The sequence below is a fragment of the Oryx dammah genome, unplaced genomic scaffold (genome assembly GCF_014754425.2).
Source record: "Oryx dammah isolate SB20612 unplaced genomic scaffold, SCBI_Odam_1.1 HiC_scaffold_28, whole genome shotgun sequence".
Lineage (NCBI taxonomy): Eukaryota > Metazoa > Chordata > Mammalia > Artiodactyla > Bovidae > Oryx > Oryx dammah.
In genome coordinates this window covers 107,185,663-107,237,351 of record NW_024070212.1, presented here as the reverse complement: position 1 = coordinate 107,237,351, position 51,689 = coordinate 107,185,663, and the positions used below count along the sequence as shown (strand labels likewise).

At 48.4% G+C, this 51,689-nt stretch overlaps 2 protein-coding genes across 5 annotated transcripts; both read right to left on the bottom strand.

Annotated features, from left to right (window-relative positions):
* Positions 1 to 6,170: 6,170 nt before the first annotated feature.
* MRPS15 (mitochondrial ribosomal protein S15) lies at positions 6,171 to 12,161 on the bottom strand. The gene is made up of 8 exons (XM_040231680.1): positions 11,740 to 12,161; positions 11,412 to 11,456; positions 10,408 to 10,483; positions 9,570 to 9,618; positions 9,004 to 9,088; positions 8,022 to 8,080; positions 6,572 to 6,763; positions 6,171 to 6,323 (listed from the first exon to the last, which is right to left on the bottom strand). The coding sequence occupies exons 1-8, from the start codon at positions 11,873 to 11,875 to the stop codon at positions 6,186 to 6,188; spliced, it is 780 nt and encodes a 259-aa protein (XP_040087614.1). The 5' UTR covers positions 11,876 to 12,161; the 3' UTR covers positions 6,171 to 6,185.
* Positions 12,162 to 13,374: 1,213 nt separating this feature from the next.
* Positions 13,375 to 31,863, bottom strand: CSF3R (colony stimulating factor 3 receptor). Of its 4 annotated transcripts, none has more exons than XM_040231618.1 (17): positions 28,287 to 28,430; positions 26,990 to 27,044; positions 25,071 to 25,154; positions 22,378 to 22,674; positions 20,953 to 21,076; positions 20,611 to 20,798; positions 19,653 to 19,822; positions 19,382 to 19,535; positions 19,210 to 19,289; positions 18,617 to 18,830; positions 17,367 to 17,555; positions 16,895 to 16,996; positions 16,167 to 16,313; positions 15,914 to 16,054; positions 15,580 to 15,673; positions 15,255 to 15,333; positions 13,375 to 14,835 (listed from the first exon to the last, which is right to left on the bottom strand). In XM_040231618.1, exons 3-17 carry the CDS (start codon positions 25,135 to 25,137, stop codon positions 14,356 to 14,358), a joined length of 2,526 nt encoding a protein of 841 aa, XP_040087552.1. In that variant the 5' UTR covers positions 25,138 to 25,154; positions 26,990 to 27,044; positions 28,287 to 28,430; the 3' UTR covers positions 13,375 to 14,355. The 4 variants fall into 4 exon arrangements, with proteins under 4 accessions (XP_040087552.1, XP_040087550.1, XP_040087553.1 ...); XM_040231616.1 differs by having other exon boundaries at positions 14,056 to 14,835; positions 15,255 to 15,336; XM_040231617.1 differs by lacking the exon at positions 28,287 to 28,430 and adding an exon at positions 31,731 to 31,863 and having other exon boundaries at positions 14,356 to 14,835; positions 15,255 to 15,336.
* Positions 31,864 to 51,689: the final 19,826 nt, after the last annotated feature.

Here is a 51,689-nt window from a genome sequence, read left to right as displayed (position 1 = left end):
CCTGGAGAAGGAAATGGCAACCCACTCCAGTACTCTTGCCTGAAAAATCCTATAGAAGGAGGAGCCTGGTAGGCTACCGTCCATGGGGTCACAAAGAGTCGGACACGACTGAGTGACTTCACTTACTCACTGGGCAGACAGGCCTGTTGTTGTTGTTGTTTTTAAGTAATTTTTAATATGATCATCACAGTAGCTTCAAAATTATTTATATCATATAATTTTACGAACAAAAGCCAAAACACAATTTTCAAGTTAAATCAGATTTTCCATTCTAATAGACTTTCTCAGTAAGTTCAAAGGAATTGGCAGATTCGTGATCCTGACAAATATGAGAATCATTTGATTCAATTTGGTTAGAAGTCAGTTCCTTTATACCTTTATTATGGGAAGCTCTGAAACCCCCCACCCTGGCCAGGCACCACGGTAACCATTTGCATGAGTTAGTTTTCGACAGGAGGTCCTGGTAAGGAACAGGGAACTAATAAGCCTCCACCAACCAAAAGAGTTCGAGAAAAGTCAAAAGGAGGCACCACGTGTCCGACCATTTCCCAGAATCTTTCTCTCTGGCATCCATCTTGGCTGAACAAGGTGTGCACCACCAGGAAGGACTCTGAGTCAGAATGATTGGCTAAGGACAACCTGGAAACTAATCCCATCACCATAAAACCCGAGACTGCAAGCCATGTGACAAAGCTGTTCTGGGTTCCCTTACCCTACTGCTCTCCACCCGGGTGCCCTTTCCCAATAAAATCTCTTGCTTTGTCAGCACATGTGTCTCCTTGGACAATTCATTTCCGGGTGTTAGACAAGAGCCCAGTTTTGGGCCCTAGAAGGAGTCCCCCTTCCTGCAACACCTTTGTAGGTGGTGGTTTGGTGATTTAGTCGCTAAGTCATGTCCAACTCCTGTGACCCCGTAGACTGTAGGCCACCAGGCTCCTCTGTCCCTGGGGTTCTCCAGACAAGAATACTGGAGTGGGTTGACATTTTCTTCTCCAGGCAGACCTGGGTTTGAATCCCTGCTCTTCAGTTTCCTCGCTGTGTGACTTGGGGCAGTTGTTTTGAACCTCGACTTCCTCATACTGGAAAATGGAGGGGACAGCCATCTCCCCATGTTGCAGAGAGGAATCACTGAAATCATGCAAAATGCCAGGAAAGCCCTCAGCAAAATGGTAACTTTCAGGTGGGGGAAGTAGCAGAGGTCCTTGAATTATTTGCATTTCCTCCCTAAAAGCTACTTGGCGTGAAGCCCTTTGTTTCATGCACCAGGAAGCAAACCAGGCCTGTTCAGGATGCATGCTGTTCTCTCCGAAGCTCCTGCACAGTTAAGCAGGCCTACCATCGACTTCTGTTTTGAGGGCAGTGACCACGTTCTTCACCTTCATCTGGAGCTCCAGGATCACCTCGTCATCTGCTGTTTTTACATTTTTACTTGGATAAGCAACCATTTCTGCAAATTTCAATGCTTCTAAAACCTAATCTTCTCCTCTAGCCACTCAGACTTGAAACCTGAGCCTTGTTTTCCAGCTCCCTCCCCCTGGGTCGTTTTATCATTCACCAATTCTGCTTTTCCCACTAAAATTTTTCTCACGTTTCTTTCTTTTTGTCTGCATTACCGTGTTTCTCCATATTAACTGCTCTTTTCTCACTTCCATGGGCCTGGCTGCTAGGCTAAATTTCAGAAGACACCTGTCAGGCTTTTGGCATGACATCCCTTCGGTGGCTTTCTACTGTTTGGCAGATCACAGGTGAGGCATTCAAGCCTGTCCACTCTGGCTCTAACTGCCTTTCCAGAGACCTTTTCTGCACTCCCTTAATACTTCACAATCCAGTTGAATTCAAATTCATTAGAATCATCTCTTTGGAGCATCACCTCCTCTTACTGATAACTACAGCCACCACTGGAAAGTCTTCCCTTAACATATAAGCTCAAGTCTTTTCCACACCTTCTGGAATCCACTTTCCTTCCTTTCAAAACCGAGGTTTTAAAAGAATAGTCTACTCTTGTAACCTCAATTTCCCCCATCACCATCACCCACTTCATTGCCATTGGATTCAGCTTTAGCCACTCCACTGAAACTGCTTCATCACGAAGAATTTTTGGTGCTTAACCGACATCTCAGCGGATACTATACAGTGATTGAAAGCTAGCAGCCCAGGGCTTTGATTTGATCTTGGCTGGTCTGTACACTGTCTTAAAAGGGACTATAACTAGGATGGGACTGTAATAAGCAGCTTAGCATCATTATCTTACTCTTGGCCTTCATGCATTATGCTGTCTGCCTGGTTGCTAAAAGCATTTGAGTTTGTTGGAGTGTTGTTTCGTCGCAGAGCTTCTCAGGCCACTTTTCCCCCTCAGTTCAGTTCAATTCAGTCGCTCAGTCTTGTCCGACTCTTTGCGACCCCATGAATTGCAGCATGCCAGGCCTCGCTGTCCATCACCAACTCCCGGAGTTCACCCAAACCCATGTCCATCGAGTCGGTGATGCCATCCAGCCATCTCATCTTCTGTCGTCCCCTTCTCCTCCTGCCCCCAATCCCTCCCAGCATCAGGGTCTTTTCCAATGAGTCAACTCTTCGCATGAGGTGGCCAAAGTATTGGAGTTTCAGCTTCAGCATCATTCCTTCCAAAGAAATCCCAGGGCTGATCTCCTTTAGAATGGACTGGTTGGATCTCCTTGCAGTCCAAGGGACCTTCAAGAGTCTTCTCCAATACCACAGTTCAAAAGCATCAATTCTTCGGCACACAGCCTTCTTCACAGTCCAAGTCTCACATCCATACATGATCACAGGAAAAACCATAGCCTTGACTAGACGGACCTTTGTTGGCAAAGTAATGTCTCTGCTTTTCAATATGTTATCTAGGTTGGTCATAACTTTCCTTCCAAGGAGTAAGCCTCTTTTAATCCCTAGGCAGTGTGATATCATGAACAGAACATGGGCTTTGGAGTCAAGACAGATGAGGGTTTGATTCCTTGCCTACCTCCAACCAGCTGTGTGAATTTGGACAAATGCCTGAGTCTCAATTCTCTCATGGTAAGATGAGGATAATTATGCCAATATGGCAGTGGGGAAAGCTTGGCGGGGGGAAGCTTGGGAAAGGTGGCTTTAAAGATTAGATGAGTTAATGTGACTAGTGCAACATTTAAAACAATGCCTTTCCTGTAGAACCTGTTCCCTGAATCTGTGAATGTGTTCCTTTTTTTGCCTTCTCCTCCAGCATAACATCTTTAAAGTAGCTGTGTCTATTCAAGTCCTGTCCTGTAACAGGCATTCCCTCCTGTTCCTGAAGGTGGTTTCTGACCCTTTCATCTCACTTCTGATTCCTCAGGACCCCAGGCCCTCTGTTCCACCCTCATGTCACCTTCCCCTTGACCTCAGCTGCTCCTCCTGACTCAGGATACACCCTCAGAAATTACCCTTCCCATCTGGACATGGTCGTTTTCTTCACTCACATTCCCTCCCTGAGCAATTTCACTCACACCCATGGCTTCAGCCACCTTAAAGGTAACTCCCAAACCTGTCTCTGGTTTCCAGCTGCTCTTTGGACCTCACTATAATGCACCTTCCTTCCTTTCTGGCTTCCTTTCTCGCTCAGCATGAAATCTAGTCTTTCCCCCAGTGTTATGTACTGAATATTTGTTCTTCCCAAATTCAAAGGTTGAAGCCCTAACCCTCAATGTAATGGTATTTGGAGATGGGGTCTTTAGGTGGTCATGAGATTGAGGTCATGAGGGTAGAGCCCTCATGAGGGGATTAATGTCCTTATTAGAAGAATAACTTTTCTTCTCCAAAAGTTATGACCAACCTGGACAGCATATTAAAAAGCAGAGACATTACTTTGTCAACCAAAGTCCATCTAGTCAAGGCTATGGTTTTTCCAGTAGTCATATATGGGTGTGAGTTGGACTATAAAGAAATCTGAGTGCTGAAGAATTGATGCTTTTGAACTGTGGTGTTGGAGAAGACTTTTTTCTTAGTGTTTTCATATTTTTATATATACTTTTATAATATTGTATTGGTTATGCCACACATCAACTTGAATCCACCACAGGTGTACACGTGTTCCCAATCCTGAACCCCCTCCCACCTCCCTCCCCATACCATCCCTCTGGGTCATCCCTGTGCACCAGTCCCAAGCATCCTCCATCCTGCATCTAACCTAGACTGGCGATTCGTTTCATATATATTATACATGTTTCAGCGCCATTCTCCCAAATCATCCCACCCTCTCCCTCTCCCACAGAGTCCAAAAGACTGTTCTATACATGTGTGTCTCTTTTGCTGTCTCACATACAGAGTTATTGTTACCATCTTTCTAAATTCCATATATGTTAGTATACTGTATTGGTGTTTTTCTTTCTGGCTTACTTCACTCTGTATAATCGGCTCCAGTTTCATCCACCTCATTAGAACTGATTCAAATGTATTCTTTTTAATGGCTGAGTAATACTCCATTGTGTGTATGTACCACAGCTTTCTTATCCATTCATCTGCTGATGGACAGCTAGGTTGCCTCCATAAACAGTGCTGTGATGAACATTGGGGTACGTGTGTCTCTTTCAATTCTGGTTTCCTTGGTGTGTATGCCCAGCAGTGGGATTGCTGGGTCATAAGGCAGTTCTATTTCCAGTTTTTAAAGGAATCTCCACACTGTTCTCCATAGTGGCTATACTGGTTTGCATTCCCACCAACAGTGTAAGAGGGTTCCCTTTTCTCCACACCCTGGAGAAGACTCTTGAAAGTCCCCTGAACTGCAAGGAGACCCAACTAGTCCATCCTAAAGGAAATCAGTCCTAAATATTCATTGGAAGGACTGATGCTGAAGCTGAAACTCCCAATACTTTGGCCTCCCGATGCAAAGAACTGACTCATCTGAGAAGACCCTGATGCTGGGAAAGATTGAAGACAAGAGGAAAAGGGGACGACAGAGGGTGAGATGGTTGGATGGCATCACCGACTCAATGGACATGGGTTTGAGTAAGCTCTGGGAGTTGGTGATGGACAGGGAGGCCTGGTGTGCTGCAGTCCACGAGGTCGCAGAGTCAGACATGACTCAGTGACTGAACCGAGAACGGCAAAAGCAATCTCTTCTCTTTCTCTCTCTCCCCACTTTCCTGCCTCCCTTCACATGTGAGGACATAGTCAGGATGTGGCCATCTACAAGCCAGGAAGATTCCTCATCAGAAACCAAATCAGCCTGCACCTGGATATTGGAATTGCTAGCCGCCAGAACAGAAAATAAATCTGTTAAGCCACTCAGTTTATGGTACTTTAAAACAGCAGCCTGAACAGACTAATACACCCCAAAAGCTCCATATTATGTGGTTTCTGCTAACTCCTCTGACCTCATGTCTTCCTACTCTTCTCTTTGCTGGCTCAGCTTTAGTCACAGTGTCTTCTTTGGGTTTTTCAAACATACTAAGCATACTCAGGCTTCAAGGCCTTGGCACTTGAATTGGTGTAGACGGGTGGGCTTTGTGGGCAGGGAGTTGTCCGTAATGCCCCAGAATTTATAAGCAATGTTTTGTACCTGTGCAGTTTTAGGGACAGACTTTTTTCAGATTCTCAGTCTGAACACCAACACCCCGGCCTCCCCGCAATTAATCGCTCTGATCTCTCCCCGTCTTGTCCAGCTCTACACTGCTGCTGTGGATCTAGTGGAAACAGACTTGTTATCATCACTGCTTCTCAGCCAGCACATGAAGCCTCTCATGGCCCAGCTGGAGCCTACCTGTCAAGGTGTGTGTCCAGTTCTGCTGCTCTTCTGAGTGCAGCACACGCTCGTACACTTGTCTTTGCACTTGCAATCCCTCCTGCCTGGGATGCCCTCCCTCCCCACTCCCGCCTGAACTGCCACTCATCCTTTAGGCAACTGTTTAGAGGCAGTTCCGACACTGGCCTCCTCACCCAGCAGCCAGTCAGCCTTGCTTCCTCTGTGCCACCGTGTGCTCGGTCTCGCCTCCACTGAACGGCCCCTGGATGACAGGGCGTTGTTTACCTGAGCGTGTGTGAGGTGTGTGATGAGAATGTGTCCTGTGGTGCCTGAGGGCAGGGACTCTGCCTCTGACACCCCCAGGACCCCAGAGCTCCATGAACGAGTGAATTCCTCCTTGTCCCAGGCCACAAGGAGCCCCACCTTCTCTACTGTTATTCTTCAAGGCAGCAAGACATGACTTCATCAACATTTATTGGGTTTCTTTGATTGCCTCTGGTCTGGCTTCAGAAGGGCTCTCTGGGTTCCTCTGGCCTTGTTTCTGGGCTGCTGCAGCTGCAGTTTTTAAGGCTCTTTTTTGCTTCTTCAGCTTTTGAACCTCTTGGAAAACCTGGGGATAAGAGGGGACAGGATAAGCCTTTGTAATACTATGCAAAACTGCAGACTCGAAGCAGCTGGGGTGGGGAATGACTCGCTCAGATGGTCACCCCAGCCTTTCTCCGTGGACTTGGTCACCTGGGAGCCACAAGGCCTCAGGCCCAGCTCCATGCCTTGCTCAGACTCAGACGACCCCTCCCTCTGCTCTCTCTACCACAGTCCTGGAGTGGGGCCAACCAAATCAGCAGTTCTGAATCATACCCGAATGCACAGAGCCTTCTTGGTTGCCAAGCGTCGGTGGATTTTCCGGTGGTATGGAGGGGGAAAGGTGTACTCAATCCCCAGCTCCTTGCATGTCTTCTCAAAGACAGGATAGTTGGTTTTGCGGAGGTTTTTGAGCATCTTTTGCCTTTGGTCAAGGCTCATCAGCAGATAGCGCTTGTGGGCTTTGTCCTGTATAAGAATCGGTATTACTTTGAGTATTATGTAAATAAGTGGGTGCCACTTCACAGAAACAAAGCATGGTCATTTTACCATGGCACTGAAACAATCTTAGGCAAATGTCAGCGCAACTCTGAGCTAGGCAGTGTCATGCCCATTTCACAGATGGGAAAATAAAGGCTCAAAGATGTTAACTGATTCATTAAAGGTTTCAGAACTGTGCTGGGTCAGGAGCTTGTGTGAGATCAGTCTGGAATCCAAAGTCTGGTGGTCAGACTCCACATCTCATGCTCTTTCCCCTCCACCTACCCACTCAGCCTCTCCACAGCTCAGCACACTGTCAGCTGGGGTGGGAGGAGGGAAGGCCAAGGAAGACCCCTGCCCGCAGCGAAACACTGCTTCCTCAGTTGGGCTGGTGTTCCATACTCCAACTTTGAGCTCATGGAACAGCTCAACTAGCTTCAGGGAAGAGAGGTGCCAGGCATGGAGCCAGACCAGTTTGTGTTAACAACTGTGTGTTTATTAAAAATACCAGCAACTGCTTCATTACAGCAGCTCTGTGTCCGACACTGTGCTGAGATCTGGCAGACCGGTTAGGAATGTGGGTCTGGAGCAAGACCACCAAGTTTCAAGTCCCAGCACAGCATTTCCTAGTGGTATGCCTGCAGGGGTAACTGAATCATGCCACGCCTAGATTATTCTTCCATACTATGGGCTACAAAGAAGAGTATGAGGGTTAAATGAACTGGTGCACACAGAGTATTTAGTATGAGGCCTATAAATACTTTATAGGCCTCATGTTGGCTGCCATTATATTCATATGGTCCTTGCAATCCTCTCAGCAGGTACTAATTCGGTCCCCATTTGACAGACAGGAGAACCGAGGCTTGGACAGGTAACTTCCCCAGAGACCCACAGCTAGTCAAGTGGCGGTGGCAGAGCTGAGTTTTGAACCCAGGGCAATCTGACTCTACTCATGCACTCACCAACTACTGAGTGCCCCTGTGTGCCACACACTGTGCCCTTGCTCTGAAGTTTGTGCTCTTTTTGACCATTAACGACCCTCAGCCCGCCCTGTAAGGCTCCCTCGTCTCCTCCAGAGGCGAGGCGGGAGGGAAGTGTGTTTCCCATGGCAGCTGAGGGGCGGGTGCACTGCTGCTCTGGCCACCTGGCTTCTCAAGCTGCTTTTCCAGACCCGGAGCCCCTCAGTGCTCAGGCTCCTCTCCCCACAGCTACTGATGTTTAGCTCTGAGTGAGGCCCAAGGGTTACCTTGCGATGTTTCTGCATGTGTTCTTCATAACTGCGGATCTTGACAGTCAAGGCAACAACTGAAACCACAAACCACAGAGGATGAGAGACAGGCACAGAGGAAGGAAGGGCCAGACCTCGGTTATGTTTTAAGACCTCAAGGAATAACAATTACCAAAGCTCTTGTACAGCTCTCCACCATTCCCAGAGCAGTCTGAATTTTAAGAGCTCAAAAGACTTTGGAATATCTTGCCTTTAGAATGCAAAGCCTGAGGAAAGGAAGTTCCTTAATCTTATGAAGGTCTCATTGCCAAACCCCAAACCCCCAAATCAGCATTCTTAATGGTAAAACTTTAGAGCGTTCCTATTAAACTTAGTCTGGAATGCCTGCTCTCATGGTTACAGATTCAATACAGCCCAAGAGGTCCTTGCTAAGGCAATAACTGAAGGTTAACTGTCAAGGGTCTCCTCCTTGCCTCTTTCCCCCAGCTGCCATCCTTATCTCTGTGTTTCCACTAATGAGTTTTCAGAATTATCAGCTCCCATTCATCTCTTTAAGCCTCAGAACATCCTTCCTTCAGGTATCCTCTTGTTTGGCTCAAGTCTGTATTGCAGAGATAGGGACAAAGGCAAAAGCAGAAGATGGCCCCAAGGAGAGGCTGTCACTACAGAAGGCCCTTCCCGTATGCGGTACACTGTGTCCTGGGAGCACTGCAGAGTGCCGTGGGGACACTGGCCCTGACCACACGCCCTTTCACACCACCTTAGCTGCAGAGCACAGAGAGGAACAAGCTCCTTAGGAACGTCACCTGAGCTCAAACAGAGATATGACTACAGCACGGAGCTCAGAAAACCGAGTCCAGTGTTCCCTGGTTCTCCTTCCTGTCTCTCCCTTTATCAAGCCACATCTAATACCAGTGTATCTGCAGATGAGGGCCCTGAAGCAAGTACCAGCTAGCAGACTATCCTGTACCCCGACTCCCCAAGGGGCCCTCCGACCAACTTCGAGCCTCCAGGGAGCTGGTGTCCTTCGGGTTTTCCACGACCTTGCTCATCAACTGCTCTTTCTTGATTTTTAGCATTTCCTTCTGTTGAAGATAGAGAGGGAGAATCTGTGAGGTCTGCCACCTGCTAAGAACTAGCCCTCATGCCTCCAAGTACAGGGCTGCAGTCATAGCAACCAGGCCACAAGGCTCAGGGACTGATTTCACTCAGCTCATCAGGGTATGGCCTCTGGCCAATTGCATGGCTGTTCACATCTAGGTGAGCCTAAGGCCAATGCCACTGACAGAAGAATGTTGGATGAATGTTGCTCACTCATGCAGACATCAGATTTTTATTGAGTACCTACTGTTTGTCAGGTGCTAAGGGTACAACGAGGAACAAGCTGTACCCTTAGTCCTTGCCTTAGCCCTTACCCCTCAGTCTGGGGTACTGACAAGTGGATACAGCGTGACAGTGGGATAAGCACTTTGACTTGAGAAGCATGGGCTGGGGGGTACTACCAGGGTAGGAGGGAGTCTCCAGAGGAGGACAGAGAGAGGTCAAAGCCTGGCAAAGGCCACTCACCTTGTTGGCCATTTCCAAAGATATGAGTCTTTTCACAACATCATCAACCCTGTGGGAAAAAACCACAGCAGTGAGAGACAGGTGTGGAGGGAAAGGGGGAAGGGGAAGCAATGCTGTTTTCATTTTAGTTTGAAAAGCAAGAATGGTTAAAAATTTCTTTTACAACAGGAGTCTCTCTGGAAGTGGGGTGCCATTTCTCAGGAATTAAGTCAGCATGGATCTGATCTGCTAGGCTGAGAACATGCAATGATGTGGTAACAGAAAACTGGGGCTGTCAGCTCGAGTGTTCCAGGTTCACTGCAGGGAGGGCAAAAAGAGGATTTCCATTTTAGCTGGGATACGGCTCAGTCTGTCTTGAGACACTTCAGTTCTACAGTCATTGTTTCTTTCTCCTGTTACGCTGCACTGTGGGAGGGACTGGACAGACTGCCCAGCTCCCACTGCACAGAACAAGGGCTGAGCACAGGGGCCTGGTTTTGATGTCTTTCAGCCCTGATTCCCCTTAGAAGCTGTATGACACTGGGGAGTCTGATAATCTACAAAATGGGGACACCATGTCTTCCCTCACAGGATTGAGAGATGCAAGATTTCTACAAAGACCTGTGAGGCACAGTGCCTCCTTGGTATCTAATGGCAGAGGGTCTTTACCCAGAGCATAAAAACAGCAGGCAGGTATGCTCCATCTGGCTTGCCTGCCCACTCACTCTCACTAAGCCTGGGCTTCTCTGCCCTGTTTCACAGTTAAGCTTCAGATCCAGCAGGTATCTCCCTCGAAGCCCTCTCCTTGCCAATCCTCCCAGGGCTCTCTGCCTCATCAAAGAGATTTCGTCCTGCTTACTTCTCAATTCCAGGGACATTCTGGTAGTCCTTCAGCAGCGTGGAAGGGGGCGGGTCATCTTCTTGGCTTTGCTGGACTGTCAAGAGCAAGGATGGAAAACACCCAGAGTCAGCTCTCACTGCCCATCCTCCCGGACTTGGCTCTTCCCATCACCTCTGTCAGAGACATCCAGGGTCTCAAGCAAGGCACTGGTATCTCCGGGTTCAGTTTCTCCTCTGTAAATCCTGTGGACATCTGCCTTGATATTTCATGCCGGGAGTAGACAGCCTTTTCCAAGACCCTGTACTGTGCCTGTGCCTCTCACACACCTGTCTGGCTCTACAGTTATCAGATGTCCCGCTAGGATGGGTCCTCCTGTGGACGGACTGAGTTCAACTCCCTTTGAATCCCCCCAGTCTGGTCCTGTGGCTCAGCACAGAACAGGCACTCTACAAATACTCGCTGGCTGACCGCATGAATGAAATAAGGGGCTTACTTAAGGAGATGTCTGAAAGGTAAACACCAGACAGAGATCACAAGAAAGCCTCAGCCTTGGTGTGTGCCTGCAGGTGAGGGACAGACAAGGCAGAGATCAACTTGTCCTCTCCACTCTGACCCTGCTCTGCTATTACACTAATAATATTAAGCAAATAATATTAAGATCTAGTAAGAGAGATCTGAACAGCTATGCAGACTGCCTGGGAATGGGAAACCAGGCTCTCCACTTGGGAAGGGCGGACACATGCTGTATTTCAGGTAAGCCTCCGTAGTGTCAGCCCCTTGCCTCTCAATGGTTCATTTCCACTCACGCCCACTCTAAAAGCTCCTGCTCCCATCCTCCCCTCCTCCTGCCCTTCATGCAGGATCCAGGCCCACGACTTTGTTGCAAGATGAATGCGGGCTTCTTCGCAGGACCTCTGCACCATCACCCCTCCACCCCCGTCTCCGGGTGGCTCTAAGTAGCCACCTCAAGCCTTCCAGGCAATTGAATCTCTCTTCCGCCTCAAGTCGCATCCAGTTCCTACCTGGTTTCTGGGTGGCATATCCGCGGGCGGCATGGAGGACGAGACCTACGCAAAAAAAAAGCGGGGGGGGGCTGAGGTCCGTCTCCTTCAACAGTCCAGCCGTGATTCTGGTCTACGGCCGTCGCATTACCCTTCCTCTGTGCCGAACCGCCGCCTCATTTCTTCGGCACCGGGATGCCGCGTGTCTCTCCCACCTCACCTCACTTCTTCCCATCCACCACTTTTTCTCCTGCCGCTACACCGTCCCCGAGTAGCCTCTTTCCACTCATACCCTCCATCTCCTCCAAATCCTATTTCTCTACTCTCGCTGTCCGGCTTCTCAGCTCACCTCTAGGACTTGAGGGAAGGTCCCACTGGACGGAGAGAAGCTTGGCGCACCCTCCGCCCGGCAGCCCGAGGACTGAGGGCTGTGTCACCGCCTGGGTTCGAATCGAACTCAGCGCCCTCCACGCCGCCCTCAGCATGGTGACTTCTGGCCCCCAAGGGACCCGCGCCACGGCCGCGTCGTTTTCGCGGTACGGACTGGGTTACATGGGCGCCGCCATGTTGGCTCCGGCTCGACCAATCGAGTGCAGTTGCGAGACCGGAGCAGATGAGGACCGAGATGATGGATTGGCAGGTAGGCCTCCGTGATGACGGAGTTGGGTCAAGTGGAGAGGTCTGGTTAGCTGTAGCGCTCCAGTCCTCTTGCCTGGAAAGTCCCATGGACGGAGGAGCCTGGTAGGCTGCAGTCCATGGGATCGCTAAGAGACTTCACTTTCACTTTTCACATTCATGCATTGGAGAAGGAAATGGCAACCCACTCTAGTATTCTTGCCTGGAGAATCCCAGGGACAGGGGAGCCTGGTGGGCTGCCGTCTATGGGGTCGCACAGAGTCGGACACGACTGTAGCGACTTAGCAGCAGCAGCGCGAGACTGGTTGCCTGGCCCTGTTAGTGGCGTGCGGTGCTGTATCAACTCTAATGACACTTTTTCTTGATCATGCATCCTGCCCTTAATCCCACTACAGTTTCTTGACGAGTTATCCTAGGGGCTTCCTGTGGGGCTGTCAGTGGTCTTCTTCCCCCGACTTAGTATTTCCATCCTCTCTCTCCCTCTCCCTCCAGAGTGCAGGATGGGGCCCTTGTAAGAACTGCTGAGTTTCAGCCCCTCCTCTGGCAGTATTGCAGCGTGGTGACTGAGGTCGGCGATTTTGGACAGCTGGAATCCTAGCGCAGCTGTTTGCTGGCTGTGTCACTGTGGGCAAGTCACTCAACTTTTCTGGGCCCCAGTGTACTTACTCCATGATATGAGGGTGTTAATAACAGTATCTTTATTTAGGTTGTTAGAGGGTTAACTCAGACAGTTGTGTGCAAAGCACCAGGAATATAGTAAGTATTCCAGAAATATTAGTTTTGATATTTGTGAAATGAGGGATATAAGGACAAATGCCAGCTTCACAGGTGGCTAAGTGGTGAAGAATCTGCCTGCCGGAGTTGCAGGAGACAGATCCCCTGGAGGAGGAAATGACAACCCACTCCAGTATTCTTGCCTGGAGAAGCCCATGGACAGAGGAGCCTGGTGGGCTGCAGCCCATGGGGTCGCAAAGAGTCGGACACGACTGAGCCACTGAGCACGCAGGCATGGGCAGACGCCAATTAAAAGTAGGAAAAATATGCCTTAATTTCCCCCAGTACAAAAAAAGAGAAAGACTCTCCTCCTCTTTGCTTTTCTTAAAGCATTTACTTTAGAATACATGTAACTGAATTCTTCTTCTGCCCTTTTGAGATGCGTGTAAATCTTTTTAAAAGCTAAATAGGCTTCTTGCCAGTTTTACCACTCAGGGATGTCTTTCTCAGGGACCTGGGAGTGGTCTGTTTGAAATGTAATCATTAAGAAAGATAGAGCCCTTGTCCCCCAGTTTCTGTGGAAGAGCAGGAGCTGGTCTCCAGCTCCAAGTTGCAAACCTCCCTCCTCTTATAGAGATATGAGAAATTTATTTTTCCTTTGAATAAAGGCAGTTAGCAAGCCCAGGTTGGCTACCCCATTTCCCAGCTGAATGTAGGGTGACCCTTGTGTGACAAATAGTGCGGTCAAGTCCTCTTGCTTGAGAACTGGTTATTGATTATCTTGAGAAAATGTATGCAGTGAGTTGTATCCGCTTCACTGTGTAAAAGTGTAAGACTTCTTTTTGTCTTTGCAAACTCTTGAGCTGCTTGCCCATGACATTCTGGTTTAATTCTCACCCAATTAAAATTTTTTTTTCTTCCTGGCCTACCCTTGTGGACAGGTTTTCTAGGCTGGTGGGAGATTTTGTTTTTAATTATATTTCCTTTACAGGGGTTACTTGTTTCCGAGGTCTATCCATGGCCCCAGTTATCTATCACTGCCTTGGTAACCATGGCCACTGTGCCCTGGTGGTCATTTTTCAGGGTCTCCATCACTAGAATGAGAACTCTTTGAAGATGGACTAAGCCTAGTCATTTTGGAACCCTGCTGCCAGCACAGCACCTAGGTGCTAGTTGAATGAAGGAATTAAAGAAAGAATAAATAAATGAACGATTCTGAGGAGCACCCCACCCCTACGATTTCTCGGGCTCTGAAAAGAAAAAGAATAGAGATTCAGGCACACTCAAGAGTTGCTCAAAATCAAGCCACACCAAATCAGACCATAAACCACTTTAAGAGATGGGAATTATAGGAATCAAGTACCGATGATAGGAAACAAAGGCTAGTGAGCAGGCTGGACCAAGCCATGTCTGGCCTTAAAAGTGGGAGACCCAGTCCATGGAGATTGGGAAGATAGGGGAGGGATGCTGAGGGTCAAAGACAGGGGAAGGCTGGGAGCCTTTCTGCGTTTCCTGGGGCTGAGTGGTTTTTTAGTGATGGGCTTACTGGCATTCTCTTCTCTGGATAGCCCAGGCTTATCAAGGAGCAGGCCCAGGTGGGGAGTCCCAGGAAGCCCTAGAAGGCCCCAAGACCCTCCGCCCCACTGACCCGGAGTCCTTGTAGTAGAGGGAAGTCAAGCAGAGGCTCAAAGATACTGTCATCCTCTGGATGTGGGACTAGGGCCTCTGGGGCCCCCAGGGGGCTGGTCTGGAACCAGAGGTTCTCGTAGGACTTGGGACTGGGGGTGAGGCCCTCCAAGAGGGGCTGAGTTGAGTCGCAGCGGAGGTAGTGCCCAGGCCCTGGGCCTGTGGGGCTGCCTAGCACCTGCACATAAAGCACCTGGTCGCTGTTGCCAGACTGGGGCTGAGGCTGAGTGGAAGGTACTCTTGGGTCCCCCTGGAGCACATAGGCCTGGACGAGGGTGGAGAGGCTACCGGTCCCTGAGCTGTCACTGGACTCGCAGGGCCGTGGCTTCTTCTCTTCCTCCTCCAGCACCGTGATCTTGGTGATGGGGGGCATGCCGGGGTCCCGAAGGCTGGGCAGCTGAAAGATATCCTGATATAAAGATGTGTGGTGAGGGCCTGGTTCATTTCAGATGTCTGTTCCAGCCACTGTCCCTTCCTGCACTGGGGTGGTGGTGGGGCATTCCTGCTGTTCCTTGCTGGAACACTAAGGGTTACTTAGAGGATGCAAAGCACCTCATATGTGCCGGATGCGTGCTATGTGCTGTTCAGACTTAGCCCGGTGAATCTCCCCAGTGCTTCTGTGTGTGATTTGTCCCATTTCACAATGAGGTTACTGAGGCTTCGAAATGGGTGGAGGTGGGATTCACACTTAGGTCTGCTTTGCTCTATAAAGAGGTGAAGTGATGGGAAGGCCCGAGTACTCATTCTTGGGGGAGTATCCCTTCACTTTGAGCCTGGGGCAGGAGCCTAACCCTCAGACCCGTTTCCCTCTCCCTCCAGTGTTCTCACCTCTGCCGTGATGGTTGGCACCCAGGAACCCAGGCTGCTGCGGGCTGGGTCCGGGACACTCGGCCAGAGGGAATACTTCCTGCTGGAGAAGAGGGCAGGTGAAGGCTGGGTCAGCATGCCCTCCCGTCCTTCCAGCATTTCTCCCACCTACTCCCAGCAGCAGAAGGGATGACCCCTTCGTGCAGAGAGGAGAAGGAGGGGGGCCTGACTCCCAGACCTGAACCCTGTGGCCTGGCAAGTCTGAGAGGAGCCAGCCTTGCTCTCTTGGGCCTTCAGTTCCCTTAGGCAGGGTTACCTGGGTGTCAGCTCTCTCAGAAGGACTCACCTGGGTCTGCAGCAGAACTGGGCAGCCCCACAGAGGCAGATGAGCAAGATCAGGAGGCCAAACAGGCCCAGGAGGATGTGCAGCTCAGACTCCTCTGTGGCGAGGGGAAAGCCAGGAGAGATAAGAGTGCATGCACGTGAGACTGAGCCTCCGCCCTCAGACTGGGCTCCAAAGGCAGGGCTGGGCCTCCGCCCTCAGACCAAGATCCAAGGGTAGTGCTGGTTCTCCCCGCTCAGAGGACCCAGGCAAGGCTTATCTAGTTTTACAGTGGCAGCCTTTTGGGTTAGGCCCCCTCCCAACAGCTTTGCCTGACCAGGCCCCATTCTCGCCTTACCTAGAGTCAAGGTCATCAGGGTGAGGCTTGTACTGTTGGCGGCCCACGCCTGGCTGGCGGCCACGAGCTGAACATGGTACAAGCTGGAAGGCTCCAGGCCACGGAGGACAAAGCTATGGGTGGAGGCATTCAGGACAGTGGCTGGGAGTAGAGGGGACTCATGAGCCTGGGCCTGGCTGCTGAACCTCCCCAAGGCCTCTGAGCACCCCATCCCAGGCCTTCTGGGTCTGTGGGTCATTGAGGATAGACTCACAGAAGGACTGGTCCTGAGTGTTGGTCCAGAAGATGGTGTAGTGGGTAAGGGGGCTCTTCCCCAGCTCAGGGACCTCGGGCACCCACTCCAGCTGGGCCCACGTCTTGCCAATGTGCCTGAGATGCAACTCTGGGCCACGGGAGGGGGCTGCCGGAAGAGAGAGATGCCGGGGCTGATGGGGAGTGGGGTGGGGATGAGGGAGCCCAGTTGGACTTCTTGTGGCTCCCCAGACCCAAGAACTGGGACACTTTGTGGGGGTGGGTGGTATAAGAAAGTTCGGGGGGACTCATATCCAAGCTTCGTTTTCCCAGGAACTTTCACTGAATCCCACTGACTGCTAATAAGTGGCTGAGCTGATATTTGAACCTGCTTTTCTTTGACTCCAAAGCCTTGCTTCCTGATTTCTGCCAGGCTTGATTTTGTCTGGTTCACTATTTGATTTCTGCCACTCATGTGACGCCTGACCAGTTTCTGCCAGACTTGCTCCCTGAATTCTGCTGAGCTTACTTCCCAGTTTCCATTACCCGACCACCTGAGTTCTTTCCAGCTGCAGGGGTCTAGTATAAGCCAGGGGTAATCTTAGGGTTGAGAGAGACCATTTTTCTGGGCCGGAGGTGGGGAGGGGGAGCGGAGAAAAAGTTCTCTCCTAATTCCAGATTTTGGGGGGCCTAGACAGGCCTTGAGAGAGAGGAGGGAATTCTGAAAAAAAGACTTAGTGGCTAACGAACCCGTCTCTTGGGAGTAGGCATAGATGTGCTGGGAGGGTCCCTTGGTGTCCTGGTACAGGGGGGTCACAGTGATCTCGTAGAGCTGAAAGGGCCTGATGTTCTCTGTAGAGAGAAAATGGGGTGGGTGCTCTGGTTAGGGGCCAGCCTCTGATGATGGCTGGGGGCTAACCTTAGACTTCAGGGATAACCTGAGCCTCGTTCTTCAGGGCTGGCCTCTGCAGTCTCTTCTTCAGATCATTTGGTGGGGGTAAGGGGCAACAAGTGGGAGAGAGAGAGCTAGAAAGCTGGCAGAGTCCGGGCTAGAAAGAGAGGCTCCAGTTAGACTGCAGGAAGAACTTCCAGATTCAGAGGACGTGAGATGAGAATGGTGCAGGAACAAGGTAATATACATCTTTAGGGTGGTTCAGGCAGATAAAATGCTCCCCCTGCTCCCTGGCCCTGCCCATCTGCCCAGCCCCCAGGCCTGTCTCACCCTGCAGCAAGGTCCCTGCAATGCTTCCGTTATGCTCCATCCTCCAGGTCATAGGACTGCTGTTGGGGCTGGGGGGACTGAGGCCCCACTCAATCACATAGCCCAGAGGTTGAGGACTGGGGGGCTCCCAGCCCACCCAGAGGCTATGAGGGTCTCGAGCGGTGGTGTGGAGTCTGCCCAGGGGTGGGCCTGGAGATAGAGTAGGAGATGATGTGAAGATGAAAAGAAAGGCCCTAGAGCTAGAAACCTGGGTTCAAGTCTGGCCTTTGCAACTTACAAGCTGGGTGACCTTGGGTAAGACAACATCTGAGCCTCAGATTCCTCATCTGTAAGGTGGAAATGATGATAATAAAGTTGTTACCGTGGAGGGTCATGGTGCAGAGTAAGTGAGATGGTACATGAAACAGGCCTGCTGTGGTAATTAATGATGAAAGCTCACCCTGTGTGGTTCTCTGTGTGTATTAATTCATTGAGTCTGCTAACAGTCCCACTGTGGGCACTACTACTGCCCCCATCTTAGCAATAAGAAAATGGAGACAGAGAGGTTAAGTGACTGGTCTAGGGTCACATGGCTGGGAAATGGGAATACTAGCTATTGTTATTGTTAATCTCACTTCATGAAGACCCATGTTCAGGGGCATCTGGAGGTGATAGTGACTGACCCCCTGAGAATGAACTCAGGGACTATTTTTTTTTTTATATTTATATATTTGGCTGTGCTAGGTCATAGTTAAAGCATAGGGGCTCTTTGATCTTTGTTGCAGTTTGCAGGATCTTTAGTTCTGGCATGTGGGATCTAGTTCCCTGACCAGGGATCAAACCTGGGCCACCTGCATTGGGAGTGTGGAGTCTTAGCCACTGGACTGCCAGGGAAGTCCTAGGGACTATGTTCTAGCTGGAAAACTTTAGAACTTTCTCTCCCATTTCCTTGGCAGAATAGACTGTGTGTGTAGGCGCTGCCACCAGCTTGACTTGGTTCTGGTTAACGATAATAACAGTCACTAACACATACGAAACAGTTACTTTGTGTAGGCACATGTCTAAACTCATGTAATCTTCACAGCAATGCTTTGAGTTAGACACTGTACCATTCTCACTTGCTAGATGAGTAAACTGAGGCCAGGGAGGGTAAGTAACTTGCCCAGATCTCATTGCTAACAAGTAACAGGATTAGATTTGAACCCAGGCAGTCTAGCCTCTGAATTTACATGCTTAACCACCATACTCTACTAGCTGTGGGCCCTCTTTACCTCTGCTTTCCAAGAAGACCACGCGGGTGGGATGCGAGGTTCCAGCTGTGTTATAGGCCTTAAGGATCACCTCCCGGGCTTCTGAAGGCATTTGGAAGGTACAGTTCAGCTCCGTGGTGTCACAGAGGATTGGCTCTGCCCCAGCCTGGTCTGAGGGTCTCCGGGAAACCAGGTAACCTTGGATCTGCCCGCTGTCTTCCTCCAGGGCTATTGGCTGTCAGTGGGCATAGGAGAAAAAAGATAAGGGGATGCGCAGCTCATCTTGAGTGGGGGAGAGCTTCTAGATGGAACGTCCATGTCCCTGGAACTGAGCCACCCAGACTGGGAGTCAGTCCTCCTCCCTCCCTCCCTTCTCCCCCTGTGCCAGGTCCTAGAAGGGAGGAAAGGATAAAGTAACTCAGTGTGAGCAGCAGGCACCTAACAAGGTGAGTCCTGCATTGTAGTCTCTGCAGAAGGGCACTGCCCAGCAAAGTGTGTGCAGATCACGTACAGATGCATCCAAGCCTGCCAGGCCTGCTGGAGTCCTGAGCCCCAGCTTGCAGGGGTTTGTTTGAATCTGAAGAGGTGGAGGGATGGCCTTCAGAGGGGGTTACCTTCCAGAACAGCTGCACGGCCACCGTTTGGGGGTCCAGCTGCCTCTGCCGCCACCACGTGTCCAGTCTGACGATGGGGGCTGTGGAGGGAGCGGGAGGGGAGGGTCAGGGAGGGCCCCAGAGGCCAGCCTGGGTCCTGATGGCTGCTCCCAGCCCCTCACCACCTGCTCACCCCGTTGTGCAGTGGTCAGCTCCAGGCTGGGGCTCCATTCGCTCCAGTGGCCGGGCAGGCGCCAGCGGGTGCAGCGCATTTGCAGGGTGTAGGCTGTGGATGGGAGGAGCCCGCAGAGTTCATACTGGGGGGTCCTGGCAGGCAGGGCGCTCACCTGGTGGAAGACAGGCATGGCTCTCAGCCTGGACCGCTGTGCCCTTCGGGGCCAGCTCAGCTTACCCTCACCTCAGCCATCCCCACCCCAGGCCCCTCAGGTTGCCCTCTGCCTCACCAGGTCCCAGCCAGCTTCTCCAAGCCGAGGCTGGTGGCGCAGCTCACACTTCTGTTCTATGTACAGGCTTGGCTTCCAGGTCTCCCAGCGCAGCCTCAGGCAGCCTGGCTGGGGCGGGGCCATCGTAGGGCTGGGCTCCAGGGCCCACAGTGTGGGGGGCTCCAGTTTCACTGCAAGGAGAGGGGTTATCGGACACTTTCTCTGCTTCACCCTCCAGGGCTCTGTCCTGGCTTCCCCTTGTCTCCCTGTCTGTGGTTCCATTTCTTCTCTGGGTCTCCGTTCGTGGGATCTCTATATCTTTCCATCTCTCTCTGTGTCTCTTCATCTCTGCGTCATCCTGTTTCTGCAGGTCTGTCTCTGTCCATGAGCCTGTTTCTCTCTCTCTTTCCTACTCTTGCCCCAGGGCCTTTGCACCGGTTGTTCCCTCGGTCTGGAGCACTTACCTTCCGGATATACAGTGTCTTGCTCCCTCATTCCCTCCAAGGATCTTCTCAAATGTCATCTTCTCAGTGAGGCCTTCCCTGACTGCCTTCTCCCCAGCTGTCCCTACCCCATCTCTGGCTTAATTTCCTCATCACACATACCATTACCTGACATTTTATTATTCTTTGCCCACCAGAATGTAAGTGGGCAAAATTTCGGGGGCACGATTTTTGCTGTGTTATTTATTGCTGTATTCCCAGCCCCTAGAACGGTGTCTAGCGCAGAGTGGGTGCTTCAGGAAATTTGCTGAAAGAATGAATGAGTGTGTCTCCTTGCTTGTGTTTATTCCACACCCCTGTCCGTGTCTCCATAGCTCTGTCTTTAATTGAATCCCACTTTGTTTTTCTCCCTTCTCTTCCTCCAAGTCTTTCAGCGTCTTACTGTCTTTTGCTGGGTCTGTGTTTCCCTCCCTGTGCCTCTCTGAGTCTGCTCATGGTGGGGACCTCTTTCCTCCCCCACACCCAGCGTCACCCACCAACGTCCATGGGAGCAAGGCAGAGCTTCGGGGAAACGCTGGTCCCCAGTGCGTTCCTGGCCTGCACCCAGATACTCATGTTCTGGTACAGCTGCAGGTGTTTGCGGGGGATGGCGCAGTGGCTCTGCCCGTCCTCCGGCACGCAGTCAGGGATGGAATCCTTCTGCGTCTGGCATTTGTCCTGGCTCCTGTCAATGGCCCAGGCTTGGATGTAAAGTGCGGGCAGAAAGCCAACCTCCCTTCTCCTCCCCATCTCTGGCTTGGCTGTCCACCCCAACAGTCCTACCTGTGGTCTGTCCCAGAACCCAAAGTAATGGGGCTGGCATAAGGACCCTTACTCACTTGAAGCTCTTCAGGGTGAAGCTTGTGGACAGGTGGGTGTCGGGGCCTGGCTCCCACTGGCAGATGAGGCTGTTGGTTGTGAGGTTCATGAGGCAGGATAGGTTGTGGGGTACAGTGGGAGGGTCTGTGGGTAGGGTGGAGAGAGTGAGGGCTTCAGGTAAGACCACTCAGAAAGCTCCCACTGGGACCATTGGGCATTTCCTTGCCCTGGGTCTCCATGGCAAGTGGGTTGCCAACCCACCTGCCATGCCTTTGTCTCCATGCAGAGTGACCCCAGAAAGGCAGCTCTGGGGTAAGCTAAGTTATCCACACGTACATGGACAAGTAAACAGAGCCTCCAACCCTCTCAACTCTGCCGTTTTTGACAGTAACAGTGTAGTGTCTGGGTTTTCATCCTGGTTCTGCCACTCATTAGCAGTGTGATCTTGAAGTCACCTGATGGCTCTGTGCCTCAGTTTCCTCATCTGTAAAAAGGGGGTAATGGTAATATACCTGCCACCTAGGATTATTGTGAGGGCTGAGTGGCTTACTAGGTATACAGTGCTCGGAGCAGTGCCTGGCATATATGCTGCTGCTGCTGCTGCTAAGTCGCTTCAGTCGTGTCTGACTCTGTGCAGCCCCATAGACGGCAGCCCACCAGGCTCCCCGTCCCTGGGAATCTCCAGGCAAGAACACTGGAGTGTGTTGCCATTTCCTTCTCCAATTGGCATATATGAGTGCTCTGTAAATCTTAACTTTCACTATTATTGATTCTTAAACAAGAACCTTGGTCTCTGTTTTTCATTATGCATTGGCTCAGCACAAATCCATCCTCAGTTTGAGCAGAAGGCTGAGACTGGGGTAGGGGTAGAATCTGGGAGCATGCCCACCTCATTGAGAATGTCCTCCCTGGAGACACCTTCCTGTGGCTGGGGAGTTGGGCTTACTCGGCAGCCATATGGAGTAGTGGTTACTGGTTTTTGAGCCACACTGCTTGATAAAAATCTTGATTCCATCCTTACTAATTTGGGATCTCTAGCATGCAAATTTGCTAATGGTAAGGAACCCACCTGCCAATGCAGGAGACATAAGAGACACAGGTTCGATCTCTGGGTCAGGAAGATCCCCTGGAGAAGGAAATGGCAACCCATTCCAGTATTCTTGCCTGGAAAATCCCATGGACAGAGCAGACTACAGTTCATAGGGTCACAAAGAGTTGGACAGAACTGAGCAACTAACACACACACAGCATGCCACTTACCCTCCCTGAGCCTCAGTTTCCTCATCTGTGAAATGGGGCTACGTAATACTGCCCACTGGTAGGGAAGATGTGATGTCATGCTTATAAGGTACTTATTGAGCAAGAGCTCAGGAAAGAATAGCTCTTATTAGTATTGGTAGGAGGGCATTGGGGGCAGAGTTGGGGGGATGGCCGCAGGGACTCACAGCCCGCCTGCAGCTCAGCCTGGTCCAGGATCTGCAGACTGTTGCCCCAGTGCAGGCAGCAGGAGAGAAGGACCCGAGAGTGGTTGACGTGGGGCAAGGTGATGGTGGACTGCAGGGTCCCATTCGGCAGGTGCTGCTGCCTCTCCCTGGGATGAAGCTCCGGTTCCAGTTTCCATACAATCCGCCATTCGGTGCCCAGGTGGCTGCAGTTCTGGGTGATGACGCAGGAGGCTGTGACTTGATCTCCCAGGCGGACGGTGGGGGCTGAGAGGAGGATATGCCCACACTGCTCCAGGCCTGGGGTGGAAGAGAATGGGCCGTAATTGACTCCTCTGTCTGGCAGAGCTGCCCTCCTAGACTCGGTACTCCGAGACTCAGTACCTTTACTTTTCTGCTTTACCCTCCAAGATTCGGGGTGGGGGCCCAGGTGCTGGAATGGCAAGGATGTGTGCAGAGATTGGGAGAGGCTCTCGAGTTGAGATGGAGATAGTGGTGTGGGGGTAAATGTTTATTACCCTGCTATACAGAGAGAAACGGGTCCTGGCTTGTAGCCTGGGCTGCTTTCCCTGGTGTAAATATTCCCACCGGGGCTGATTTCAAGCTACCAGGCTGATATCACTGAATGTGAACTTGCGAAGAGAGGTACACAATCAGTGCTTGCAAGCCAACACCAGCACGCCACCAGATGGAGACCAGTCCCCTCCCCAGCAATGGCGAAACAATGGTTAGAATGATAAGAAGCCCGCGGCCACAGCAATCTTTCCAGAATTCATATCTGATTGTTACCCCATCATGACCACAGCACTTCAATGGCACGTTATTCTTCTGAAAGGCAGTACGCTGTGATGGATAAGAGCATGGATGTTGGAACTAGACTGCCTACGTTTAGAACCTGGTTCTGCTGCTGCTGCTAAGTCACTTCAGTCGTGTCCGACTCTGTGCGACCCCATAGACGGCAGCCCACCAGGCTCCCCCGTCCCTGGGATTCTCCAGGCAAGAGTACTGGAGTGGGTTGCCATTTCCTTCTACTGCTTAGTAATTTTGTGACCTTCATGTTACCCAGACTTCCTGTGCCATGGTTTTCTCACCTGTGGCATGAAGATAAAAAAGTCCTTAACTTAGTGATGTTGGGAGGATTAGATGTGAGAATATGCCTAAAGCACTCAGAACAGTCCCTGGCATGTAAGTATTTGCTGCTATGATTAGGTTAAAGACTCAGATCCTTCTCACAGCCCAAGACTTAGATCCTTATCACAACCCCTGTGGCCTGGCCCTTGCCTAAACCTCCTGGTTCCAGCCCAGACCATTGCCTCTCAGCTCCAGTCCCTCTAGCCTACATGCTATTCTCTGAAAATGCCATGCTTCCTCCATCTCCCGATCTTCGTACCTGTTGATCCTTTCGGAGGTGCTCCTTTTCCTTTCTGCCACCCCTCTTTCACCTGGTTGACATTCAGGCTTCTTGCGAGGAACCAGACCGGTTCTGACCAGTCAGACCATGCCAGGCCCCCTGAACTTTCCCAAAGCTCATATCTTTCGTAATTATAGAGTCACGTGATGATTTGCTTACTCTGTACCCCCAGCTAGACCATAGGTTCTGTGAGGCCAGAATCCCTGGCTCTTTTGCTCACTGCTGCATTCCCAGAGCCTAGCGCCACGCAGGCCCTTGGTGAATATGTGTGGAGTAAGAACAAGCACTGGACCTTGCCCACAGTGCCTTCTCTCCTCTCCCAGCTGTTCTGCAGCCCATTTTGCTGATGGGGATGCTGAAGCCCCAAGAGGAGGAGCAATTTGTTCAGGGTCACAGAGCAAGTTTATAGGGCTCCTATCACATCACAGACTCAGAATTTCAGACCAGAAGGACTCTTGCCAACTGTTTACTTCAAAACTCCACGTAATACCAAGTCTTCTATCACAGGGCTAGGATGATCTGTTTTTGTATGACTTGCCAGCTGAGAACATTTTTTATATTTCTAGAGGGTGAAAAACCAAACCAAACAACAAATAAGCAAGAACATGCCACAGAGACTATCTGTGGCCTGCAAAGCTGAAAATTACATCAAAGTTTGCTGACCCCTGCTGGGCCTTGGCTTCCATACCCCCAGAGATGGGAGGCTCCGCACCTCTCAAGATAGTCTCCATAGTCTGAAGAGCTCTGCCTAGGATTCATATTTTTTTAAATAATTGTTATTATATTTTTGGCAGCACCATGTGACATGTAGGATCTTAGTTCCATGACCAGGAATTGAACCTGTGCCCCCTGCAGTGCAAGTACGGAGTCCTAACCACTGGGGACTCCACCAGGGAAGCCAGGGAAGTCCTGGAGATTCTTTGCTTCAGGATTAAAGCTGCCTTCTCATGGCTTCCACCCTGATCCCTCTACTGCCCATGAAGGCTGCACAGGACTCAGACAAAACCTGGTAGAGATTTGCAGACAAGGCCTGGGTCTTTTGCACCTTCCGCACGCTGGCTAGCCCAGGTCCTCTCACCTTTCCTCAGAGGTGGTGGTTTGCCGGCAGAGGTCTGTGCATGGGAGCCCAGCTACCCTGCATCTGTGGCCCAGTCGATTCTCTGGGGATTCTCTGGGAACCCCAGGAGCACTGTGACAATGCAGGGAAATGACCCCCTCCTCCACCCCCAGCATCTCTCCCCGTGATTCCCCCCGCCATGGCACCCTCATCCCTGACCGCACTCACTTCTGGGGAGCAGCAGGATGATCAGAGCAGCTCCCACCAGGCTCCAGGCTCCCAGCCCCACCATCATGCTGGCTTGGTCCTCACCTGGAGGCGGAGGGGGTGGTGAAGGTCATGGGCTTTGGAGTCAGAACTGAGCTTAGTCTTTGCTCTGCTGCAGTGTGGCTCCAGCCAGGTTACTTGACCTCTCTGAACCTGGTTGCTCTGCAAAATGAAGGTAACAAAAACCTATACTGCATAGGGTTTGGGGAGGAAGACCCAAAATGATGCAAGTCAAGGGCATCGCACAGTACCTGGCACATAGGAAATGACTCTTACATGACTGTTATTATTATATGTGCCTTTAAGGAGAGAGCAGGGAGGGGAGCCACAGGGAAAAGCATTCTTCCCATTCCCTTCTGTTTTAGCCAGTCTCCCAGCCTGCTGAAAGCAAAGCCTGAGATGAAGGCTTGCCTGCAGGTAGTTTATTTGGGGGAAGACTCCAGGAACAGAGTAAGGGAGTGGGGAGAATGAAACGGGTAAGAAGGAAAGCCAACACAAGGGTGCGTCATCAAACTGAGTACAGCTGGGGCTCAATCCTGCTGGAATCTTGCAAGGAGCCACGCTGAACATGCCTCAGAACTTGGCTGGCAGACAGGATGGGAACATTGTCCACCGGTTCCTGCCCCTTGTTGGTCAAGGGCTGTTCCTTGGGGTATTAACTCCCTGGCACGTATCACATTGCACATGTCTGAGTACCGTACTGGGCAGGTCCTCCAAGGTGAGCCATGCTCAAAGAGTCAGAGACGCTCACTGCCTGGCAGAAAGGGACAACTCCACGGAACAGCTGAGGACAGGGTGCACCTTGAAAAGCTGGCTTCCACAGCAGTGGCTAAAGGGAATGGTGAGTTGAGAGGATACCCCAATTCTGGGCACAGACCTCTGGAGGCCTTCTGGGACCAGATATCCTGTGGTCATGGCGACAGTGCCCAGATGGAGGGAGCATTAGTACATTAGTCTCAGGAAGTAAGCAAAGGTTTCTATTGCTGGGGTGGCTTCCAGCCTTTGCACTCTGCTCCCACTGGGGTCTTGGGGCCAGACACCTGGTCCTCCAGCACTAACTGACGTCTGGGTGGCAGATCAGTGGGAATCGCTGAACAGCTTTTGTATGTACATACATGAACACATACATGTAGGTGGTGTCCCAGTTGATCCCCTGTGCTCAGAAAAGATTAAGCTTCTTTTGCTCCAAGACAGAGGAGTAAATAAGAACTGCAGATACCCAAAGCTGTTTCTGCCTGCAGGGGTCTTACTTAAATCCCTGGTCCCTGCTTATTATATGTTGCAGTATCAGGATACCAGGTGAATGCTAGCCCCTAAGTCATCTTTTTGCAAATCAGGAAAAAAGCATCCCTTCCTCTGGACAAATTCATCCCCACACAAGGACCTGGCAACTAGAGAACAGGCTGGATTTCAGCCTCTACTTTCTGGGCAGCTTTGTGCAGTGAGAAACCCGCACAATTGTTCAGAGGACCCCAGTCTACCAATTAGTGGTTGGCAACCTTGTTCCTGCGGCATCCAGTTTGACTGTCCACCAATGAACACTTGTTGGGGAAGAGTTCGTCTCCTTGGCTCAGATTTCGGGACACTGGTGCCCATTCCTATGTATTTTTGATCATTTCCTAGCCCTCCTGCCCCGTGAGGCACCACTTCATCCCTCTCCATGGGCTCCCAGTAGGCAACCCAACCCCAAATCCCAAGGGCCCAGGCATCTTCTCCCTGGGTTGCCAGGGGTTGACACACTTGGTTTCAGTCCCTGGTCACCCATGGCAGCCTTGGCTGTTCCCCACCCCAGCCGAGTGGGATCTGGGACCAGGTGGAGCATGGCGTCACTTTCCGGGGGCCCAGCTTTGAGTCATCTGAACCCCAGGTCCACCACTTACCAGCTTGGCGACCTTGGACAGATTATTCCACCTTTCCGAGCCTCGGTTACCCCATCTGTGGAGGAAGGATAACAATAGCTCCGGCCTCTCCGGGTCGGGGTGAGGATGAAATGAGATGGTCTGTGATAAGGGCACTTAGCACGGAGCTTGCGTAGAGGAAGCACTCCATAACCGTGTTACTTTCAGGCACCATAAAGCAGGACACCCCCTCATGGAATCAGCATGGTCTAGTGCCTCTCTCCCCTGCTTACCAGCTGTGTGGTCTCCGCCTCCTAGGACTGCCCCCTTGCTTTTGTCTGTGTCACATTTCATGTTTCAAAGCCCCGTTTCTGGGTTCCCTGCTCCTCGGCCCCCCAGTCTCGCCCTTTGCTTCCAACCAGCCCTGCTTACTCTCTGGACTCCGGAGTCCCAGCATGCCATGTTGTTCCCTGGGGTCACTGCATCACCAACCCCTGCTCCCCACCACCTTTCTGCTTTCCTCTCCTTTCCATCCCAGCACACTCAGGCTTCTCGCCTCCCCCTTCTCCAGTTCACGCCCCTGTCTCCTCTGTTCTTTCTACTCCCCTTCACGTGAAGATTCTTTCCTTGGGAAGAGGGTTGGGGAGAGGAGGGGGCTGGGACAAAACAAAGGGAGAGGACTTCCTAGATGTGGTTCAGACAGAGAAAAACAGGTGGAAAAAGTAGGAAAGTGGGATGCAAAACACTGGAGAGAGATCACAGAGAGAAAGACTGAGGGGGAGAGAGAAAGGAGCCTGAGGCAAGGGATGGTGATCGGAGGCTGAGAAGAAAGAGATACTCAAGAGAGTTTAAGACTCAAGAGAAAAAGGGACCCTCGAGAGACAAAAAGAGAGGCATAGAGAGACTCTGAGACAGACAGAGGGGCTCAGAGCCAAGCTAGCCAGAGAAGGGCTGAGGAGGAAAGAGAGAAATTTACATGGTGTGAAATTTACATGGAGACTGGAAGCAGTTAAGACACAGGTTGTCAGAGAGACTTGGAGGCAAATAATGAGTATAACTTTCCCTGAATCCAGCCCTTTCTTGAGCCCAGCTCAGTGTCCCAAAGAGATATTTGTCTGTCTGTGACTTCCCAAATGCAGCACCCACCCCCCAAAAAAGTAGGGGCACCTTGGGAAAAAAGACTCAGTGTCAAGGGCTCCTGGTTCCCAGGGGTAAATTCTTAAGGCTGGTCCAAGGTCACCAAGGGGCACGCGCCCTTGGCAGAGATGGGGGAGTGGACCTGAGACTCCAGGGTCCCATCATTCCCAGGCCCAGCCCTCCCAGGGGCTCCCCTACTCACGCTGGAGCCTGTGGCTGGTCGGGGCACCCGCCTGGCCTCCCCGTCTCTGCTCTCCTCTTCAAGGCAAGTTCCTGAAAACAGCCGCAGGCGGGCTTCTGTCCCCAACCCTGTCGTTAATGGCTCCGTCTCTGACAGGCGCAGGGGCTGCCGATTGCAACACCTGCCCAACTCCTTCCCTCCCTTGCATTGTTGACGCGGGCACGGGCAGCCCCTTCCTCCCAGGAAGGAGCCTGGGAGGGAAGCTGGTGAGGCCTGGGCAGCCTTCCTGCCTTGGGGGTCTTGAAGGGGCTGAGGGATGTGGCAATGTCGTCCCCCACCTCTGCCTCCGGATTTCCTGACTCAAAGCTTTGAGGCTGGCAGGGCCCAGGCTCCAACCCGCCTGGGTGCCATTCCCATGCCCCCACGCCCTGGGGGAGCATCACTGGGAGACAGACCCTGGCTTGAAGGCTCGCTCGGCCCTAAGCCTCTTTTTGTCACTGGCTTTGGGGCCCTGATCCTCCCGATATGCAAGGGGCGGCCTCCAAGGTTACGGGGAATTCTGGAACACGGTACCTTCCTCCCTGCTCCCTCTGCACGTCATGTTCCCCCTGCTGCCCGAAAGCCTTGCAGAAGGAGAAATACGGACTCTGGGGAGAAATACGGACTCTGGGCACAAGGCAGGGGTCACTCATGAGGCTCTGGTCTTCATAGGCTCACGAGACATTAATAATGTTCACTCTCAGTGATTCTGCCAAACTAAATGTTTTTTCATTGAGTGAAACAGACTACATTTTATGTCCTTCATGGTCTTTATCCACAAAACCCTGCAGCTGTTTACGAATAATTTTCTGTGCATTTTTCTGAAGAGGGTTCAGACTGTTCATAGTTTCTTGGATTTATGACTCAATAAAGATTAGGCAAAAGTAGGAAGTCAAGAAACACCTGGAGTAACAGGCAAATTTGGCCTTGGAATGCGGAATGAAGCAGGGCAAAGACTAATAGAGTTTTGCCAAGAAAATGCACTGGTCATAGCAAACACCCTCTTCCAACAACACAAGAGAAGACTCTACACATGGACATCACCAGATGGTCAACACCGAAATCAGATTGATTATATTCTTTGCAGCCAAAGATGGAGAAGCTCTATACAGTCAACAAAAACAAGACCAGGAGCTGACTGTGGCTCAGATCATGAACTCCTTATTACCAAATTCAGACTCAAATTGAAGAAAGTAGGGAAAACGGCTAGACCGTTCAGGTATGACCTAAATCAAATCCCTTATGATTATACAGTGGAAGTGAGAAATAGATTTAAGGGCCTAGATCTGATAGATAGAGTGCCTGATGAACTATGGACTGAGGTTCGTGACATTGTACAGGAGACAGGGATCGAGACCATCCCCATGGAAAAGAAATGCAAAAAAGAAAAATGGCTGTCTGGGGAGGCCTTACAAATAGCTATGAAAAGAAGAGAGGTGAAAAGCAAAGGAGAAAAAGGAAAGATATAAGCATCTGAATGCAGAGTTCCAAAGAACTGCAAGAAGAGATAAGAAAGCCTTCCTCAGCAATCAATGCAAAGAAATAGAGGAAAAGAACAGAATGGGAAAGACTAGAGATCTCTTTAAGAAAATTAGAGATACCAAGGGAACATTTCATGCAAAGATGGGGTCAATAAAGGACAGAAATGGTGTGGACCTAACAGAAGCAGAAGATATGAAGAAGAGGTGGCAAGAATACACAGAAGAACTCTACAAAAAAGATCTTCATGACCCAGATAATCATGATGGTGTGATCACTCATCTAGAGCCAGACATCCTGGAATGTGAAGTCAAGTGGGCCTTAGAAAGCATCACTACGAACAAAGCTAGTGGAGATGATTGAATTCCAGTTGAGCTGTTTCAAATCCTGAAAGATTATGCTGTGAAAGTGCTGCGCTCAATATGCCAGCAAATTTGGAAAACTCAGCTGTAGCCACAGGACTGGAAAAGGTCAGTTTTCATTCCAATCCCAAAGAAAGGCAATGCCAAAGAATGCTCAAACTACCGCACAATTGCACTCATCTCACATGCTAGTAAAGTAATCCCCAAAATTCTCCAAGCTAGGCTTCAGCAATACATGAACCGTGAACTTCCAGATGTTTAAGCTGGTTTTAGAAAAGGCAGAGGAACCAGAGATCAAATTGCCAACATCCGCTGGATCATGGAAAAAGCAAGAGAGTTCCAGAAAAACATCTATTTCTGCTTTATTGACTATGCCAAAGCCTTTGACTGTGTGGATCACAATAAACTGTGGAGAATTCTGAAATAGATGGGAATACCAGACCACCTGACCTGCCTCTTGAGAAATCTGTATGCAGGTCAGGAAGCAGCAGTTAGAACTGGACATGGAACAACAGACTGGTTCCAAATAGGAAAAGGAGTACGTCAAGGTTGTATATTGTCACCCTGCTTATTTAACTTCTATGCAGAGGACATTGTGAGAAACACTAGACTGGAAGAAGCACAAGCTGGAATCAAGATTGGCGGGAGAAACATCAATAACCTCAGATATGCAGATGACACCACCCTTATGGCAGAAAGTGAAGAGGAGCTAAAAAGCCTCTTGATGAAAGTGAAAGTGCAGAGTGAAAAAGTTGGCCTAAAGCTCAACATTCAGAAAACGAAGGTCATGGCATCCGGTCCCATCACTTCATGGGAAATAGATGGGGAAACAGTGGAAACAGTGGCAGACTTTATTTTTTGGGGGCTCCAAAATCACTGCAGATGGTGATTGCAGCCATGAAATTAAAAGACGCTTACTCCTTGGAAGGAAAGTTATGACCAACCTAGATAGGTTCTTCAAAAGCAGAGATTACTTTGCCGACTAAGGTCCGTCTAGTCAAGGCTATGGTTTTTCCTGTGGTCATGTATGGATGTGAGAGTTGGACTGTGAAGAAAGCTGAGCACTGAAGAATTGATGCTTTTGAACTGTGGTGTTCGAGAAGACTCTTGAGAGTCCCTTGGACTGCAAGGAGATCCAACTAGTCCATTCTGAAGGAGTTCAGCCCTGGGATTTCTTTAGGAGGACTGATGCTAAAGCTGAAACTCCAGTACTTTGGCCACCTCATGTGAAGAGTTGACTCATTGGAAAAGACTCTGATGCTGGGCGGGATTGGGGGCAGGAGGAGAAGGGGACGACAGAGGATGAGATGGCTGGATGGCATCACGGACTCGATGGATGTGAGTTTGAGTGAACTCCGGGAGTTGGTGATGGACACGGAGGCCTGGCGTGCTGCGGTTCATGGGGTCGCAAAGAGTCGGACATGACTGAGCGACTGAACTGAACTGAACTAACACACTAGCGAAGTGTCCGCACCGTATGACACATTTCAGGAAAAGTGAGCTTCTGAGCCTGTTGCGAGGGGGCAGATTTGGGTTCTGGTTCTGGTTCTGGTTCCAGTCTGAAATGTCCACTGTCAGCAGCTACGTCTCTGAGGTGTCCCATAGGATCCACATGCTCAGCAAATCCCATCGACTCTTCTTTCAAAATATTAGAACCAAAATCCTGAGTACATAGGTATTCACTGTAAAGTTCAACTTGGCCATATGTTTGGATATTTCCCTGATGAAAAGTTGGAAAATATAAATATCACTTAATAGCAGCCAGCTCTAAGCCATCCTTTCTCTTACCTGGATCACTGCAATGGCCTCCCTTCCCCTCCCCCTTCCATTCATCCTTGTACTGACCCCTGCCCCCAACCATCTATTGTTCCTTCAGTGGCCAGTGTGATGCCGATCAAGCAGAAGTCAGTTCATGTCATCCTCTGCCCCAGCTCCCAATGGCTCTCATCTCACTCAAGGTCAAAGCCTTTTCAACAACCTACAAAGCCCTTTTCAACTAGGGGTTCCCTCTGGCCTTTCTCCTGTGACAATTCTTCCCCTTGCTGCTATGCTCCAGCCATTCTGTTGTACTTTTTAGGCTCCCTCCTGCCTCCAGGCCTTTGCACTTGCTGTTTCCTCTGCCTGGACTAATTTCCCCCAAATGACTATATGGGTCACTCCCTCCCCTCCATTTGAGCAGAAAGTGATTGCTCAAATGTCACTTTCTCATTGAGGCCCTTGCTGACCACCCTTTAAAAACTGCAACCACCCCTCACTCCCTAGCTCTCTTTCTCCTTTAATATTACCTCTTCATCGTCTGACACTGGCTGTCCCTGCCGCCTAGAATGGAAGTTCCATGAGAACAAGAGTTTTAGTCTGTTTTGCTTAAAAACTTATCTCCAGGATCTTCAACCCATCTGTCACGTGATGAGCCCTCGATACAGGTTTGTTGAATGAATGATTGAATGGATGCACCTTCCCTCCACTTCACCAAGTGAAAGTGAAAGTGAAAGTGAATGCTCTCAGTCGTGTCCGACTCTTTTTGACCCCATGGACTAGACAGTCCGTGGAATTCTCTAGGCCAGAATACTGGAGTGGGCAGCCTTTCCCTTCTCCAGGGGATCTTCCCAACCCAGGGATCGAACCCAGGTCTCCCACACTGCAGGCAGATTCTTTACCAGCTGAACCACAAGGGAAGCCACTTCACCAAACCTGTCCCCAGTCCCTGCATACCTCATCTTGTTAAATGACACCACCCCAACCCCCCCAACACACGGACCTGGGAGTCATTCTTCACACCCCTCCCTCACACCCTCACCTCCAGTTCCTGATGAAGGAGAGTGGGCTTTTTGTTCATCATTCAGAAAGCATGTTCCTCAAGCAGGCGCAGGGGCGTGATGGTGCCTTGATGGAGCTCTCAGGCTCATTAAGAGCTGTGAAATCCATCTCTTCTCCCTGCCTTTGTTGCATCTCCCCAGCCTTTACCTGGGTACCCTGCTGCCTCCCTGCCTGGCGGATCCCTGTCACTTCTGGCTGCCTGAGTCTTGTCTGCCCTAAGCATCGCTCCAGGCTGGGTTGGGTGCACCCCACCCCTTGGTGATCTTATAATGCAGGAGTGGCTGCTGGCACTGTGCACTCCTTGAGGGCAGAAACCACTTCTCCTCTCTGCCTCCAGCCTCAGCCCCCGGCACACAGAGAATTCTCAGCAGATCTACTGGGCTGTGGACTCCTGGTGAAGCTGTTTACCTCTCCAAGCCTCAGTTTCCTTATCTGCCACAGGGATAATAACTCTTCCCAGGGGGTGTTGTGAGGATTAAATGAGCTATGGGAGGTGCAGAGCCTCGCACAATCATGTAGCAGGGTAACGATCACATAGTAGGTGTTCAAGAAAATTGCTTTCTGTGGCGTTCAGCATGTCAGAGCAAGGTTTGACCGATCTCACCTGTGCTCCATTCTCCACTGAGAACCTGTACCAGGCAATGGAGCTGCAGCCACTGAAGTGAAAATTGGACTTAAAGAAGAACTCTCCTTAGGTAAGAAGCATATAGAGAAGTTAAGAGCAGGGGCTGAGGAGTAGACTGCTTAGATTTCCCTCTTAAGGCTGTGTGACCCTGGGCAAGTTGTTTGACCTCTCTGAGCCTCAGTTTCATCATCTTTAAAATGGGGATGAGGTTAGTATTTACCACAGGGGATCCTTGAGCGAAATCAGGGAACTAATGTGTCTGAGGCTCACAGTAAATGCTCAACAAATGTTTACTCTGAGGAGCTGGAAAGCACGGGCCAGATGTGGGCTCACCCATCCCTCACACCTAGTGTCTGCTTTGAGGACACTTCCTCCTCCATCTATCCTGCCCCGCCCCCTCTTCCATCAGACCGGGTGGCCTCTGTGGGCTGGAAACCCCATCAGGGAACCTTGCTAAGGGGCGGGGGAACCCCATTCTCTGCAGCCCTACTGAGGGTTGGGTGGTTTCTGTTTGTTATTGCCTGTGAGGTGTGGGGCTGTGGGGTTGGTCCAGGAGCTGCCTGTTGCTGAGGGGCCTGGGCAGAGGCCAGGTGGGCCAGCCCTGGTGAGGGTCCGGAAGGAGAGGCTCTGCTTGTCCACCAGGGGCTGGTTTGTCTGGAAGACAGCAGCTGGCTAAGATTGTGCAAACAGGTCATTGTGCAAACATACCCCCATGTGTGACCTCGATTGTGCAAACAGGTGTTTACTGGAGGGTGCTCAGCTTGGGCTGCCCGCTTTCAAAAAGCGCCGGAGCTGTTGACTCAGAAGGGACCGGAATCTGGACACTCATTCTTTCTTGAACACACCCCGAACTTGCTGCCTCCCAGCCTTGGCTCGGGCCGTCCTCTCTGCCTAGAGTGCCCTCCTCCCTCCTCGGCCTCCATCTCTACTTGTTGAAATTCTACCCATTTTGCAGAGCTCAGAGAAAATGTCAGTAAATCTTTCTCCATAAACTTTCCCCTCATTTGCATACTCAGGGCGTTTGATATTTCTCTGAAATCACAGGTCACTTTTTTACCTGATGGCCCTTTCTGGACTGTGAGCCCCCTGAGAACAAGAACCTTTCCTTATTGTCCTCTGAAAGGTTAGCATCTGAGGCCCAGAGAGGGAAGGTGACCGGCCCCATGTCACACAGCTAGTTCTCCACAGAGCTGTGCTCTAAATCAGGTCTCTGCACTTCCTGTCGCACTCACTGCCTCTCTTTCAACCTCACCCCTCTTCTGACTCTGGATTTTGCCTCCCAACCCCGGGTTGTGATGTAACTCCAGCTAGAAGTTGAGGGATGGTGGGATTTACACAGAGGAGGGAAGGGTATTCAGGGCTGGAGATAGCAGGAGCAGAGGCGTGGAGGCTGGAACGGGAAGAGTGTATGTGGAGGCCATTCAAGAGGTGGGAAGAGGTTGCAAGGTCCTGGGAATGGGGGAGATGGGGTAGGGGTAGGGCTGCATCCTAGACTCAGAGACGACATTAACTCTGCGACCTTGGGTAGCACCTCAGTCCTGCTTCATAGGCCCCTGGCCCCCCCAATACTCTGCAGATACCCCAGCTAGACACGCCCTCACCTGGCCTCTGCTACCTTTTCTCCTGAACACCTTCTCAGTCCTGGTGAGCGGCACCTGGATACCTGGACTCGGCCTGGACTCCTCCCTGCCCCTCACACCCCCATCCAGCCTGTGGCCCCTTCCTGTGGTCCTGCCTCTTCTCCCTCTCCTCACCGCCATGGCAGGAGTCAGACCACCATCATCTCTCTTCAGGCACCCTCCTGGTCTCGCTGCCTTCATGCCTGTAATAACGCCCTACTCAGCTGGAAGCCTTTTTCCAAAACACAAGTCCCAGCATGCCACTCACCAACCCAAATCCTCCATTGGCTCCACGCTGCCCGTGGGATAAAGTTCCGAGTCACCCTCATGGCCTTTGAGGCTGTCATCCCCAGCCCCTAATCCTCCCCAGTGCTAGAGTCTCATCTCTCCACACTCCCTTTCCCAGCCTCTTCTTCCCTTTCCCAGGCCCGAGACTCCAGCCATTCTATTTACCATCACTGTCCAATCACGTGCTGCTTTTCTTGAGGCTCCAGGACTTCTCCACACTGTGCTCTTTGCTTGGGATGCTCATCCCTTTTATCTTTGTGTCTGAAGAAATCCCTTTTATCCTTTAAAATTCATCTGCGGGGCTTCCCTGGTGGCTCAGTGGTAAAGAATCTGCCTGCCATTGCAGGAGACATGGGTTCGATCCCGATCCGGGAAGATCTCACATGCCATGTAGCAACTAAGCCCGTGCACCACAACTATTGAGCCTGTGCTGTAGAGCTGAGCCCTACAATCACTGAGCCCCCATGCCTCAAGTACTGAAGCCTGTGTTCCCTAGAGCCCATGGTCCACAACAAGTGAAGCCACCACAATGAGAAGCCTGCACCACCACTGGCCCATGCTCGCTGCAACTAGAGAAAAACCGTGTGGCAATGAAGACCCAGCACAGCCAAAAATAAATAGAAAAATTATATATATGCATGTGTATATATATATATATATATAAATTCAGCTGAAATGTCACCTCCTCTGTGAAGTCTCCCTGGATTTCCCAGGCTAGGTTATGTGCTGCTCATTTGGGTTCCCAGGTGCTCTGTGACAGCTGGGACTGGATCTGTGACCCCAGTATGCCGCATGGGCCTGGCAGGTAGGAGGTGTCTGTGAAAGAGTGCCTAGCAGTTTGGATGTGGGACCTGGGTCGTCAGGCTCAAGAGATTCCCAGTGGCCATCAGTTTACCTGCCAAGAAGTCTGGAAGAGTCCTTCCTATGCAGTGGCGGTGCACACTGCACTCTCCTGCTTCCCTGGTGCTCAGATGGACAGGGTTTTCTGCCTTTGATTGGTTCCAAAAATGAGAGGTAAATCAATTAGGACATAATGCTGAATGCTGGAGGGCCAAATGCAGGGCCCCAACCTAAGTAGCTGAGAAAGCTGCCCAGATGCTCTCTTGGGGCCTGCTTCTAGGGAAGGAAGCAGAATCCTAGCTTTGGGTGGATAAAAAGAACACACCCCCGCCCCTGACCCCATCTCCTGCTTGTGGTCTGCTGGCCAGGAGGGCGTTATCTGTGCTTCCCCTGGCCTTGGCCTGCCGTGGTGTGGCTGGTGAGGGATATGGTCCTGGAGATGGCGGTGGTAGGGGAATTGGAGGGTGAGGTGAGATAAAGCTCAGATGCTTATCTTGGCTTGGAGGAAGAAGCCTCTCTGGTCTGCGGCCCTGTGGCTGGCAGAGAGTCCCTAGGCCGGGCCAGCTTCTGCTCTGAGCATGGATTTCTTTCAGTGAGGGAGCTGGATCCAGGCAGTTGGTTCAAATCCCCATACACTGGGGTGGGCATGTGGAAGGGAGAGAGAAGGGGCATTTTTCCTAAAAATCCCGCCCGGAAGAGTAGCCAGGAGAAGTCAGATAACCTGGTTAAGACAAGAGAGGGGTGAAGGCAGGCCCATAACTTCCTAGATGAGAACCTGGAATCTGCACTTTTTCTGCTGCTCTCTGGGGTGCCTGGCCTGGATCCTGAGAGGAAGAGGGCTCATCAGGCTTTGCCAGTCTGTTCCCTTGTCCGTCTAGTCTGGAGCCAGGGGCCGCAGATGGGGGCTTTTGCCCATAGGTGAGCCTTTGGGCTGGGGGGCCCCAGGAAGAAGCAGAGAGATGGCGGCTTTTGCCACCGCCTGTGGTTACACTGTTCTAATGAGTGGTGTAGACTGCTGGGGCAAGGCCTGGCCTATCAGCTCTGTCACCTCTCGGACAGCCCAGGCTTCTCCCGTGTTTGCTGGAATGTCCAGTTCATTCACTTATCTATTCACCTCGCTCCCCCTCCCCTGCCTGCATATCCCTCCATCTCACTTTCCCCATTCATCCTCTCACTCGCTGGCCCATCCACACATCCATCTATCCATCTGCTCACTCATCTATCCACGCGTCCACGCCCCCTCATCCACGCATCCACCATCAATCCATCACAATGCCACCCCTGCACTCACCTGTCTGCCCACCCCCTCATCAATTCAGCAAATGTTTTCTGTGGGTGTAAACCTTCCACACACTCAAGCTCTTCAGGCAACCTCTGGCCGCCTCCCATCCCTCCCATCCTGCGTCCCTGTGGCCCTTATGAAAGGAGGCAGCTCCTCCCAAGTTCCAGGTATGACAGGAACAAGGACTATGGTGGGATTTCCTCTTGATCGCAAGGTTGTATCCAGATGTGGCTCCTGGGTCCTCATCTGAAGCCGTTGCCCCTGGAGCTGTGTGGCCCTCAACCTTTCCCTGGTATGCGTCTTCTGGCCTCACTCACTCTTGATTTGTGTCCCTGCCTCATGGTCTTCCTCTCCATTCCCATCCTGCCACCACCTGGAGGCACCTTCCTGGCCACATGGATGGTGCCCCTACATCCGGGTTCTTCATTTCCTTGACCAGTCACCCCATGGCTTTTCCACTGTGTCCACACTGTGGGACACACTGGGGACCTCCGCGTCACCTGGAACTACTCAGCCTCTCAAACCTCACACTCCAACACCCATCTCTTTGCCCACGTCCCTCCCTCCATCTAGCTCTCACCCCTCCTGCACTCTCAGCTCAGAGAGTTCAGGCCTCGGCTTCCTCATCTGTCAGCCTCCTCCTTGCCTTTCTTCCTTTCCTTCTCCCTGGGGGGCCCAGTGACAACTCACTGCTGACTCTCTGACCGGAGACCTTCGGTACCTTTGCAGCCCTATCCTCTCCCCTCCCTGGCTAGGAGAGCCTCATGGATCATGCTCTCACTGACTGCCTCCCCCTCCCCAGCCCACCCTGTCCTGGCGTGGGGCCTGTGAAGACCCCTCATGGAAGATGGGACAAGGGCCTGGTCCTGACTCCAGTTTCTCCTGGGCTCTCAAGCTGTATTCTTGTCCTGTGTCCCCAAACTCTCCCTTCAATGCTTTTTGAGGCACTTGAAGACCCTTTTCAAGAGTTCCCTCCCACCAGTTCTCAACTGGCCAGTAAGAGAGTCTCACCTTGATTTTCTGACCCCCAGACATGCCTGTCCTGCCCTTTTTCCAAAATGAGGCATCTCTCCCATGGTCCAAAACCAACTTCTCCTTCCACCCTTCTCCCAAGTTCCTCCCACTTCTGTAGTGATCTTCACCACCATTTCTGCCTCTGCTTTTGTCCTAATAATAACACCGTAACTTCCTCTACTGAGTGCTTCCCGGGTGCTGTGCTCTGCTTTAAACGCTCTGCATTCTTTCATGCATCTAATCTTTATGGCTGTTCTAGGAGGCAGGGTCTTTAATCACCATTGCCCCATACCAAAGGTGGGAAAACAGAGAGAGCAGGCCAGTGGCAGAGCTGAGGTCTTGTTCTGAGCCCCGGAAACTTGACTCCAGATTCTGTGCACCTGCCCACTGTGCCTCTGCGATGCTGTTTCAGGCTTTTCTTGCTGCATGGCTCTGCCAGACGCACTGCACCGTGGTCCAGTTTCTCCCATTCCTTCAACATAATTTCTCTTCGGTACTACCCTATCTTTCTCCTCCCCCATGTCAATTGCTCAGTCGTGTCTGATTCTTTGGGACCCTGTGGACTTGTAGCCCTCCAGGCTCCTCTGTCCATGGGGTTCTCCAGGCAAGAATACTGGAGTGGGTTGCCATGCCCTTCTCCACTTTCTCCTCCCACTCACATTCAAATGATGGTAAAGAGTTATCAACATTTGCTATTTCCACTTCTATACGGCCCAGTCGAACCTGGCTTCCACTCCATCGCCCCATAGGAATGTCTCTCTCCAGATCACCCACAGCCTTCTGATCATCAGGTTCTTCCCGTTTCTCTCCTGACTCAGCTCCGCTGCTGTATTTGCCCACATCAGCCTCCTATTCCTTTTGATTTAGTGGATCTTTTAAAGTAAACTTTTAATTGAAGAGTAACTATATAGGGACTTCCCTGGTGGTCCAGTGGTTAAGAATCAGCCTGCCGATGCAGGGGACATGGGTTCCATCTCTGGCCCAGGAAGATCTTACCCGCCACAGGGCAACTAAGCCTGTGTGCCACAACTGCTGAGGCCCGCATGCCCAGAGCTGTGCTCTGCAACAAGAGAAGCCCCTGCAGCGAGGAGTCCGTGCACTGCAGCTAGAGAAGAGCCCCGGCTCTCAGCAACTAGAAAAAGCCCACATGTAGCAATGAAGACCTAGCGTAGTCAATAATAAATAAATAGAATTAAGAAAAGAATAACATATGTACCATTGTAAAACTGTAATTGTAACTTTCATCCTTATTATAAGTGTATAGAATCATATATGTTTGTGTTTTTAAGCTCTTAATTTTGAGGTCATTTCAGGTTTGCTGAAAAATTGCAGGAATAATACAGAAAACTTTTGTCTCTCCTTCACCCAAATCCTTAACAGTTTACCAAATTTGTTGTCTATCTATCTATCTATCCATCATGGGCAAAATTGTGTCCCCCAGAATTCATATCTTGAAGTTCCAACCCCCAGCAGAGAGTGACTATATTTGGAGATAGGAGCTTTAAAGAGATGATTAAGTTAATACGAGATCATTAATATTACATGTCACAGGCTGGAATGAAGACTGCCGGGAGAAATATAAACCTCAGATATGCAGATGATACCACTCTAACGGCAGAAAGTGAGGAGGAACTAAAGAGCCTCTTGATGAGGGTGAAAGAGGAGAGTGAAAAAGCTGGCTTAAAACTCAACATTCAAAAAACTAAGATCATGACATCCAGTCTCATCACTTCATGGCAAATAGATGGGGAAGAATGGAAACAGTGACAGACTTCATTTTCTTGGGCTCCAAAATCACTGCGGATGCTGACTGCAGCCATGAAATGAAAAGACACTTGCTCCTTGGAAGGAAAGCTATGACAAACCTAGACAGTGTATTAAAAAGCAGAGACATCACTTTACCGACAAAGGTCTGTGTAATCAAAGCTATGGTGTTTCCAGTAATCTTGTACGGATGTGATAGTTGGACCATAAAGAACACTGAGTGCCAAAGAATTGATGCTTTTGAATTGTGGTTCTGGAGAAAACTCTTGAGAGTCCCTTGGACTGTGAGGAGATCAATCCTAAAGGAAATCAACCCTGAATATTCATTGGAAGGACTGATAATGAAGCTGAAGCTCCAGTACTTTGGCCATCTGATGCGAAGAGCTGATTCATTGGAAAAGACCCTGATGCTGGGAAAGACTGAGGGAAGAAGGAGAAGAGGGTGGCAGAGGATGAGTTGGATGGATGGCATCACTGACTCAATGGACATGAATCTGAGCAAACTCCAGGGAGATAGTGAAGGAGAGGGAAGCTGTTGTGCTGCATTTCATGGGGTCACAAAGAGTCGGAAATGACTTGGCTACTGAACAACAACAAATGCAATATGACTTGTGTCCTTAGAAGAAGAAGAGACACCTAGGGTGCTTGAGTTCAGTGAAAAGACCATGTGAGGACTCGGAGAAGGTGGCTGTCTGCAAGCCTGAGAAGAGACCAGTCCTACAGATACCTTGATCTTACACTCTCAGCTTCCAGAACTATGGGATAGTAGATTTCTATTGTTGAACCCAGATGATTGGTGGTATTTTGATACATACATGTGAGTGTGATATATACATATACATGCATATATATATGTGCATTTTTTTTCTGAATCATTTGCAAGTAGATTGCATGTCATTCATTACTCATAAGTATGGCCACTGAGTATTTCCTAAAAACAAAGACATTCTCTTGCCTGATCATAGAATGATGATGAACATCAGGAAATTAACATCATTGCAATAATATTATCTAATCTATAGCTCTTATTCAGATTTCACCAATTGTGCCTAGATATATACTTTGAAATGTATTATATATGTATATATATATATAATATATACTAAAATGTATTATAGAATTTGATATGTAAGAATGCCTAAAAATTATATACTAATAAAATAATCATCTGCCAATCAGTCACACAACTAAGATCTAGAACAAACTATGGCTGGCAGGCTAAATTCAGCCCACTGCCTGTTTTGATAGTTCAGTTCAGTTCAGTTGCTCAGTCGTGTCCGACTCTTTGCGACCCCATGAATCACAGCACGCCAGGCCTCCCTGTCCATCATCAACTCCCGGAGTTTACCCAAACCCATGTCCATTTAGTCGGTGATGCCAGCCAACCATCTCATCCTCTGTCATCCCCTTCTCTTTCTGCCCTCAATCTTTCCCAGCATCAGGGTCTTTTCAAATGAGTCAGCTCTTCACATCAGGTGGCCAAAGTATTGGAGTTTCAGCTTCGAAATCAGTCCTACCAACGAATGCCCAGGACTGATCTCCTTTAGGATGGACTGGTTGGATCTCCTTGCTGTCCAAGGGACTCTCAAGAGTTTTCTCCAACACCACAGTTCAAAAGCATCAATTCTTCGGCGCTCAGCTTTCTTCACAGTCCTACTCTCCATACATGACCACTGGAAAAACCATAGCCTTGACTAGACGGACCTTCGTTGGCAAAGTAATGTCTCTGCTTTTAATACGCTGTCTAGGTTGGTCATAACTTTCCTTCCAAGGAGTAAGCGTCTTTTAATTTCACGGCTGCAGTCACCATCTGCAGTGATTTTGGAGCCCTGTTTCTACTGTTTAATAAGGATATGTTGGCTCACAGTCACATCTACTTATTTACATATTGTCTGTGGCCACCTCTGAGGTACAACAGCAGAGCTGAGTAGTTGTGACAGAGACCTCTGTCTGCAAAGCTGAAAAGTTCACCATCTGGCTTTTTACCAAAAAGTCTGCCAAACTCTGGTCTAGAACAGAAGTGTCCAGTAGAACTTTGGGTGGTGATGGAAATGTTCTGTAGGTCTGTGCTGTCCAGTAGAGTAGCCACTGGCCACGTGGCTATTTAGCACTTGAAATTTGGCTGGTATGACTTGCAGAACTGAATTTTGAATTAAATTAAATTTTAATTCGTTTAAAAACAAATCAAAATAGCCACATAATAATTACTATATTAGAAAGCATAGATCTAGGACATTATCCATGTATTTTCATCCACATGAAAATCCCTTCCTATTCTGTTTAAAAATATAGTTATTCCTGGGACTTCCCTGGTGGTCCATTGGTTAAGACCCCATGCTTCCATTGCAGAGAGCATGTGTTCCATCTTTGCTCAGGAAACTAAGATCCCACATTCTGTGCAGGGTGGCTAAGAATCAAAACAAAACAAAATAAAACAAAAAACCTGTGGAAGAGCATAGTAAAGTATTAAAAAATAAAAATACAGTTATTATATCTGTATGTTTTAATAAATAATATATTGTTTCGTTTGATTGCTTTTGAACTTTGTAACAATGCTATCATCTCTGTAACTTGATTTTCTTCTCTCAACATTATATTTCTGCCATATTGCTATGGGTGACTGAAGCTTTTTCATGTTTATCTCTGAACAGTTTATTATGTAGCTATACCAAAATTAGTTTTATCCATTTCTTATTAGATGTGGAGGTAGTTTCCTTTTTTTTTTTTTTTTGCTGCTAGGGATACTCATATATCTTTCTTGAGGTGTAAGTTCATGAGTTTCTTTAGATGAGTTGCTGCTGAGTAGGATATATAAATATTCAAACTTACAATCGGCACCATCTTGTTTTCCAGTACGATTGTGCTAATTTACATTCCCACCAGCCAAGGGTAAAAATTTCTCTTGATCTAGATTCTTACCAACCCTTGGTGGTGTCAGACTTTTTCTTTTTCTTTTTTGCCAGCATGGTGTAAAATTGTAGCTCATGTTGTCTTAATTTGCATTTTACTGATTATTAATAAGATTGATCTTTTCATACGTTGATCAGTCTTTCATGTCACACTTCTGAGAAATGCCTGATCGTGTCTTTTGCTCACGTTTTTAACTGGAGTGTCAGTTGTGTATGCTGCAAACAATTTCCCCCAGTTGATGGCTTGTCTTTTCATTTTCTTTGTGATGTCTTGATGGATGAAAGTTCCTAATTTTAATATAATTGAATTTATGAATATTTTCCATTATTGTTGGTGCTTTTTACCTTATTGAAGGGAAGCTCTCCTGTTTGGAGACCATAAAGATATTCTCTTGTATTTTCTTTCAGTTGAAAAGTTTTGCCTTTCAGATTTAAGGCTTTAATTCTCTTGGGATTCATCATTTATGGTTTGAGAATAGAATGCAGTTTCATTTTCTTTTCCTGTGTGGCTATCCAATTACTCACATATTGAGTAGCTCTTCCTTTCCCCACTGATTGGCAGTGGTACTTCTGTCTATGAGTGAGTGAAAGTCACTCAGTCTTGTCAGGTTCTTTGTGACCCCATGGACTATATAGTCCATGGAATTCTCTAGGCCAGAATACTGGAGTGAGTAGCCTTTCCCTTCTTCAGGGGTCTTCCCGACCCAGAAATCGAACTAGGGTCTCCTGCATTGCAGGTGGATGCTTTACCAACTGAGCTGTCAGGGAAGCCCACTTCTACCTATGTCATGTATCAAATTTCCATGTGTTCTTGGGTTGAGGCTTTCTATTCTCTTGGTCTTGTTTCATTGGTCTTTTTGACTAGTCCATCATGGAAAAAGCAAGAGAGTTCCAGAAAAACATCTATTTCTGCTTTATTGACTATGCCAAAGCCTTTGGCTATGTGGATCACAGTAAACTGTGGAAAATTCTGAAAGAGATGGGAATACCAGACCACCTGACCTGCCTCTTGAGAAATCTGTATGCAGGCCAGGAAGAAACAGTTAGAACTGGACATGGAACAACAGACTGGTTCCAAATAGGAAAAGGAGTCCGTCAAGGCTGTATATTGTCACCCTGCTTATTTAACTTCTATGCAGAGTACATCATGAGAAACGCTGGGCTGGAGGAAGCGCAAGTTGGAATCAAGATTACCGGGAGAAATATCAATACCCTTAGATGTGCAAATGACACCACCTTTATTGCAGAAAGTGAAGAGGAACTAAAAAGCCTCTTGATGAAAGTGAAAGAGGAGAGTGAAAAAGTTGGCTTAAAGCTCAACATTCAGGAAACTAAGATCATGGCATCTGGTCCCATCACTTCATGGGAAATAGATGGGGAAACAGTGTCAGCCTTTATCTTTTTGGGCTCCAAAATCACTGCAGATGGCAACTGCAGCCATAAAACTAAAAGACACTTATTCCTTGGAAGGAAAGTTATGACCAACCTAGATAGCATAGTCAAAAGCAGAGACATTAATTTGCCAACAAAGTCCATCTAGTCAAGGCTATGGTTTTTCCAGTGGTCATGTATGGATGTGAGAGTTGGACTGTGAAGAAAGCTGAGGACTGAAGAATTGATGCTTTTGAACTGTGGTGTTGGAGAAAACCCTTGAGAGTCCCTTGGACTGCAAGGAGATCCAACCAGTCCATCCTAAAGGAGATCAGTCCTGGGTGTTCATTGGAAGGACTGATGCTTAAGCTGAAACTCCAATATTCTGGCCACCTCATGCGAAGAGGTGACTCATTGGAAAAGACCCTGATGCTGGGAGGGATTGAGGGTAGGAGGAGAAGGGGACGACCCAAGATGAGATGGCTGGATGGCATCACCGACTCGATAGACATGCGTTTGAGTGAACTCCGGGAGTTGATGATGGACAGGGAGGCCTGGTGTGCTGTGATTCATGGGGTCGCAAAGAGTCGGACAAGACTGAGCAACTGAACTGAACTGATGTCAATACCATATGTCAGTACTGTGCTTCCTTCACAGCTCAGTCAGTAAATCATCTGCCTGCAATGCAGGAGACCCGGGTTCGATTCCTAGGTTGGGAAGATCCCCTGGAGAAGGAAATAGCAACCCACTCCAGTATTCTTTCCTGGAGAATCCCATGGACAGAGGAGCCTGGCAGGCCACAGTCCATGGGGGAATCGCAAGAGTTGGACACAACTTAGTGACTAAAACCACCATGTCAGTGCCATCCCATCCTAATTACTTTACCTTTTTGTAAGGCTTCATTTTTGGTAGGGCAAGTACCCTCAACTTATTTTTCTCTGTCAGCAGTGTCTATTCTTGGGCTTTTGCACTTCTAAGGTATTTCAAAATTAGTTGGTCTAGATATGCAAAAATTCCGCTGTAATTTTGATTGGAATTGCATTGATTTTATAGATTGATTTAAAAGGAATTGTTATCTTTAAATATTGAGCTTCCCTATCCATAACAAGTTTAAACATTTTTATTTACTGTCTTCAAGTTCTACAGTTCTTTCCATATAGATCTTACACATCTTTTGTTAGATTTATTCCTGTTTCTGTATGCTTTTGTTGCAGTTGTAAATGATATGTATTTTAAAATGATGTCTTCCAAATGCAGTTCATTTCCCCTCTTCCCCACAGTAGGAAAAGATATCTTTCCTTTTACCTCTTAAATATTGTTTAAAAATTTGGCAACTTTGTTAAATCTTTTTTTGTAACACTTTATTGTAGATTTTTTCTATGTAAACAAACAAGGCTTTAATAACCTAAATCTAGCATAACATAAAAATGTTAACATATTATGGCCAACTTGGTTTTATCCTAGAATTGCAAGGAGGTTTAACATTCAGTTCAGTTCAGTTGCTCAGTTGTGTCCGACTCTTTGTGACTCCATGAATCGCAGCACGCCAGGCCTCCCTGTCCATCACCAACTCCCGGAGTTCACTCAGACTCACGTCCATCGAGTCAGTGATGCCATCCAGCCATCTCATCCTCTGTCGTCCCCTTCTCCTCCTGCCCCCAATCCCTCCCAGCATCAGAATCTTTTCCAATGAGTCAACTCTTCGCATGAGGTGGCCAAAGTACTGGAGTTTCAGCTTTAGCATCATTCCTTCCAAAGAAATCCCAGGGCTGAACTCCTTCAGAATGGACTGGTTGGATCTCCTTGCAGTCCAAAGGACTCTCAAGAGTCTTCTCGAACACCACAGTTCAAAAGCATCAATTCTTCGGTGCTCAGCTTTCTTCACAGTCCAAGTCTCACATCCATACATGACCACTGGAAAAACCATAGCGTTGAGTAGATGGACCTTCGTTGGCAGTAAGTAATGTCTCTGCTTTTGACTATGCTATCTAGGTTGGTCATAACTTTCCTTCCAAGGAGTAAGCGTCTTTTAATTTCATGGCTGCATTCACCATCTGCAGTGATTTTGGAGCCCCCCAAAATAAAGGCTGGCACTGTTTCCCCATCTATTTCCCATGAAGTGATGGGACCAGATGCCAGGTTATTCATCACATTAGCAAATTAATTAAAAATTACATTATGTTTTCAATAATTGGAGTAGGAAGCATTGGATATGATTTAACAGTTATTCATGATTTTTTTCCAACTCTTAAACTAGGGCTACAAGGGAGAGTTCTCTTTTTTTTCCAGTTTTATTAAAAACTAATTGACGTACATCACTGTATAAGTTTAAGGCATACAATATGACAGTTTAATTTATACATATTATGAAATGATTACCACAATATGTTCAGGTAATATTTATCTTCTCATATAGATATAATACAAAGAAAAGAAAGAAAAAAGGAGAAAATTTATCTTCTTGTCATGAGAACTTAGCATTTACTCTCTTAACTTTCTTATCTATTTACTATACATAGAATAAATAGACAGATCTCTGTATTTAGAGAGATTTATAATAAGCCTCCTTGCAATTCTAGGATAAACCCAAGATGACCCGAGATATTCGCATTTTTATGCCGTGCTAGATTTAGGCTGTCAGAGCCTTGTTTGTGGTTTTTCTCGTCAGTGCCCTGGAGTGAATCCCTTCCTCATGCTCTCAGTTTTGGGTTTTGGACTCAAGGTTCTACTGTCCCTTGGGAATGAGCTTGAAAGTGCTGTGTCTTCTATAAATTTGGATGCGTTGGAATGGTCTGTTCCTTGACGGTTTTTCATGGTGTTCACATTCTCTCTGCAATCTGTACAGAAAGATAATCTGTAACATTTTCCAGCACAAAATGCTGGTGACTTCTCTCTTTTACTTGTTGCTGTTTTCCAGTCACTAGGTCTTGTCCGACTCTTTGTGGCCCCGGGGACTATAGCACGCCAGACTCCTCTGTCCTTCACCGTCTCCTGGAGTTTGCTCAAATTCATACCCATTGAGTCAGCAGTTTGTCTTTTTGTTAGTCTTTTCAGGAAACCAATTTTCAATTGTTGATTTTTTTTTTTTTGGCTTTGCTTTGCATTAATTTGATTTTCCTTGCTTTGAATCAGTTAATTTCTCTTCTTAGCTTTATTATAACTGTTTTGGGGGGGGTTTTGGTTTCTTTGAGTTTATTCTATGGTTCTATTTATAACTTCTTAATTTGGTTGTTTAACTCATTAATTGTCTGCTTTTCATCTTTGCTCACAGAAACTTTCAAGGTTCTCTATTAGAACTAGAACTGTATTAGAACTACTTACTAGAATTATTGCTTTGGTTCTGTCCCACAATTTTGATAGGCACTATTTTCACTATTGCTCTGTTCTAAAGTGCTTAAAATTTTCCATTATGATTTCTTCTTTGATTTATAAATTGCTTGAGAGAAAACTTTAAAATTTCCAAATATATGTGGGTTAAATTTTTTTCTGTTTTATATTGAGTTTTAATTTAAAGGCATTGCCTTTAAATGATTTGTGTGATGGTGATCTTTTGGAACTGAGACTTGCTTTATAATGTAGTACGTGACCAATTAAAATCGTTTTAAAATATTCATTTATTGGCTGTGCCGGGCCTTTGTTGTGGCACGCAGAATCTCTTTAGTTGCAGCATCTTTAATTGGAGCATTTGAACTCTTGGTTGCAGCGTGTGGGATCTAGTTCCCTGATTGAACCTGGGCCCTCTGCTTTGGGAACGTAATCTTAGCCACTGGACCACCAGGGAAGTCCCTAAAATAATTTTTAAAAATGTGTGCTTGAGAAGTGTGCCGTGCTTAGTTGCTCAATCATGTCCGATTCTTTGCAACTCTATGAACTGTAGCCCGCCAGGCTCCTCTGTCCATGGGGATTCTCCAGGCTAGAATACTGGAGTGGGTTGCCAGGCTCTCCTCCAGGGGATCTTCCCATTCTAGGAATCAAACCCAGGTCTCCCGCATTGCAGGTGGATTCTTTACCGTGTGAGCCTCCAGGGAAGTTCTTGAGAAGTGTAGTTGGATGCATTAAACCCAGCTTGTTATATTGTTCACAACCTCTTTGAATTACCAATAATATATGTTTGACTTCCCCAAAATGGGGAGATGAGTATTCAAATCTACCTCCATGATAGTGGGTTTTTCTGTTTTCCCCTGAAGTTCTATCAATTTTTGCTTTCTATTTTTTGAGGCTATTTTTATTAGGTTTAAAATTGCTGTGTTTTCCAGGAAAAGTGAATTTTTAATCTTTATGTACTGACCTTTTCCATCCCTAACAATGTTTTTCATCTTAAGTTTGTTTTCTTTCTTCTGATTTTAGTGCAGCTATCCTGGCTTTCTTTTGCTTCATGTTTGTATGGTCTTTCAACCCATCTCCTTATGTTTTAGCTGTGTCACTTTAAACAACAAAGAGTTAGACTAAAACCCCATCTAACACTTCGTCTTTTAAATGGTACATTTAATCCTTTAAAGTTTATCATGATTGTTGATATCTTTTGACTTTTGTTTTCTTATTATTTCCCCTATGCTTTCTCCCCTTCCTTTCTTGCTTCTCCCCACTTTGGATTTACTGAGTTTGCTTATTTTCTTTTTCTGTCTTTTGCTACCTTCTTTATTGTTTTGGGGTTTATACATTCTACAGTATTTCTAGTGGTTGCTTTTTTTAAAAAGCATGTGGGATCTTAGTTCCCCAAACAGGGACTCAAGCCACACCCCCTGCATTGGAAGCACAGTCTTAACCACTAGATCGCTAGGGAAGTCCCTAGTGGTTGCTTTTTAAATTCTATTTCACGTACTTAATGAAGTCTAAGATTGTTAATATTTCTAAACCCTTTTCCAAACCTTGCAAACAGCTTTGAACCCTTCAACTTTGACCTCCTACAGGTTTACATATATTTCTGTGCAGTATTTTGGTTCTTTTCTTTCTGTTCCCATGTGTTGTTATTATTTTATACAATATTTGTGTAGACTTATCCCTTACATGTTTATCAATTTCTTTGTCCACCATTCTTTCTTGTACACCAGCCCTTCCTTCTGGGATAATTTCTCTTTTTCTTATATCACATCCTCCAGAGGTCCCTTTAGTGAAAACTTGTAGATGGCTAACTCTTTCTGCTTATCTGCAAACACACACACACACACACAAACTCCATTTCATCCTCAGCCTTGAAAGATAATTTTTGACAATTCTAGGTTATTTTCTTTCAGTGTTTTGAAGATATTTCCTGTCTTCTGGTTTTCATGGTTGCTGTTGAAGTGTGTTGTCTAATTATCCTTCCTTTGTAGGTGGCATTAATATGTCTTTCTACATAGCTGCTTTTAAGATCTTTGTTTTTGGTGTTAATGCAGTTTCAACACACTGTGACTAGATGTGGATTTCTTTTTACTAAGCTTGTTAGATATATGTTGTGCTCTCCATATCTGTGGACTGATGCCTTTCATCAGTTTTGGAAAATTCTCAGCCATTGTCTCTTCAAATATTGCTTCACTTCCCCTTTTCTCTCTGAGACTTTCATTCAATCCATCATAACTTTTCAGTTTCTTTCCGATTTTCCATTTGCATGTCTTTGTGCTGAAATCTGTGTAATTTCTTCAGATCTACCTTCTAGCTCACTCAGTCACATCTAATATACTGTTTAACTCGTTCATTGCCTTTTCAGTTTTAATAGTTGTCATTTTCATTTCTGAAATTTCCATATTTGTTCTTTTCCAAGTCCCACTAGTCATTTAAAAATTGTCTCTTCTTAATTACTCTTCTGGTGTCATCTTTAGTTCCTTAAAAATGTTACTCTGTTATTTCATATACTATAATGATTATAATTTCTTAGGGATCCAAACATACTGTTTTTTTTTTTTTTTTTCTGTTCTCTCTCACCTCCTTGAGTATTTGATTTTTAAAAAATTGTGGGATTATATGTATATTCTTTGGGAATGCCTAAGTTGAGGATGCTGTCCTCCAGAGAGGGTTTTTACTTGTATCTGGGTTCATGGGACCCCACTGATCTGGGGTTACTCTACCCTCTGCTGAACTTTCTGAGTTAACGTTAAGGTGATGGCCCCCATGTTGACTCCATTCTAGTCTTGGTCTCCTGACAGTAGAATTTGCTTGTTTTCTTACAGCTCCCTTTGCATACACATGGGAAAAACTCAGTTTTTTCCTATTTCTCTGCAGATGGTGCTGGCAGTCCCTTGTTCCAGCATGCCTAGTAGTGCTTACTTAAAAAAAATTTTTTTTACTGAAGTATGGTTGATTTACGATGGCATGTTAATTTCAGTGTACAGCACAGTGATGCAGTTACACAGCCTAGCAATGCTTTTAAAAGGCACTTTCTTTCAAGGAGCAGGTTATTCGTAGTGTGAGTGTCCAGTATCCATAGTGTTGCTGAAAGAGGTTTTCCCTACTCTCTGTGTGGCCTGTCTGTTCTTCCTGTTTCCAGGTTACTAAACTGTCCTCCATATTGATGCTAGAGAGTAGTTCCCAAAGCACAAATGTGATGAAGTCACCTCCCTGGTTAAAACCTTCCAGCAATCCCCACTGCCCCCAGGATAAAGATCAAGCTCCTCAAGTCTTTCCAGTCTCACCTTCATGGCTTCTAGCCTTAAACTCTATGGTCTAGTAACTTCTTTGTGATTCTATCCTTTCCCCTAGTCCCTTTCCATGTTATTTGCCTGTATCCTTTCCTAAGAGCCCAAGCTCTTTGTACTGCTTGAAATTCCCTTTCAACTGTCTCCCCTCCTCTATTTTTTCCACCTGGATACATCTTCAGTTCAGTTCAGTCACTCAGTCATGTCCGACTCTGCGACCCCATGAATCACAGCACGCCAGGCCTCCCTGTCCAGCACCAACTCCCGGAGTTCACTCAGACTCACGTCCATCGAGTCAGTGATGCCATCTAGCTATCTCATCCTCTGTCGTCCCCTTCTCTTCCTGCCCCCAATCCCACCCAGCATCAGAGTCTTTTCCAATGAGTCAACTCTTTGCATGAGGT

Excerpts from the sequence above, each read along its gene's own strand:
- MRPS15 (XM_040231680.1), bottom strand. The coding sequence starts at position 11,875 with ATGCTGAGGGCGGCGTGGAGGGCGCTGAGTTCGATTCGAACCCAGGCG. Across the intron at positions 9,089-9,569 it reads CTTTGGAAATGGCCAACAAG|AAGGAAATGCTAAAAATCAA; the intron begins GTGAGTGGCCTT and ends TATCTTCAACAG. Across the intron at positions 6,324-6,571 it reads AGAAGGCTCTGTGCATTCGG|GTTTTCCAAGAGGTTCAAAA; the intron begins GTATGATTCAGA and ends TCTTATCCCCAG.
- CSF3R (XM_040231617.1), bottom strand. The coding sequence starts at position 25,137 with ATGATGGTGGGGCTGGGAGCCTGGAGCCTGGTGGGAGCTGCTCTGATC. Across the intron at positions 20,799-20,952 it reads TTCACCCTGAAGAGCTTCAA|GAGCCAGGACAAATGCCAGA; the intron begins GTGAGTAAGGGT and ends GGCCATTGACAG. Across the intron at positions 15,337-15,579 it reads CAGTTCTGCTGCAGACCCAG|CAGGAAGTATTCCCTCTGGC; the intron begins GTGAGTCCTTCT and ends CCTCTTCTCCAG.